This window comes from Bos mutus, chromosome 23, assembly GCF_027580195.1.
Source record: "Bos mutus isolate GX-2022 chromosome 23, NWIPB_WYAK_1.1, whole genome shotgun sequence".
NCBI classification, from domain to species: Eukaryota; Metazoa; Chordata; class Mammalia; order Artiodactyla; family Bovidae; genus Bos; species Bos mutus.
The window spans coordinates 27,708,307-27,769,254 of NC_091639.1; the positions used below are offsets into that span (position 1 = coordinate 27,708,307).

General features: G+C 39.1%; 3 protein-coding genes across 3 annotated transcripts; all 3 read left to right on the forward strand.

Annotated features, from left to right (window-relative positions):
* Nucleotides 1-1,618: 1,618 nt before the first annotated feature.
* LOC102268466 (cysteine-rich secretory protein 3) lies at nt 1,619-28,340 on the forward strand. The gene is made up of 8 exons (XM_005905112.3): nt 1,619-1,738; nt 13,059-13,129; nt 19,836-19,952; nt 21,389-21,476; nt 22,930-23,078; nt 23,636-23,730; nt 24,277-24,365; nt 26,428-28,340. The coding sequence occupies exons 2-8, from the start codon at nt 13,061-13,063 to the stop codon at nt 26,553-26,555; spliced, it is 735 nt and encodes a 244-aa protein (XP_005905174.1). The 5' UTR covers nt 1,619-1,738; nt 13,059-13,060; the 3' UTR covers nt 26,556-28,340.
* LOC106701306 (elongation factor 1-alpha 1) lies at nt 15,148-16,685 on the forward strand. The gene has a single exon (XM_070360779.1). The coding sequence runs from the start codon at nt 15,163-15,165 to the stop codon at nt 16,546-16,548; it is 1,386 nt and encodes a 461-aa protein (XP_070216880.1). The 5' UTR covers nt 15,148-15,162; the 3' UTR covers nt 16,549-16,685.
* A 10,652-nt stretch (nt 28,341-38,992) lies between the features above and the next one.
* On the forward strand, nt 38,993-56,861 carry LOC102268180 (cysteine-rich secretory protein 2). Its single transcript, XM_005905111.3, has 8 exons — nt 38,993-39,023; nt 41,249-41,319; nt 45,895-46,011; nt 46,855-46,942; nt 51,015-51,160; nt 51,557-51,654; nt 54,191-54,279; nt 56,371-56,861. The coding sequence occupies exons 2-8, from the start codon at nt 41,251-41,253 to the stop codon at nt 56,496-56,498; spliced, it is 735 nt and encodes a 244-aa protein (XP_005905173.1). The 5' UTR covers nt 38,993-39,023; nt 41,249-41,250; the 3' UTR covers nt 56,499-56,861.
* The last annotated feature ends 4,087 nt before the right edge of the window (nt 56,862-60,948 follow it).

Here is a 60,948-nt window from a genome sequence, read left to right on the forward strand (position 1 = left end):
CTGCGCGCTCGGTAGAAGGACGACCATCCCCGATAGCGGAGGACCAGTCTTCGGTCAAGGGTTTACGAGTAGCTGCGCTCCCCTGCTAGAACCTCCAAACAAGCTCTCAAGCCATGTCTACAAACACAAAATAAGAAAAATTATATTAAGCGTTAATGAGTCAAAACATAGCTCGGTCTCTTATACCATTTTCTATCCACTACTTGGGCTCACCCGATGGCTCAGTATCTGTCGGTGCTATACATATGCTACTTGCAGTATCTGCCACTGCAGGAGACATGGGTTTGATCTCCCTGGGTCAGGAAGATCCCTTGAAGAAGGAAGTGTCAACCCCACTTCAGTATTCTTGACTAGGAAATCCCATGGACATAGGAGCCTGGGAGGCTGCAGTCAGCGGAGTTGCAAAAGAGTTGGACAGGACTAGCAACTAAACAAAAATCCACTTCTTATGGTAATCTCTCACAGAAATACCTATATCTTAGTCAAACCATCTGCCACAAAAATAAAGTGCAGTCCCATAGGTTAAAGTGTTAGGGGCAATTTTGTCCAGACATATAGGGAAAGAAGCACATAAAATAGGAGGGGACTAACACTTTACAAATTTTTACTACATGGCATGCAATTTACACATGTTTACTCATCTTAGCACTATTAAATAAAATATTATTTTTCCTAATTACTTAATATATTTCCAAGCTGTCATAAAATAATGTGACTGTTGACCAGGCATTAGTCTATTCTAGTGTATTTTTGCATATGACTCAAGAAATCTAGTATAAACATGAAAATGCACCAAAATTATTGAATTATGTACAACTTTGTGCAATCTATAGGCTAGTGTAAGCAGGCAGAAATGTCTGCCGGTGCTATATATATGTTACTTGTGATTTATTGATTTATACTTCTTCATTTATTAAAATTCAATAGTTGAAATCCTTACATTTTAGAGACAGAGAAAACCTGAAATTATTTGTTCAGCTCTTTTCTGAGATGTGGAAACATGCTTAGAATTACTAAGCTTTCATAGACAAATAGAATCAACTGATGATAATTTAATATGTAATGTAGATCAATGTTATGTTGAATTTCATATAGCCAGAAAATAAATATTAATATCAGGAGAACTTAAAACTTAGAAATACCAATAAGTTATGGAATCTCTTTCCATTCTGTTTTGAAAGACACTGTGACCTTGCATTTATAAAGATAAAGACTAAATTATTCTCCAAAATAAGGTTCAAGCAATTACTAATGAATATATTTTAGATCTCTGTAAGAAAGCATTGTATTCTCTAGAGTTCACAAAAAAATGATAAACAGAGATTTATTCTTACAGAAAAAAAAGTAATCTTGAAAACTCTAATGTTGTAATGAGCATAGTTTGGTTAAGCACAGTCAAAATACTGATTTACAAAAATGGGGATAAATTGTAGCAGGATATGCACTTCAAAGAATAAGTGTACAGTAGTTAAATGTGAAATAGCTATTTATTTTTAAAAGTTGCGTGGGGAATCACAAGATAATGTGAAAAGTTCAGTTAGACAACCAGCAATGAAATTTGAGACTACTGGTATTATGACAAATCCGGTTTCCAACCTTGTTGACAGATTTACTTGCACAACCAGAATTGGTCAGAGCAGGAAATAGGTATAATGCATATATACCTAACGTCGTTCTCTCCATTTGTCTTCTTCCCACAGATAAAGCAGTTAACTTCATCCTGCCCCGAAGACCAACAGTAAGTGGCAATTTGTTTATTTTTAAAGTGAACATTTTACTGTGACAAAGTACTTAATGCCTTGCCAGTGAAAAAACGATACCTAGTAAATGACTCTGTGGTTTTCAAGACTGTTGATAACCTATATTGAGAGTAATGATCTTAAGCTATTCTATTCTTTTTAAGCTAAGAAAGTAACATATAGCTCTAATATTAACAAAAAGCACTTTTATCTAATGTAATAAATTAGTTTTTACCTTTTGTTCTAAAATAAGCAATATAATTAATTCCTATGTCTGTGAATTTTGGAAACAATTATACCAGAACTTCCTTTAATGCAAAAATAAAAAACTATGGTTATATGTGTGTTCATACTTCCACGATAATAACTTAAGGAACACATTTGAGACAGTTCTAATGAGGTGGATGAACCCAGAGCCTATGATATAGAGTGAAGTAAGTCAGAAAAAGAAAAGCAGATGTTGTTTATTAATGCATATATATGGAATCTAGAAAGATGAACTTATTTGCAGGACAGCAATGGAGACACAGATACAAAGAACAGACTTGGGAGAAGGAGAGGGCGGGAGGAATTGAAAGAGTAACACTGAAACACATACATTACCATATGTAAAATAGATAGCCAGTGGGAATTTGCTGTATGACTCAGGGAGCTCAAACTCCTTGCTCTGAGACAACCTAGAGGGGTGGGGTGGGGTGGGGTGAGAGGTAGGAGGGAGGTTCAAGAGGATGGGGATAGATGTATACCTATGGCTGATCATGTTGATGTATGACAGAAACTAACACAATATTGTAAAGCAATTATCCTCCAATTAAAAATTTTTAATAAATGAATAAAATAATTTTACTAGTATTAACATATATGGACATTATATAATATAGACATTATTAAAATAAGTATGGGAAGCTATTGCTAATAGTTTTAAATCCACCAAAACAAAGTAATAGCACCAATCTTGAGACAAAAATATTCTAAAGATTATCAACCTAAGATAAAATATCCCCTATGAAATGCAGTCAAAAAAAAAAAATTAGAAACTTTTCCAACAAAAGTCAACCTTTTCAGGCATTTATGTTTATATAAGTGATTTAAATATAATATCAGTTGCATTATTTTATATAAGGAGGGAATTTCTATATAAAATTTTATATTCCTTGGCAAATAAGAAGTGATCCTAGATAAGCAGATATCAAGAAACCACATACCTGCCTCTGATGACCTGTGAGCAGCTATTCACTTCACAGAGGAAAGGTTTTACTTTAAAATCATTTTATATTAATGCTTTTCTCCTCTGTGGCTAACTAGCATCCAGGAAGCTTAGGGAAGACATACTATTGCCAGAGAAGATTTCGTGATCCCACTTCTGCTGTTTAAAACCAAAACCTACAATGTCTACCTATATGATTCACACTCTGGAGAAGAATCAAAGGAAATTAAACTGATTTCAAGTTTCAAGTCTGGGAGCTCCTCTACAATAATAAGGCTTCTGAATTGAGGTCAGATTTGTAAGAGGAAGAGATAAATTGTGAGGAGGAGTGTCAGAACTCTTGAGTAATGTTTAAATCCACATAGTGCTAAGAATTCTAGTAACGTTTTTCAGTAAATTCAAGCAAAGAGGAGAGAATTAATCTTTGGGAACAAAAAATAATTGCTTTCTGGGAACTGTCAATGTAGCTGTTGTTATTTAGATATCTTTGTAGATTTCTAAATAAGATGAAGTCTAAAAGGTTTGCAAACTCTTATAGGCTGCTTTCCATTTCACATGTAAGTGGTGAGATGAAAGAATGTGTTATAGTGAAGATTAAATATTACATTAAACTATATTTGAAAAATAATGCATCCTATAGTTTTCTGATGTCTTCCCTGGTGGCTCGGTTGGTAAAGAGTCTGCCTGCAATGCAGGAGACCCGGATTCAATCCCTGGGTCGGGAAGATTCCCTGGAGAATAAAATGGCAACCCACTCCAGTATTCTTGCCTGGAGAATTCCATGGACAGAGGAGCCTGGTGGGCTACAGTCTATGGCGTCACAAAGAATCAGACATGACTGATTGACTAATACTTTCACTTCACATAGTTTTCTGAGCTGTGGTTAGGTATATAAGTGTGTCTCTAACTATAATGTACACATTATGTACACATGTATTAATACTTTTCATGTCTCTTGCATCTTCTGCATTGACAGGAAGATTCTTTACCACTGTGCCACCTGGGAAGTCGCCATATAATGGCACCATTATACATGGCTCACTCAGGGCAAGGGGCTTCCTGCCTGTTCACAATAGCCTATAGATTGCACAAGGTGGTACATTATTCAATAATTTTGGTTCATTTTCATACTTATACTAGCTTTCTTGGGTCATATGGCAAAAATATACTAGAACAGACTTAATCCCAGAATCCTTTCCATTTGCTGCCACTCCTTAGGTTCATTTTAGGAAGAAACAGCATTGAGAGGAAGTAGTTATACTAATTCATACTCACATAACCCTAGGGGGTGAGATGGAATAGGTGTATGAATGTAATAGCAATGTAGAATAGCCCATACATTTCTTTGCATCTGATGAAGGTTATGTTCCCCTGATGCTATCTTGCTGATACATAGCCCCAGGACAGGTGGCTAGTTCTATTGCTACAGAATTTTGCAATAATGGGGAAGCAATGATTATCTTGAGGCAAGAGCAAAAATTAAAAGGCTTGGCTATCGCTATACACTCAGGCCAGCTACTGCCTCAGGATGCAACCTCTTCCTCCACTTCACACCCATCACACACACATCAACACGTACACACTAGAGGTCACGAGAGACTTACTTCTCCCCAGATTTTCTTCCTATCTTTTTGATATTTCTTGAAAGTCATGATTCTATTTTGCTTCTGTCATTCCTTCCATATCCATGTTGGAGTGAAACAAGAAGCCCGCCTATTTTGACATCCTGACTAGAATAGAAACCTAAAAATTTGCTTTGTAAACGGATCCTTTTATGAACTCTCTTCTTAAGAAAAAGCACATTCTCCTTAGTTTATAATTTGAAAATTCTTATTTCCACAAGATAGACTTATAAGGGAATGTTTGCTTGCATAATTTTTATAAATGTGCTTTTTATCTTCTAATAAGCAGTGATATCATGTCATTAGAGAAAATAATATTTTCTTTTTCAAGTGAGTGTTTCAAACTTAGCAAAGAGCCTGACATCAAGGTGAGAAAGAAATAATATATTACAGTTTAACTGTATTATATGCATTTTCACTTCAAAAAGACTTGTTCTGCTCTTAGTCATAAGATATTAGGGCTTCACAGGTAATGCTGGTGGTAAAGAATCCACCTGCCATTGCAGGAGACGTCAAGAGATGCAGGTTCAACTCCTGAGTCAGGAAGATCCCCCTGGAGGAGGGCATGGCAACCCACTCCAGTATTCTTGCCTGGAGAATTCCCAGGGAAGACAAACCTGGCAGGCGACAGTCCACAGGGTCACAAAGAGTCAGACGTGACTGAAGCAACTTAGCATGCACATGTAAACCATCAACACTTGGAATTAGAAAATTTTCAAATCTTCTATTTGGCTTTTCTCTAGTCACACTTAGGAGAGATGACTAATCACCTGAAAAGGAAAATGATGAAAAGCAGAAGGAAAATCATGTAAGGAAAGCTGCAATGACTTCTACACAGCAAAATAACTTTTTAAGGGAAATGAGTGAAAAGGAAACTAAAGTTTGTTACTAAGTAAATAGCAGCTGAAACATATAACTACATACATTTAGAAATCGTCTACATGCAAGCAGAGAACAGAAACAAGCAGATATTTTTCCTAGTTCTTTCCATTGATTTCGGTGTGACTGTACCAAACATAATTGCAAGTAAATCATATCTGATCTGTACGTTCTATTTAAGGAGGCCGCTGAAAAAGAGAGGTGGAATGGAGCTAAAAGCATTGGTCTTACAGTTGCTGATAGACCTTTATTATATTTACATCATCTGACATACTTATTTCCAGAGCCTTGTGCTATACTGGATTTTTTCCTCTCCTTCTCCAAAAGCACCAGAATGGGTCACAGCAAAAGAAAAAGAAAACCTTTCCCTCCACTTTTGCACACATTTGGAAAGGTTCAACAAGTTCATATTCTAGGTGCTTGAATCATGAGCTACCCTAATGATATGCTGAGGGTCAGAGAGTGAATGAGAATCATATTCTGTTAACTTGAATATGTCCAGTATATTCTAGCCTGCTGTCATGGATAGTGTGCAAAACTTGATGACTGTCTGTTAAAGGAAAGAATAATAACTGAGTGTTACTGGCTTGCAGAAAAAGAAGGACCCATTTTTCTCTTTGGCTTTCAATTCTCCTCGAGGCCCGCTTGAGCCCATTCCCTAAGGAATGTACATGTCCAGGGACACTAACCTAAGAAAGAGTCCTCTGGAGACTTAGCTTCTGAAGCTCCACCACTAAGCACATAAGGCATTTAAAAGAATGAAAATAGTAATCTGTCCTTTCCACACTCACAGTCAAATTATAGAAAAAAAAGTCAAAAGTACATGAAAAAATTGAGAGAAATAAGATCTTGCAGATGGGTCAGGGAAAATGAGTATATAATCAAAACTTTACGTGGTAAGTTTTAAAGGCTCCCATCCGGTGGCAAGATCAGTGTTTTTGGAGTTAACTTGCGAGTTTCTTTGGGAAGAGGCACTTAGAAATGTTTTTGAAGGATGTGGCTAGAACCCAGGGTTGAGGATTAATATAATCTAAGGCGTTAACGGCATATGATCAAAGGATAACTAAAGAAGCCTGGCTAGAGTTAAGGAAAATAAAAAATAAAAAAAGATTATCTAGTGAATGACGTCGCAGGTTGGATCCTCCAGGAACAATATCTGAGAGATGGAAAGTTTATCAGGAAATGTACTTGAGATCAATTCCTTTGGGAGGGAGTCGGGGGGAAGCAAAATTAGGCAAAGGAGTGATGTAGTCTCATTGGAGGCTTCAGCCAGGCGACTACTTCTGAGTAGTTCAGAAGTTGGGATGATGTTTCAGAGTTGTCTCTACTTGGAACGAAGAGGTCAGGCCTTTATATCCCACATCAGACAGCCATATGATGAGGGTGAATTAGGAAGAGAGCATGACCTTGGGCCAGGAGGCTGCCTTCAGCAAAGCCAATCCCTGAAGAGCCTGAGAGCTGAGAGATCTCTGCTGGGAGAGCAAGCATCCTAAATAATAATAAAAATAGTAATGATAATGCTAGGATGTGTGGGTATATGTTGATTTTTTCATGTTTTCAGATTGCTTTGATGTTATTTATCTTCTAAAACATCACAAAATCCCTGTCAGGTGACCCTATGTCACCATATTCTAACTTGATAAGTGAATATTTTCAATTTTATGTAACTAGGTAAAACAGTATCACCAATGATAACAACAAAATCCCAGACTTGTTAACACTTACGGCACTCTCTTTCCTTCATGACAATACCAGGTACCAAAGTTTAGATTTGCTCAGTAAAGGGCCAAGTGTCCCTGAAAAATTCAAGTGGCTCTTTTTAATATTAAATTTATGTATCTGCTTTATACAGAAACAAGTTCATTTTTCTTTCCCTATTTTTCCTTTTCTGTCTTCATATTTTCATTCCTTTCACCCACCTCTTCCTTTTGCCCACCTAAAATCTAAACAAAATCAACCTTTTCCTATTGCTGTGAGTGAAATTTTAATGGTATAGAAGAGCTTAAAATTTCAAAACACTGTAGAAACACTTCTATAATTTGTACCCTTCATAGAACCCTTATAGGAATAAGCTATCAGTTTTGTGATTTCCAATCCAATTACATCCCTTCTCATTCTAGTTATTAAACAGACAAAAATACTTCGTTAAAATGCCAACAAAGTGCTCTATTATTTCAACAAAGTTACATAAATGAGGGTTATTATAATGGCCTATGTTTTGAAGTCAAGAAGGATATCCTAAGAAAATATTATTTGCACTCTCCAAGTCTTAGAAGTTTTATATTTGAAAGACAACAGAAAATAATTGACTTAATTGTTAATATTCTCTAATTTTTTTCTAATTTTCTCAAATGTGTTCAGTCATTTATTGGCTATTTATCAGCTGCAAAAAGATTTATATTAATAGTAATGTAGGACTATTTCTGTCAAGGCAGAATGCTTGACATTCTTACCCAGAACTCCACGCCTCCCAAAAGTATGATACTGTTTAGTGGGAAGTGGTTATTGAGGTTAAAAAAAATCCCAAGTAGCCTCAATCTGGCAATGAGTCTGTCAGAAGGTTACTTAACATCCCTGTGTCTCATTTCTTCACTTACAGAAACATCATAATGCCTAAACCATTAGCTTCACCAGGTGGCAAAAAGAGCAACTAAGACAATAAATCTGAGAAAAGTCAGAGGCACTTTTCCAAGAGTGCCTTCACAATAATTACTTGAATTATAGTAATACAGACTGGTTCAGATGGTAAAGAACCCTCCTGCAATGCAGGAGACCCAGGTTTGATCCCTGGGCCCAGAAGATCCCCTGGAGAAGGGGGTGGCTACCCACTCCAGAATTCTTGCCTGGAGAGTTTCATGGACAGAGGAGCTTGGCAGGCTGCAGTTCGTGGGGTCACAAAAAGAGTCAAACATGACTGAGCAACTAACACTTTCACACTTTTCACTTCACAGACTCGTTATAGGAAATGCAGAGAAGAAAATAACACCTTTTCACACGAGGATGAATTCATTCTTTTGTATTTTTGTTTAATTTTATTTCCTGTTTGCCTAGCTTTTTGTCTGATCATTTTGTAAGAGAATGGTCTGAGGTTCTATTTTTGCTGCTGTCCTCCAGGTGAATCATAATGTCTGCATTCCCAAACTCCTGAGCATCAAGGTCTCCCATATCACTATGCAATACAATTTCTTCTGTTCAGTTCAGTTCAGTTCAGTCGCTCAGTCGTCTCCGACTCTTTGCGACCCCATGAATTGCAGCACGCCAGGCCTCCCTGTCCATCACCAACTCCCAGAGTTCACTCAGACTCAAATCCACAGAGTCAGTGATGCCATCCAGCCATCTCATCCTCTGTCGTCCCCTTCTCCTCCTGCCCCCTATCCCTCCCAGCATCAGAGTCTTTTCCAATGAGTCAACTCTTTGCATGAGGTGGCCAAAGTACTGGAGTTTCAGCTTTAGCATCATTCCTTCCAAAGAAATCCCAGAGCTGATCTCCTTCAGAATGGGCTGGTTGGATCTCCTTGTAGTCCAAGGGACTCTCAAGAGTCTTCTCCAACACTACAGTTCAAAAGCATCAATTCTTCGGCGCTCAGCCTTCTTCACAGTCCAACTCTCACATCCATACATGACCACAGGAAAAACCATAGCCTTGACTAGACGGACCTTTGTTGGCAAAGTAATGTCTCTGCTTTTCAATATGCTATCTAGGTTGGTCATAACTTTCCTTCCAAGGAGTAAGCGCCTTTTAATTTCTTCTGTTACCCTATATTACAAGGAGTAAGCGTCTTTTAATTTCTTCTGTTACCCTATATTCAAACTGGTCCCAGGACGTCCCTGCTGGTCAACGGCTAAGACTTAGTGCTCTCAACACAGGGGGCCCAGGTTCGATCCCTGGTCAGGAAACTAGGTGCCACAGGCCACAACCAAGAGTTTGCATGCTGCAACTAAGACCCAAATCAGGCAAATAAATAAATATTAGGAAAAAAACTGACCCCAAAGAAACCTGTGTCATAGAGCTTTTGTCATCTATCCATGAGAAAAGCCAAGGTATATTGCAATATGGATGATGAGTGGCAGTCAGTAAACACTTAACATAGATATGCAGCTTCAGATTTCCAATGACTACATGTTATGGGCCTTGGAATGCACTTGAAGCTAATCTGATCCTCAATATACATGAGAAAGTATATTAGTCTGCTGCTGCTGTGGTATTACAAAATACCACAGATTGGGTGGCTTGAGCAACAGAAACTTATTTTCTCACAATTCTCACCTGAGACCAAGGTGCCAGTATGGTCAGTTTCTGGTGAGACTTCTCTTCCCGACTTACAGAGAGCCACCTTCATGGCACACTCACATGGGCTTTTCTCTGGGTTCATGGAGACAAGAGAGACAGACAGAGAGAGGGCTTGAATGTCTCTTCTGAACTGAACACTAATTCTGTGAATTAGAACACATTCTTATAACCTCATTTAATCTTAATTACTTATTTAGGGGCCCTGATGTAAATATAGCCACATTGGGGGATTCCATTCAGCTCAGTTCAGTTGCTCAGTCGTGTCCAACTCTTTGCAACCCCATGAATCACAGCACGCCAGGCCTCCCTGTCCATCACCAACTCCCCGGAGTTCACTCAGACTCACGTCCATCGAGTCAGTGATGCCATCCAGCCATCTCATCCTCTGTCGTCCCCTTCTCCTCCTGCCCCCAACCCCTCCCAGTGTCAGTCTTTTCCAATGAGTCAACTCTTTGCATGAGGTGGCCAAAGTACTGGAGTTTCAGCTTTAGCATCATTCCTTCCAAAGAAATCCCAGGGCTGATCTTCAGAATGGACTGGATCTTCTTGCAGTCCAAGGGACTCTCAAGAGTCTTCTCCAACACCACAGTGCAAAAGCATCAATTCTTCGGTGCTAGCTTTCTTCACAGTCCAACTCTCACATCCATACATGACAACTGGAAAAACCATAGCCTTGACTAGACAGACCTTTGTTGGCAAAGTAATGTCTCTGTTTTTCAATATGCTATCTAGGTTGGTCATAACTTTTCTTTGAAGGAGTAAGTGTCTTTTAATTTCATGGCTGCAGTCACCATCTGCAGTGATTTTGGAGCCCAGAAAAATAAAGGCTGACACTGTTTCCCCATCTATTTCCCATGAAGTGATGGGACCAGATGCCATGATCTTAGTTTTCTGAATGTTGAGTTTTAAGCCAACTTTTTCACTCTCCTCTTTCACCTTCATCAAGAGGCTTCTTAGTTCCTCTTCACTTTCTGCCATGAGGGTGGTATCATCTGCCTATCTGAGGTTATTGATATTTCTCCCGACAGTCTTGATTCTAGCTTGTGCTTCTTCCAGCCCAACATTTCTCATGATGTACTCTGCATATATGTTAAATAAGCAGGGTGACAATATACAGCCTTGACGTACTCCTTTTCCTATTTGGAACCAGTCTGTTGTTCCATGTCCAGTTCTAACTGTTGCTTCCTGACCTGCATACAAATTTCTCAAGAGGCAGATCAGGTGGTCTGGTATTCCCATCTCTTTCAGAATTTTCCACAGTTTATTGTGATCCACACAGTCAAAGGCTTTGGCATAGTCAATAAAGCTGAAGTAGATATTTTTCTGGAACTCTCTTGCTTTTCCAATGATCCGCGGATGTTGGCAATTTGGTCTCCGGTTCCTCTGCCTTTTCTAAAAGCAGTTTGAACATCTGGAAGTTCACGGTTCACGTATTGCTGAAGCCTGGCTTGGAGAATTTTGAGCATTACTTTACTAGCATGTGAGATGAGTGCAATTGTGTGGTAGTTTGAGCATTCTTTGGCATTGCCTTTCTTGCATCATCTTTCAGGATTTGAAATATCTCAACTGGAATTACATCACCTCAGAATTAGAGCTTCAATATATAAATTTTGGAAGGGCCCATACTTTTTCACAGAAGGCTAAGCACCTCCCATGTATCATTTGATGTTCCACTTTTTTCAAAAAAACTTAACTTCAAAATATAAACATTTTCCTTGTTACAAAATCATCATAAAATAACTTTTATGTCTAATATGCTTAAGCAAAATAATGTGTTTGAATTTAGACATTTTACCCCTGTGATACTGAATATTTAATTCATTACAATATTTACCTTTATAAATATTAATGTGATGAAAAAATATGCCTAAAGCTTTACCAGTGTATATTATTATTTCCTGGGTATTCCAAGAAGTTGAATTAGTGAGGCAAATGATGTGAATATATTAAGGGTGTTCATAGGATTGGGTTGGTATTAATAATACCTTGAAATGTAAGAACTGTATCTTTTATTTTTAGATCCAGAAAGAGAATGTTGCCTTTTTGGAATTTAAGACATTGTAATAAAGAGAAAGATTTGAATGGGAATGAATGGGGACACTGGGCAGAGTTGAAGAGAGCTGTTGAAATTACCAAAGAAAAGCATTTACTCCTTAGTGTATTTACCTAGGGCTCTAGGAAATGCAAGCAATGAGCCAGAGCTCTGACCGGAAAGAAGTGGCATATGTTCACCGGTAATCCGAGATGTTAATTGGGGTTATAAACGATTAAGCAAGGTGTAAGGAAACCAGCAAGGGCTAGTCGTTCCTTTTTTTTTTTAATGTCCTCTCCCTCCTGAAACTCCTGAACCTCCCACCCACCTCCCTCCCCTCTAGGCTGTTGCAGAGCCCCAGATTGAGTTCCCTGAGTCATGTTGCAAATTCCCATTGGCTATCTATTTACATATGGTAATGTATGTTTCCATGTTACTCTTTGCATACATTCCACCCTCTCCCTCCATCTTCTCCCCACCCCCTACCGTGTCCATAAGTCTGTTCTCTACGTCTGTGTCCCCACTGTGTGCTTTGTGCTGAATTGCTTCAGTCATGTCCGACCCTTTGCGGCCCCATAGGCTGTAGCCCACCAGGCTCCTCTGTCCAGGCAACAATACTGGAGTGGGTTGCCATGCCCTCCTCCAGCTGTGTCTCCACCACTGCCCTGCCATGCAAATAATTTCCCCCGGACCATCTTTCTAGATTCCATATATATGTGTGTGTGTTGTTTTATCAGAGTTGGGAAGTGTGAAGAAGCCATTCCTAGCACCTGGAGAATAGTTATATGGAAAAACTGTGGAACTAGGGCAGAATTGGACTTCCCTTGTGGCTCAGTGATGAAGAATCCGCCTGCCAGTGTAAGCGACATGGGTTGGATCCCTGGGTCAGGAAGATGCTTTAGAGAAAGAAATGACAACCCACTCCAATATTCTTGCCTGAGAAATCCTATGGACAGAGGAGCCTGGCGGGCTACAGCCCCTGGGGTCACAAGAGTCAGGTACAACTTAGCGACAACAACAGGGTAGAAGTGAGTTATTCATCATCAACATTCAATCCAGTGTTTCCATTTGTTCTTTACTGTCCCCATTGGAGGTTCAGGTCTGGGGCCAAAGCCATCATCATTCTATTGACTCCTGGTGACACAGCCTCTTTTGTTCATGTCAGCTGATGAATCTGGTGTAACTGAGATCCTTGCTTTGTGTGTTTTGTTTTTCCCCTGTGTTCCTCAGAAGCTCATGCACTAAAGATCCCAATGCGGGTCTTTGTTCCTTTGTTTTGTTTTCCCAGCGATGGCATTATTCACGGTGGTTTTGTTCCTGGCTGCTGTGTGGCTTCCATTCTTTCCTGCAAAGGGACAGGTATGGTCAAGGGTAAAAATCTTTTCACAAAAACTCATGCAACTTTGAGGGCTCGGTGTTTGAAAGTAAAAAAGACTGGAGTGTCTGGTACATCGCAAAGTACTTCTCAGTTGCTCACTGCGCTAAAGTCTAAGGCTGTGGCAACCAACATGGTAGCTTCTAGCCCCGCGAGGATATGCAACACGGGAAATATGGATAGTGCGAGTTGAGCCCTGCATAAATTCAATACAGTATGATTCAGTGAACAAAATGGAGGTAAAAATCTCATTAATAATTTTAATATGATCACATAATAAACACTGTAATATATTCATCAAGTGATATATATTATACTTAATAATTTAGTATGTTTTTTTAATTAAAATCATACGTGATGCCTTAATTATATTTCTATTGACAGCACTAGTTTGTGGATTTAAAAGCCAATGATACTTCTCCTGTCCCAAGATCTTTTCTGATTTACTTTTATTTAATACATTTCAACGTGACTCCCACAGAAAATTAGCAACATATTTATATGATCTCAAATTAGCAAAACTTCTTCCCACACATCACCACATTTAATTTTCATAATTACCCTGTGAGAATAATTTTAAATTAAAAGGCAAGAAAATTTACTAAAGATATTAAGTATTTTGATTTTGCCCATAATTTCACAATTAGTATATGTTAGGTAAGATGTTCTAATTATTTCTAATATGCTGCTTCACTTTAATAATCTCCCAAACAGGATCAGTCATGTTCTCCAATGATTGGTGTGGAGATGCCCATATAAGGTGTTGACCTCCTGATCAGAGAACCTCTGAATGTGAGGAGCTTTGGCCACTGCTGTCTGTTCCCCCACCCACTCTGGGCACACAAGATTAGCTAGGACTCCTCAGACCACAGGTTTCTGACATTGCATTTAACCTCATTAGGCATTTACAAATATAGCTATTGTGTTACCATAATCAAAATTTCAATCCAAATACAATATATTCATCAGCTAGGGTTTCATTCAAGTCATTTGCTGTGTTCCCAATTTCTTCCCTGAAGATTCCTTCCATGGCCCTTTCCAGTCCCCTGTTACGTGTCCAGTCCATCTCCCAGTCTTTATTGATAAAAGTATTTAAAAGGGAGATATCATTTGGGTCCTTTACACCAGTAAATGTCTCTTGATCAGATACTCTACACACCCTCTGCCCAGAGCATCTTCTCCAGATGCTTAGAAAACACAATTTATCTCTCAGTATCCCAGTCCAGACCATATGTTGTGAAATCTTTTCTAAGCTCAGTCAAGAAGAATTAATCCCTCCTCCCTTTATATCTAGTAGATCCCTCCTATCATTTCAGTTATCAGGTCATAATTATCTATTTATGTCATATTGCCTATCCAATATAAACTCTTTAAGGATGAATAGATACCATCTTTTATCCACTGTACTCTCAACACTTTTCTTATCACCTGTCACTTAATAAAAACTTTATTGATGATCATTTTTAAAACCAACAAACAAAAGACATATCTTCTTCAATAGAATTTATCTACAAAGCAAGATAGGGTAAGCAACAGGAAATAATGACTTTTCAGAAACCAAATTTTGATATGCTTTGAAATGAAACTACATTTTTCAGAGTCAAAGGACATATCCAGGGAGCTATTTTACAATTTGATATATTTAGGTTAGTGCAAAAGTAATTGTGGTTTTGCATTGTTGAACTTTGCTATTTGATATTGGAATAATACACTCTTAAATAAACATGGTTAAGCATACATCATTTTAATATGCATTTATCAAATTTTTTTGCTAATCACATTGCTTGCTGTTTATTTTGTATTTATTTTAGACTAGGGAAATGATGTTAGACAAAAAGCAAATTTGAGCAGTTTTCCTATTTGAGTTCAGAATGGGTTGGAAAGCAATGGAGATAACTCTAATCATCAACAATGCATTTAGCCCAAAAACTGCTAAGAATGTACAGTGCACTTTTTCACAACGGGTTTGCCGCCAGGACACAGGTGTCATGAAAACCACCGTTAAACCTAAGCCAAAATGGGAAAGAAGACCCACATCAACATCGTTGTCATTGGGCACATAGATTCAGGGAAGTCTACCACGACTGGCCATCTGATCTACAAATGTGGCGGGATCGACAAGAGAACAATTGAAAAGTTCGAGAAGGAGGCTGCCAAGATGGGAAAGGGCTCCTTCAAATATGCCTGGGTCTTGGACAAACTTAAAGCTGAACGTGAGCGTGGTATCACCATTGATATCTCCCTGTGGAAATTTGAGACCAGCAAGTACTATGTTACCATCATTGATGCCCCAGGACACAGAGACTTCATCAAAAACATGATTACAGGCACATCGCAGGCTGACTGTGCTGTCCTGATTGTTGCTGCTGGTGTTGGTGAATTTGAAGCCAGTATCTCCAAGAACGGGCAGACCCGTGAGCATGCCCTTCTGGCTTACACCCTGGGTGTGAAACAACTAATTTTTGGCGTTAACAAAATGGATTTCACTGAGCCACTCTACAGCCAGAAGAGATACGAAGAAATTGTTAAGGAAGTCAGCACCTACATTAAGAAAATTGGCTACAACCCCGACACAGTAGCATCTGTGCCAATTTCTGGCTGGAATGGTGACAACATGCTAGAACCAAGTGCTAATATCCAATGGTTCAAGGGATGGAAAGTCACCCGTAAGGACGGCAATGCCAGTGGAACCACCCTGCTTGAAGCTCTGGATTGCATTCTGCCACCAACTCACCCAACTGACAAACCCTTGCGTTTGCCTCTCCAGGATGTCTATAAAATTGGTGGTATTGGTACTGTCCCTGTGGGTCGTGTGGAGACTGGTGTTCTCAAACCTGGCATGGTGGTCACCTTTGCTCCAGTCAATGTAACAACTGAAGTGAAGTCTGTAGAAATGCACCATGAAGCATTGAGTGAAGCCCTTCCTGGGGACAATGTGGGCTTTAATGTCAAGAACGTGTCTGTCAAAGATGTCCGTCGTGGCAATGTGGCTGGTGACAGCAAAAATGATCCACCCATGGATGCTGCTGGCTTCACAGCTCAGGTGATTATTTTGAACCATCCAGGCCAAATCAGTGCTGGATATGCACCTGTGCTGGATTGTCACACAGCTCACACTGCTTGCAAGTTTGCTGAGCTGAAGGAGAAGATTGATCGTTGTTCTGGGAAAAAGCTGGAAGATGGCCCTAAATTCTTGAAATCTGGTGACGCTGCCATCGTTGATATGGTTCCTGGCAAGCCCATGTGTGTCGAGAGCTTCTCTGATTATCCTCCCCTGGGCCGTTTTGCTGTGCGTGACATGAGACAGACAGTCGCTGTGGGTGTCATCAAAGCAGTGGACAAGAAGGCAGCTGGAGCTGGCAAGGTCACCAAGTCTGCCCAGAAAGCTCAGAAGGCTAAATGAATATTATCCCCAATACCTGCCACCCCAGTCTTAATCAGTGGTGGAAGAACAGTCTCAGAACTGTTTGTCTCAATTGGCCATTTAAGTTTAATAGTAAAAGACTGGTTAATGATAACAATGCATCGTAAAACCTTCAGAAGGAAAGGAGAAGGTTTTTGTGGACCATATGTTTTGTGTGTGGCAGTTTAAGTTATTAGTTTTTAAAATCGGTACTTTTTAATGAAAACAACTTGACCAAAAATCTGTCACAGAATTTGAGACCCATTAAAAAAAGTTTAATGAGAAAAAAAAAAAAGAATGTACAGTGCAGCAATGGCTCAAGAAGTTTTGCAAAGGAGACAGGAGCCTTGAAGATGAGGAGCACAGTGGCCAGCCATCAGAATTTGATTGACCAATTGAGAGCATCATCAAAGCAGATCCTCTTAAAACTACATGAGAATTTGCCAAAGAACTCAACACTGACCCTTCTATGGTCATTCAGCATTTGAAGCAAATTGCAAAGATGAAAAAGCTCAGTTAATGGGTGCCTCTTGAGCTGACTGAAAATAAAAAATATCATCGTTTTGAAGTGTCATCCTCTCTTATTCTATGCAACAACAACAAACCATTTCTCAATAGAACTGTGACATGCAACAAAAAGTGGATTTTATACAACAACTGGCAATGACCAGCCCAGTGGTTGGACTGAGAAGAAGTTCCAAAGCAATTCCCAAAACCAAACTTGCACCCCAGAAAGACCATGGTCACTGTCTGGTGGTCTGCTGACTATGTGATACACTGCTGCTGCTGCTGCTAAGTTGCTTCAGTTGTGTCCGATTCTGTGCTACCCTATAGACGGCAGCCCACCAGGCTCCCCCATCCCTGGGATTCTCCAGGCAAGAACACTGGAGTGGGTTGCCGTTTCCTTCTCCAATGCATGAAAGTGAAAGTGAAGCCACTCAATCATGTCCGACTCTTAGCGACCCGGTGGACCGCAGCCAACCAGGCTCCTCCGTCCATGGGACTTTCCAGGCAAGAGTACTGAAGTGGGTTGCCATTGCCTTCTCCTATCCGATACACTACAGCTTTCTGAATCCCAGCAAAACCATTACATCTGAGAAGTATGGTCAGCAAATCGATAAGATGTACTGAAAACTGCAACACCTGTGGCTGACACTGGTCAACAGAAAGGACCCAGTTCTTCCCCACAACAACACATGAGCACATGTTGCACTACCAACACTTCAAAAGTTGAACAAATTGGGCTATGAAGTTTTGCCCCATCTGCCATATTCACCTGACCTATCGTCAACCAACTACAATTTCAAGCATCAAGACAACGTTTTTGCAGGGAAAATTCTTCTGCAACCAGAAACAGGCAGAAAATGCTTTCCAAGGGTTCACTGAATCCCAAAGCAAGTATTTTTATGCTACAGGAATAAACAAACTTATTTTTTGTTGGCAAAAAATGTGTTGATTGCACTGGTTCCTATTCTGATTAGTAAAGATGTATTTGAGCCTAGTTATAAGGATTTAACAGAGAAGGCAATGGCACCCCACTCCAGTACTCTTGCCTGGAAAATCCCATGGATGGAGGAGCCTGGTAGGCTGCAGTCCATGGGGTCGCCAGAGTCGGACACGACTGAGCGATTTCACTTTCACTCTTCACTTTCATGCATTGGAGAAGGAAATGGCAACCCACTCCAGTGTTCTTGCCTGGAGAATCCCAGGGATGGGGGAGCCTGTTGGGCTGCCGTCTACGGGGTCACACAGAGTTGGACACGACTGAAGCAACTTAGCAGCAGCAGCAGCAGCATAATGATTTAAAATTCATGGTCTGAAACCACAATTACTTTTCTACAGAGATTGGTATTTCACATTGGCTGCTGCTGCTGCTGCTAAGTCGCTTCAGTCGCATCCTTGCTAATTTAGGAATCGATAGCTGGGAAAGCGCCCAGTCTGGGAGTACCATGCATTCAATATTGGTCCCTGTCTTTAGGAACATACAAACAGGCAGGGGAAATGGACACATAATGAGATCGTGGCAATAAAGTGTGGTGAGACCCATGTTCACAGTATTTGTAGAACTTTGAGGAGACTTAGCACTGGGGCAGGGGGAGAATAACTTATCCCAGGGTGTCAGGGAAATCAGCAAAAGGCCCTGTCTGGGCTTACAAAATTTTGCTCATGTACATATAGCATCAGACTCTTCTGTAAATTGAAGTCACCAAATTGTTCAGACTTTCTGAGAACTATTCACACACCCTACTCTACCTCCAGACTCAAGCCTTCCCAACATACATGCAAGGATACACCAAAAATATCAGCACCTGACTTAATATCCTGTTAATTATATTTCTGTTACTAAAAGGAACAAAGTCAGCAATAGTTCATTAATTGGAATGGCATTGCTCCCTCCAAATTGCTTTGGAGATTTTTTTGTAATATTGTTAAACTGTCTTTTGAGAGACCCCATAAAGTCTGTCACATAATAGGTAGAATTATTTACTGGAGTATTGAGTGCACTTGGACTCCACCTAAACATGGTTTCCCTAAATACACACAGCATGTCAGTTCAAGGTTCCCCGAACATCTAAAACAAGGGTTCCCAACCTCCAGGATCTAGGGTGGAGCTGATGTCATAACAATAGAAATAAAGTGCACAATAAGGTAATATCCTTGAATCATCCTGAAACCATCTCCGACCCCCCAGGTCCATGGAAACATTGTCTTCCACGAAACTGGTCCCTGGTGCCTGAAAGGTTGGGGACCACTGGTCTAAAAGGAGCCACCTACCTCCACCCTTATCACTCCCTTTCTGCAGCCTGATTGAGTGTGAATGAGAATGTTCAGTGGCTCCAATCTTGTAACTTTGTCATTGTGTTTTCATTCATATGTCTAGAAAGCTCACACTGAGATGTCCCTTCATTCTAGAAAGTGACATTTATAGCCTCAGAGGTGTTTTTATTTTTTGACTGCACCATGCAACTTATGGAATCTTAGTTCCCTGAACAGTGATCAAACCCGTGCCCCCTGAAAAAGAAGCACAAAGTCATTGGACCACCAGGGAATTTCCATCGAGGCATTTTTAATCATCATGGCATGAATTACAGCCTGACTCTTAAGATTCAACACTCTTTCTTTCTTAAAAATTATAGTTTGGGCTCAGGTTCATTGGCAGTGCTTAATAATACTGACTTGAACTGAACATGTCTGAAAATAATCTTTTTTCTCTTAAATTAACTTACACATTCTTCTATGCAATTTCAAAACTTTTAAAAACTAATCCTAAGCTGACTTTCCTTCAGGATCGACGTTTTGCTGATTTGTCAAACACCCTGAAAAATGTCCAAACTGAGATTGTAAACAAACACAATGACCTAAGGAGAGGAGTCTCGCCACCTCCCAGTAACATGCTGAAGATGGTAAGAAGCAGACACATAAAGAAAGTGGCTTGAGCTGGCTGTGGTAAGAGCTGGCACCTAGTAAATTACATCTCTTAAGAACCTTTCAGTTTTGGAAGTTCTGGCTCTGCTTTGTTATTTCATTTGAGCTGTGTAATGGACAGGGAAGAAATTCTTCTTTTAAATTCCACATACTATTTTTTGCTTAAAAATCATACTTCCTCCTTCTATATTCTATTCACTAGAATAGTTTAATCTGTCAGAATCTATAATCTATCATGCGTATTTCAGAGTTTACCGTCTTTGAAAGTGGAATTTCTCCTCCTAAAAAGAAAACAATGCATCTACATACATACATATACAATCAGTATGAAGTTTCAGGGTGCCCATGGAACCCCTGAAGCCTCTCCATGAACCCTGCCGCTGAGGTTAGTATGTGCCTTCTGACCTTAGTAAGCTGACTTTTAGATACTTTCACTAGGCTTTTTCTGTTGTTTTTTATAAAAACAGCTTTCTCGTAACTTCTGTGGCCTGTGTGCTCCCTTCCTTCTATTTCCCCTCTGTACAGTCATAAGTACAACACCATCACCCACACCATCCTCATGATTAATGTCCACGCCACCTGGGCTGTAATTTATGACCTAGCCCTTTTCTAGAAGATACGTTATAAATAGGGGAAATCCAAGTTTTGTTAACTTTAAGGAAGAAAACATAAAAATATCTTACCACTGCAAATGTTACCACTTCCTCCCCCCAAAAATGGCCAAACATCTTCTGAGATGCCCTCTTGCCACTCTGAAAGGGCCTGTGCAAGTGAGGGGCCTTCATTAGCTCACTGTCTCATTAGTCTCCTAAATTTTGCTTTATTATAGTGAAGCAACTTGTCTAGTTTTAAGGGCTATTTAAATTGTGGGGGGCAGAAGTAAAAGCAAATCCTTAGACATCAGTGAGAGATGTCTTTCTGCTCAGTATTTCTTCTAACCCTAGGTTATTAGGGTTATTACCTTTTGATCTAGGGCAAATAACAGCCCACTTTTCTAGGTCCAGTACTGAAGGCCACATGTCTCCCAGATGTTCTTACTAAAAAAAAAAAAAAAAAAAAGGAACTAAGAGTAAAGTATGCCAGCTCAATACTATAGGAAAAATAATCTCAACATCTCCGTGTGTTGATCAATATTTAGAGAGGACTATTACTAAAAACTGAGGTGTGTCTACTGTGCCATCAAAAATAGACCATTAACTCTCCTAGATTTTTCGATTACTTAGGGTAGATGTACGATTTTGTGGAGAAGAAAAAGACATGTGAAAAAGATATCTGTGACTATCATGATAAGCAGAAGATGCACATAGAGAAATTTTGTACTCATATAGACTAGTCCACTATTCAAATCATAAAACTTATGCTCCTTTGTAATTTAAGTCATTGAGTGCATCTGTTTTTTCTCTTCTTGTTTTAGCAATGGAACACCACGGCAGCAGCAAACGCCCAAAATTGGGCAAACAAGTGCCTTTTCAAACACAGTAAGAAAGAGGATAGAAGAATAGGTATGTAATTTAATACTTTTGTTGAGTCCATGAACAAGCAAGACCATAAGGGCTATTTTTGACCTTACATTAAGAAAGCTTTATGAATAAATGTTGCTTCTAATGCTGCCTTTTTCAATTTAAAAACTCTCTGCAGGAGAAAGAACTCCGAGAAGTACCACATTGTGCGTGTTGTGTGTTTTATATTTTACAAAAACTGGCTCACACAATATCGTATTTGTGCCTCTTAACCATCCTCTAAGTAAAGCAGTCATGAGTCATCTCTTCCTCTATTTTATAAAATAGAAAACAGTTAGAGAGAAAACAGCTTTCATTTTTAAACCTATTTATATTTGTATTTATAACATATGTTTGATTAAATCATTTTGATGACAGAATGTCAAGTCTTTTGTATATTCTGGGTGCCTGCCATACAGTCATTACTATATAGATTAAAAACCTGTTAGACATGACTTCTGCATCAGGAAACAGAAACAATGAGATGAAATATCTTATTATTAAATATTAGATAAAATATTTACTGAAGTGATCAAAAATGACATAGATTTAGGCAAGCCCAATTTGAAAGAAGCAAATGACTTACCAGTTTTAAATGTAGAACTGTCATTGTTACTTGTATTTTTTTACTATAATTTAGTGAAATCAGGAAGAAGGATGACTATATTCGGTAGAAAATTGGAACAAATTTTCTTGAAGATCCCAATCTACTGTTAAAATCTTAGCTTCTTTCTTTCCTTCTTAAAGGATTTATCCAAGACTAATTTAGTTTGCACTCCCTTAAAGTAGCATGTAGACATTATATTTAAAGCCATCTAATTCAAAATATTCAACTTGAAAATATATTGAGATATATATTGAAAATATCTTGAAATACTTCTGTTGTGCTACAAGGCACTTCTTTCCGAGTAAGAAAGTATTCTCAAAGAATAATTTGAGAATTTGGCCTGCAATGCTCTTATTTGCTTATTAAGGGGAGACTCATAATCTTTGAAAATATTGTCTCTTCTAGTGCCATTTGCTTCATATTGGGGTTTTTAATTAAAGGCTGAGTGCTAGCTTTTTTTCAAAGTTCATACAGAATAGCAATCATAAACATTTATTTAGGGTCCTATGTATAAAACAATCTTTGATGAATGTGAGCAAGAGTCAGAAATTGAGTTAGTCTCTGCCTTTAGCATGCAAAGCAGAGTATGCATTAATGCATACACTCATGAAAATTTAAAGTGTAAACAAATGAATCTAGGGAGAGCAGATACTAAAGAAAAAAAAAAAACTTGATGTACTCAAAATTGTGCACATTGAGGCCATTCTTAAGGTGTTAAGCACATCTGGCTTCTTTCCAGCTTATAGCTGATGAGAAACTCCCTCATGGATTAACAGCTATGAGCGCTGCAAAGGACAGGGACTTTGAATGTTTTACGGCTCTCCCCATGAATGATCTGTTTCTTCTCAGGTACAAGGAACTGTGGCGAGAATCTCTTTATGTCAAGTTACCCTTCTACATGGTCTAATGCAATCCAAAGCTGGTATGATGAGGTCCATGATTTTGTTTTTGAAGTAGGGCCGAAGAGTCCTCAAGCAGTAATTGGACATTTCACCCAGGTAAGGGAACAGATAAAAACATTCTGACATCAATACTTTAAAAAGGAGGCTTCTCCAAATTTTGACTGATTCCAGTGTTGAACTGAAAGGAAGATCTCAAATGGGTAAAGAGCAGTTTTACTATGTTGTGGGTATTTCAGCCGTGAGCTGTCATTTGTCAAAAGCCTGCACACTTTGAATGCGGAAATATACCCTGTATTTTTCTTACTGCCTAAATGGATTAAATAGTGAATGTACATGGAAATGTAGTATTTTAAAAGATTTTTAGGGAATTTCCTGGCAGTCCAGCAGTTAGCATTCAGCACTTACACAGCAGTGGCCTGGCTTCCATCCCTGGATGGGGAACAAAGATCCTGTAAGCTGCATGGAGTGGCTAAAATAAAATAAAAATAAAAGGTCAGTACTTCTACTTAATAATTTAACTAAATATATTCATAAGGTATGCAGAAATACAATATATCAGTAACATTCTTTTCAGCTTTATATTTCTTATTAGAGTTTTTTAAATATATTTTCTTCTCTAATGTACTCTCTTATCTTCACTTATGTGCTCATAGATTGTTTGGTACTCATCTTTCCTTATTGGATGTGGAGTTGCCTACTGCCCCAAACAAAGTCTAAAGTACCTCTATGTTTGCCAATACTGTCCTGCGTAAGTATATGCTTTCCCGTTTGTTGTCAATACATAATGCCTTCAGCGATCTAAGATTTGAACATTGTTATGTAATGGACAAACCAGACTTTTAAAAAAGAATTTTTCAGTAGAGGGGAGGAGGGAATAAAAGTTTAGAAGAGTTTTTTAAATTTGAGGCACAACCAATTTCTCCCTGTCTCTTGATGGATATGTTTACCTCTTGCCAGCATGTGGGGGTGCACAGGCTTACCAATTCCATCAAGTTTACTATGAGGTAGAAACTGTTACCACACTGAAATGCACTCTGTAAATTTTAGAGCCTTTTATTAGCCCATTTCGGCTCAGGCTGTTAGACTAGGGTCAAGAAAGTAAGTGCACATGTGAATTATTCTTACTTTGCATTGGGATCTGAGTACACTTGGGGAATGTTAGTTTTTCAGTCATTTGACATGATTTAAAACCCTGAAAGATATTTAGGTCCATATGATGATGGATGCTTCCCTTGGAGCATAAATTAAACTTAAAAAATGAAAAATGCTTGACATTTTGTATTTCAAATTTCAGTGGTAATATTGTTGGCAGACAACATGTCCCTTACCAAAAGGGAACACCTTGTGGCAGCTGCCCCAATCATTGTGACAACGGACTATGCAGTAAGTTTGAAACCATTAACTTGCTAATATAAATGACCTGACATGGCTAAGCATTAGAAAGTATTCTGAATGTAACCAACTTCAGCAATGCCTTCCTCCAAAAGGCAAAATTAAAATTATTCAACAGAGTGCCTTTAAGCAAAAAGTTTACACTGTTGAGAATTCTTACTTGCAATGAAGTCGGTTACTGTACATAACCTAAAGAAACATCTACCACCAATGTATATCTGTAGCTGTTGAACCCGTGACATATTGGCATATCTGAAAAACTTTCTGTGGGAATTAATCATTGCAACTGAATATGAACTTTCTTTTCATCAAAGTTAATGCCATTATAGCAAAGATGGAATTTTAAAAAGAGAAATACGTACAAATATAAAGATGTGATACCACCGAATATGACTTAACCTGGAAAGACAAATTGAAAATTATAATTCCTTATATGTGAATGAGTTCATCATCCTAAATTCCTCATTTTTCCCATAGGGTAATTTAATCATCAAATTTAGTTTAATGAACACTTGTATTTTTGTCTGCTAATAACTTTTATATGCTTTTAAAATGTCAATCAAATCTGCTTATAGTGTTATTAGCTCACATAAACTTCAAATATATCTTAGCAAAAGGAGTGAAATTAATGTCATATAATGTCTTATTCCATGTTGTTGTTAACAGAGGTACAGCATTGGTATTTTTGTTTAGTTGGCATATGTTATTATAACTATTGTTAACAATGCAATTAACCCATTAACTGAGATTTCTACCTTTTAAATGCATTCACCTAACTGAATTACAGCACTCTCTCTGGAAGAATTGCTCAGCCATAATTCAGAATAGTGATGATATCAAAGCTTTGTATAAATTAACTACAGAAGAAAATAATTACACCTGGGCTCAATACTATTTATTGAGGAGCTCGGAATTTATCCTAGTAGTAACGAGCAACCAATTGAAAGATTTCAAATGGAAGAATGATGAAATCAGAATTGTGTTTTACAAAGAGCTCCTGGCAATAGCATGCAGGAACAAATGGATGGGAATCCAGCTTGGAGACTGTTCAAAAACATGGGTTTAAAAGCAAATATCTTTATTCCATGAGGGCAAAATGAATGAAGAGAAATGGACAGTGGTAAGAAATAGGAAGAATGTAGAAGAGCCAGTGTTTCTTACCTGTGCTTGTTGCACTCTGATGAAAAATAGGGGGAAAACATAATCAACTATACTTCAGTTTAAAAAGAAAGAGAGAGAAACTAGAAATATAGAAGCGAATGAGTTCGGGTTAATTCCTAGTGCCTGGATTAAATTATGCCACTTCTCTGAGTCTGGGTGAAAGGAGGGGAGAGTTGGGAAGCAATACTATAAAACTGCCAAGTTTGTAGGTAGGAATGTACTTGGCTTGAGATGTGTTGAGTCTGTGGCCACTGAGGGACATCTGAATGGAAATACCCAACAATCATGGTGTAATTTCCTTTTGTTTTTGCAACTTTGCACCCACATCTTCTTACAATGATTTCTTATTCCTGAAAGAAAGACTAGTAGTATTAGAGTCTACAGCAACAGAGTCCAATATAACTTTTTGCATTCATGGAAATGTTAAATAAGTGTACTGTCTCTTAAAGTAGCCCTTGGCCACATTGGTTATTGAGTAGTTAGAATGTAACTAGTATCACTAAGGACCTGAAATTTATATTTTATTTTATTTTAATTCAATTAGGTTTAAATGTAAGCAATCACCTGTCTAGTGCTGATCATTTCGGACAGTGCAGTTCTAGACAGATTCATTTAGATTCACCGTACTCTGTTTTCTGAGGAAGGAAAAGAGGCCAATTCATTTTAGAAACATTTCAAAAGATTAAAATTTTAAAATAAATGATGAGCTAATTGATTAGTTTAACTAAGAGACCTTATGTGTCCTTCAAGCTATGAAGTGCTCATCACAGTGTGATGATGCCAACATGTTTGCTCAATTTTCTCTTTCTCACTCACATTGAATTCACTGTTTGTGTTGCTGCTGTGGAGGAAAATGATAATGAAGTGATTACTTTCTTTGCTTTTATTCCAGCCAATAGTTGTGAGTATGAAGATACCTATTCTAACTGTGCATCTTTAAAGGAAACATGGACCTGTGCCTCTGATTTTGTGAAGACCAATTGCAAGGCTGCCTGCAATTGTCAAGGCAAAATTTATTAAATTCCAAGCACTGACCGAGCAGGGCTACATGATGGAAGGCTGCATCATCTACTCAGATTTGATATTTACTAACAAGGAAATCACAGACATGTTAGCTACAAATTTGATTTCAAGTAGTAAAGAGTCTTTTTCTCCTGGATCTGCTTTTTATTTTACAGAATTTTTTCTCATACAAAAAAAATTAATGTAACCTAATCTATGATAACAACTTTGGATTTTGATATCAATTGGGTGATGTAAATTTAATTGAATTTAATCAAGTTGAAGATTCTGAAAGTTGTAGTCTCTTACAAATATGATCACTACAAATTTGAACTGAAATTGAGAATCATGTATAAAATCAACAAGCTACAAGTATATTTTGCATGGCACAGGGCATGTAGCCAATATTCTATAATAACTATAAATGGAGTATAACCTTTAAAAATTGCAAATCACTATGTTGTACACCTGAAACATATAATAATTGTACATCAATTATACCTCAAAAAAGCCTGAGGAGGAGGTAAAGAGTTATATCAGAAAACTCGGGAGCCCCAAGGCCTGGGAGATGGGACAGAGGAAGCTCTGATTTAAAACTCACTTTTCAGCTCCTACAAGCAATGCCCAGACCAGCTCGCCTGCCAGTCTAGGAGTGTTCTCCCAGGCTCCAAGGCTTCCTGCTTCTCCTCCATCTCTCAAAACCTGGCTTGGGGCCCTTGGCTTGAGAGTAACCCCATGCTGGGGATGTGCTAAGTCAAAAGAAAGAAAGAAAGAAAGAAATTGAGAATCATATTTCTAGAACGAGATGTATGAAAAGCTCAGAATGTGATATCATTGTCTCATGAATCCTGAACTACAGTCCTCATTCCCAGTCCCAATTTATAGCTAAACATGTTCAAAGATACATATGCTATCTTTAATTCTTCCTCTCCCAGCCACCTTCTTCCCACTGATGTCTCCCATTTTTACAATTAAATTCAAATCATTCTTCCTAAGGTAGCCTCCATCTTCATTTTGCCAAAATCAGTGAAGACTTTTGGGTCTTCATCTGCATAAATTGCACAGTAGAATATGACCATGCCTTCCTTTTAAAGTCTCTCTTCTTTTATACAAATCTTCCTTAAAGAAAAATTCAAAATAACATATTTTGAATATACCTCTTCCTTCAGGAGGTAGAACTTTGTCCACCCGCTATTGAGTCTGTGCTGAACTTTGGGACTCGCTTCCAAAGCGGAAGGTATGAACAGTGGAGAAATCTGGCAAATAACATCTTAACTAAGTGATCAAAATTCCACATCATTACTGACTCAGTAATGAGCCATATGGATTCACATATCACCGTATATGATATAATTAGAAGAGATATCACTTCTGTGGTGCTCTTTGCAACCCCAGTCTTATTATGCAATAAAACATCAAGCAAACCTAAATAGAAAGTACCTTGATCAGGACTCCTCAAAGCTGTCAAAATCATGAGCAATAAGGAAATTCTGAGAAAACATTACAGACCAGAGGAGAATAAGGAGACAGAACAACGAAATACAATGTGGTACCTTGTATCAGATCCTGGAACAGAAGAGGGACATTAATGGAAAATTGATGAAATCTGGAAAAGATCCAGGGTATTTTTAACAACAGTGTTGGTTTCTTAGTCTTGATCAATGTACCAGAGAGATGTAAAATGTTAATGTTAGGGGAAACTGTAACTGGGTCGAGAGTGTATGGGAATTCTCTGTACTATATTAGCTAAATTTCTGTAAACCTAAAAATACTCCAAAATAAAAATGTTAGTTACTCAGTCGTGTCAAACTCTTTGTGACCCCATGGACTGTAGCCTGCCAAGCTCCTCTGTCCGTGGGATTCTCCAGGCATTCCCTTCTCCAGGGGATCTTCCTGACCCAGAGACTGAACATGAGTCTCCTATATTACAGGAAGATTCTTTGCTATCTGAGCCCTAATAAAAGGTGCATTACAAAATTCTTTATTCCTTGGTTCCATGACACTTCATACTTTTCCTCCAGATTATCTGGTTTTTCTTTCTTGGACTTCCCCTGCCCTGCCACCCCACTCCCATCGCCCCTTGCTCCTACCACCAGCCATCAGGTTTCAATTCCTCTATTCCATTGCTAAATGATTTTTCTTTTCCATGGGCCTTTCAGATACTGTAGATGATTGGAATGTCAAATCAGACTCACTGGTTTATCCAGTGTCAAGCTTCACTTATTATTTCAAGGATAGGCATGGCCATAAAGCCAAGAGGCAGCAGGGAGACCTCAAGGTCACTAAGGCAGCCCCCTGATGCTGCTTGGCCGCACATTTCTTTATCTCTAAAGTAATAAACTTCCAGATTAATCAACTTTCAAAACCTTTTTACAGACGTCTCAAATACTTAGGAAAATATTCATACTCAAACTGATCTGTAAGAAGCTGAACAATCTTCTTTATACTTGCTTTCTAATGTTAATTCATTCCGCTCTCCACATTATTTCTCATGCTCCAAGTACAATGATCTCATTAAATTCTCTTAAGCATCTCAAGATCTTTCTGACCTTAAGGCACTTTATGCTATTAGCTTTGTCTAGAAATCATCACTTGATTATTTGCCAGAACAGCTCCTTCCTATGAAATGTCATTTCATCCAAGAGATTCCTTGGTGTAAATAATCTGAAGAACACCCCTCATTTTCTCACATAACTCCCTGCATTTTTCATAGTAATCACCAGAATGTGTCATAATTAATTCCTGTGCTCAACAAATATTTGTTGAAACAGTTATGGCTCAGGTATTTAATAAAGTACTTTGAAACAAAGTCTTAAAACAAGACATATTAAGTTGCAAACTTCATGGATTTCACATTCAAATAGGGGAGAGAGACAGAAAACTATTTTACAATTAAATACTTAATATAATGTTGGAAGTGATAAGTGCAATGAACTAAAAGAGAACAGAGTATCATGAAGATTGGCTCTAGGGGGAAATGTTTATTTAAATAGGATAGTCAGGTAAGTCCTCTCTGAGATGATAGCACTGGGTTGAAAAAGTAATAGAAGTAAAAGAACCACCAATAAAATGATTTGATTGAGAAAACTTTCAAGCAAGGAGAATGGGAAGTGCAAAGGTGTTAACCGAGGGGAAAACTTGGCATATTTGAGAAAAGACAAGGAGCCTAGAATAGCTAGAGCAGAATGAGCAAGGTAAAGATAATTTTTAAAAGGGGGTCAGAGGACTTCCCTGGCAAGCCAGTAATTAAGACTCTACAGTTCCACTGCAAGGGGGATGGGTTCGATCCCTGGTCAGGGGACTAAGAGATAGAAAGTTAGTCAAAGGGTGCCTTCTGGGGCAAGTAAATAATTGATATATTATTATAAGATGGCAGGATATGGGAGTATACTGAAGAAGACAGTGAGATGATGAAATGTATGTTGTAAGAGGACCAGAGTAGAAGCAAAAAATGAGTTAAGAGATTATTGACTAAATGAGGTTAAGTTAAATTATACTAGATTATAGATGTATATTATACCTCCATGTGTGTCTACCACATATATTGTGCAATTTCAAGATAGGTTTATTTAAATCATGACAGAAACCCCAAGAGAACTATTCCCAACTCAGGTTATTATTACCCTATGCCAGAGCCAGGCAAAGACATCACAAGAAAAGAAAACTGCAGTCTACTATTCTTCATAAATATAGGTGTAACACATAAGATTATTCACCATGAGAAAATGAGGTTATCCCAGGAATAAAAGGTTGTTTCATCATTTAAAAGTCAATTAATATGACATACCATATTAAGAAAATAAATACATCATACGATCATCACAAAAGATGCCCCAAATACCCTTGACAAAATTCAGCAAACTTTACGAAAACAATTTTCAGAAAACCAACAATAAGAAGGTAACTTCCTCACTTTAAAGAGGAACACCTTACAAAGTCCTCTAACTTTATACTGAGCAATGAATGCTTTCTCCTTATATAATTTTATGGGTGAAAACATCGTTATAGTGCTTTTCGATCTGAGATCTACCGTCAAGAATAGAGCAAGGATATCAGCTTGCCCCACTCTGTCCACGTTTTAAGTTTACAGCTAATGTAATAAAGTAAAGGGAAGAAATGAAAGGCATGTGGATTAGAAAGGTAGAAACTGACTTTCTTTGCGCATTAATCTTTTTTGTAAAGATCCACAGGAATATATTAAAAAGAATTAATAAGGGAGTTTAGCAAGGTCACATGATAATGAGAGGGAGAGCATCTTACATGGAGAGGAACAGAATAAGAATTGCAGTAGATTTCTCATCAGAATCCATGCAAGAACCGAGTCCTCCCAAGCTCTCAGGCACTTTTAACACTATTCCTTTCAATTCTGCTAACTTATGTTTTCACAGGAATATTTAGAAGTGCTTTGTACTGTCTCTCTCAGTAACAGAGATGTGCTTTCTATCTGCTCTCAAACAAGTAGAGACTTAACACTGGAAAGCTCAATTCTATTCTGGATTTGCCCTTATACCAAATTAATCATCAACACTGCTTTATCATCTCCTCACATCCCAACCTTTTGTTCTATTTCTACTTCTCTAAAAAGAGAAATTGTCACCACGCTCCTGTGTTCCCTGTCACCAATTTCTCAGGTCTGTAAATCGCCTGCACAGTGATATCAGGTAGCTTTCCCAAAATGATAGTCATATAATTTCCCCCATCTCTAAACATCAGCTTTCCTGTGTTATGCAAAGAAGCTACTCTACTTAGACTTCTATACAGTTCCCCCAACATAGGCCTTCCCTGATGGCTCAGTTGGTGAAGAATCTGCCTGCAGTGCAAGAGACCCTGGTTTGATTTCTGGGTCAGGAAGATCCACTCGAGGAGAGATAGGTTACCCACTCCTGTATTCTTGGGCTTCCCTTGTGGCTCAGCTTATAAAGAATCCACCTGCCATGTGGGAGACCTGGGTTCGATCCCTGGGTTGGGAAGATCCCCTGGAGAAAGGAAAGGCTACCCACTCCAGTATTCTGGCCTGGAGAATTCCATGGACTGTATAGGCCATGAAGTCACAAAGAGTCTTACACGACTGAGCGACTTTCACTTCCCCCAATATTTTCAACAGCTTATCATTCTGATAAATATGCCTTTTGATGCATATTTAAATTTCTGTTCTTCAAACCAAATGTTACAAACTCTTCTTCTTTCTGATCAAGTGATATATATTTTTCAAAGCAGCTCAGATGTCACTTCCACCATCTATCTTTTACCCAGATAATCTCAAGGCACAGAACTCCCAATTACAATATATATTCTTTGTTCCAATCACTTGACACCAAACTATGCCACCTGGTAATGTTCATATATGTGTATCTTTCCCTCAATACTATAAGTCTCAGAAAAAAGACCATGATGTGTCCTTCTCTCTGCACTCCCTAAGCATCTAGGTCAATATTTATTCACTCTACAAATATTTACACTACCACCTAGGTAACTGATCCTGTGTGTTAAGCTTTGGAAATACAGCAATAACCAAGAGAGACATCGTGCCTCAATACATGCTTACTGACAGTATCTATCACTGCAACACTCAAGCTGCTCTCATTCTGACATCATCTATGGGAACAAATAATAATTACAGGTATGGTGTCTCCAAGAATGAAAAACAGGCTGTTCACAGTAATTATAGATTATCACTAGATAACAATGTGTTGCTTTGCACTAAAAAAAGAACCAGGACTTCCCTGGTGATACAGTGGTTAAGAATATGCCTTCCAATGCAGGGGACATGGGTTCCATCCCTGGTCCAGGAGGATTCCACATGCCTCAGGGCAGCTGGGCCCCTGCGCCACAACTACTGATACTCACGGACCTAGAGTCTGTGCTCCGCAACAAGAGAAGTCCAGCATTAAGAAGTTCATGCACCCCAATGAAGAGTAGTCCCCCTTCCCTGAAATTAGAGAAAGCTATAAGCAGCAAGGAAGACCCAGTGCAGCCAAAAATAAATCAATAAATAAAATATTTTTACAAAGAACCAAAGTTCTAAGCAATTTTATTTATTAAAAGTTGAGCAGCTATTTTGTGGCTACAAGTATTTGAAATGTTAAATTAGTAATTAAAGCAAGATACAAATGAAAACAGCTTCCTGGGTGGTACTAGTGTTAAAGAGCCTACCTGCCAATGCAGGAGGTATAAGGTATTGAGACGTGGGTTCAATCCCTGGGTTGGGAAGATTCCTGGAGGAGGGCATGGCAACCCACTCCAGTATTCTCATCTGGAGAATCCCACAGACAGAGGAGCCTGGCAGGCTGCAGTCCATAGGGATGCACAGAATTGGACACAACTGAAGAGACTTAGCACACATGCACACAAATGAAAACATGACGATAGCGGTGAAAACCAGAGATCCATGGATGAATTTCTGGATAACTGTCAGGAGTTACCTGTGACTGAAGGTAACCATAAGAGTAAAGCAGTCTAGGAAAACTTCTAAATTCCAAGATCCTTTTAGTTAGTGGTACTTGAACTAAAATTGTGGTAAAGGAGAAAGAAAATAGTATCTGTGTATTGGCCACTTGGAATTTTTACACTGCCAAAGGAAAAAGGCTCTCAGCATCGGGACAAGTGGCAGTCATAGTTATAGTTGTTCCCACAGGAGTCTAAGGGTCGGAATGGAAAATGTCCAGCCTCTTTGTATGGGGTACAGAGAGCTACTGTGTGATGGATCTTAACCTTCTAGTCAAAGCTATGGTTTTTCCAGTGGTCATGTATGGATGTGAGAGTTGGACTATAAAGAAAGCTGAGTGCAGAAGAATTGATGCTTTTGCATCAATTTGAACTGTGTCTTTGGACAAGACTCTTGAGAGTCCCTTGGACTGCAAGGAGATCCAACCAGTCAATCCTAAAGGAAATCAGTCCTGACTATTCATTGGAAGAACTGATGCTGAAGCTGAAACTTCAATACTTTGGGTACCTGATGTGAAGAACTGACTCATTTGAAAAGACCCTGATGCTGGGAAAGATTGAAGGTGGGAGAAGAAGGGGACAACAGAGGATGAGATGGTTGGATGGCATCATTGATTCAATGGATATGAGTTTGAGTAAACTCAGGGAGTTGGTGATGGACAGGGAGGCCTGCCGTGCTGTGGTCCATGGGGTTGCAAAGAGTCAGACACGACTGAGCAACTGAACTGAACTGAAGATAAGGAGATAATTCGTTCCTTTAAATCTTGAAAACTAAGCATAGACGTAATTCATCTATTACTCATCTGCCCTCAATGAGGACAGGCATGCCTTCAACCAGTACCTGCTGAACTTGAAGCCTGCAGCCTTGGATCAGGACTTCTGGGCATTTTTCCAAGACTTGAATCTCTAGATCACAAAATTGTTGTGGAAGGGAAAAAAGAGGAGTGAGACCACGACATGTTTGTGAGCAAACCATCAAAATGGCAATTTTATCTGAGTGCATTGTTGGCAGTACACTAGTATTGGGCAGCAAACTCAAGTATCTATGGACGTTTCCAATCAGCCCTTTCACTTCAGTTCAGATCAGTTCAGTCACTCAGTCGTGTCCAACTCTTTGCAACCCCATGAATCGCAGCACGCCAGGCCTCCCTGTCCATCACCAACTCCCGGAGCTCACTCAGACTCACGTCCATCGAGTCAGTGATGCTATCCAGCCATCTCATCCTCTGTTGTCCCCTTCTCCTCTTGCCCCCAATCCCTCCCAGCATCAGAGTCTTTTCCAATGAGTCAACTCTTCACACGAGGTGGCCAAAGTACTGGAGTTTCAGCTTTAGCGTCATTCATTCCAAAGAAATCCCAGGACCGATCTCCTTCAGAATGGACTGGTTGGATCTCCTTGCAGTCCAAGGGACTCTCAAGAGTCTTCTCCAACACCACAGTTCAAAGGCATCAATTCTTCAGTGCTCAGCTTTCTTCACAGTCCAACTCTCACATCCATACATGACTCCTGGAAAAACCATAGCCTTGACTAGACGGACCTTTGCTGGCAAAATAATGTCTCTGCTTTTCAATATGCTATCTAGGTTGGTCATAACTTTTCTTCCAAGGAGTAAGCGACCTAGATTCTGTTAATTCAGGAGATCCTGTTTGGAAAGGAGTGCCTCCTTTCTCAGCCACCTTCTGGGCATTTTGAATCCTCATATCTCCATCCTCCTCCTACTACTACTGCTCTGTTTAGGTGTGTGAGCATAAATTTATTTTTCTTCATCAAGTGATGGTAATGATGGTAAATGTGTAGGGTTTTCACGGTGTGTCCCTGGAAGGAGTCCAGGGAGTTGAGCGAATAATTCAGTTGGCCTGTGACTGCGCTGAGGTCATAAAGCCTGGTGACGTCGCCCCCACGTGGCTGGTGCGGTATTTTACAACCGCAGCAGGAGGGGCGAGCCAGCGGGCGTCTGGCGGCCGCTCTGCAACAGAAGATCTCGGCTCTCCAACCAGGGTAAGAATTAGAGTGGACTGGAAAACTGGAAATGTCCAGGGCTGGGAAGTGGGATGAGTTCGAAGGGGTGAGGGGTCTTCTCATCCTCCACGCCTCTTCTCAGGTTGGTACATGAGCTGTTTCAGTTCAAACAGATGAAAGGGTCAGTTTTGTTGCTCGGCGCCTAGCACAGAGGAACCTGACTGGGCTGTGGTCCATAGAGTCGCAAGGAGCTGGACAAGACTGAAACGACTTACATAGCACACACCCAGGCACCAAAGATTCGACATCCTCTCCAGGGTGTCCTAATGAAATTCTTTCACTATCTGAAAAGTAAATCGTTCAATGTATGTGAAACACTCTGAGACATAGCAAAAGGCTGAAGTCATTTCTAACTCTGGCTTTTCATGAGATCAAACTAAGAGCTTTGGTTTTTTTATTTATGTTTTGAATGAACAGTTATTAGAAACTGTTTATTATAAACAATTAGAATTATGGCTGTGGACTCTTCTGGATTTTATGTAATCTGTTGGCTTCCAGGAAAAGATATGAATAAATATAGGTGGACCCTCCCCCTAGATCCAATCAATACATGCCCAACTATATATAAAAATTACTTTCTAGAGAGTGTATGGGTTGGAAATATAAATAAGGAGTTGGGAGTCTTCAAAATATATTTTACATGTTATATTTATATTTTGAAGTCTTCAAAATATCACAATATACTGTAGTATTCCAATAAAATTATTCAACCAACTGTTAACAACTTTTAGTTGACAACCAACAGTTAACAGCTTTTTTTAAGAAGGCCACGTCTTTGTTAATGTGTGAAGGAAATACCAGGACATCAAAACACAATCTGATCTCAGAAGATTATGGTCTTACTGGGTAAGATCCAATAAATGCAGTAAATTATGAGAGAAAATATCAACTAAATAATTGAGTCAAGTTTTAAGTTTGTGACAGAGATTGTTGATACTATCTCTTCTTCCGGCTTCCCTGGTGGCTCAGATGGTAAACAATCTGCCTGCAATGCAGGAGACTCAGTTTTGATCCCTGGGTCAAGAGGATCCCATGAAGAAGGGACTGGCTGCCCACTCAATATTCTTTCTTGGAGAATTCCATGGACAAAGGAGCCTGTTGGGCTATCGTCCATGGGGTAACAAAGAGTCAGACACAGCTGAGCAAGTAACACTTTCACACACACACACCTCTTCTTTGTGTCTTTATTTTAAATGTTCTCTTTTCCTTTGCTCTAGGATTATGAAACAAAACACCATGCTCTTCCTGCAGACACTGTAGAAGAACCATGTCACCCTGGTCTTAAAACATACGAAAGGGCACAGTGCTTTTCCATTTGTAAGTATCAAAGGAAAATAGTGGGATCCATGAATGTGGGTTTAAAGGAATAAAATAGCAACTTTTCTTTAAATACACTCTCACAAAAAGTATCATCGCTTTCATTGATGCAACAAAAAGGATTATAGGCTGGGTGAGTGAGGGAGTGGGGAGAGGAAGGAGGCAAAGAAGAGTATGTGGCATCTTTTGTCTATTGAATTATGAAATTATGGGTTACCTAATACAAACCTATAACGTGATTAAGCTATACAAAATTATCAGGCTCATGTGTGTCTTTCAGTGAGTGATGAGGATGTTAGATCATTTTCCTACAGTGAGCCAGAAAGTCTCCAGTGGCGCTGGGCCTTGAATGTAGGAATATATGATTAGATTACAATGATTTTTTCCTCTGATACCTGGAAGTAAATGCAGGTTTTATAAACACTTCTAAAACCAGCAATTCTAACAGCGTGATTTACTGAGAAAGAGTACAATCTCAGCAGACTACCACTCATTGCAAAGGATAATAATAAAAATATTAATCATTTCCATTTATTGAGTATTCTATACCAGGCTTTCTATACCAGCTAAAACAGCTATTGAATTGGGTAGGCTTACCTCACAATTGCACTCATCTCACACGCTAGTAAAGTAGTACTCAAAATTCTCCAAGCCAGGCTTCAGCAATATGTGAACCATGAACTTCCAGATGTTCAAGCTGGTTTTAGAAAAGGCAGAGGAACCAGAGATCAATTTGCCAACATCTGCTGTTCATCGAAAAAGCAAGAGAGTTCCAGAAAAACATCTATTTCTGCTTTATTGACTATGCCAAAGCCTTTGAATGTGTAGACCACAATAAACTATGGAAAATTCTGAAAGAGATGGGAATACCAGACCACCTGATCTGCCTCTTGAGAAACCTATATGCAGGTCAGGAAGCAACAGTTCAAACCGGACATGGAACAGACTGGTTCCAAATAGGAAAAGGAGTATGTCAAGGCTGTGCATTTTCACCCTGCTTATTTAGCTTATATGCAGAGTACATCATGAAAAATGCTGGGCTGGAAGAAGCCCAATCTGGAATCAAGATTGCTGGGAGAAATATCAATAACCTCAGATATGCAGATGACACCAACCTTATGGCAGAAAGTGAAGAACTAAAGAGCTTCTTGATGAAAGTGAAAGAGGAGAGTGAAAAAGTTGACTTAAAGCTCAGCATTCAGAAAACAAAGATCGTGGCATCCGGTCCCATCACTTCATGGCAAATAGATGGGGAAACAGTGGAAACAGTGGTTGAATTTATTTTGGGGGGGCTCTAAAATCACTGCAGATGGTGATTGCAGCCATGAAATTAAAAGATGCTTACTCCTTGGAAGTAAAGTTATGACCAACCTAGACAGCATATTAGAAAGCAGACATCACTTTGTCAACAAAGGTCCGTCTAGTCAAGGCTATGGTTTTTCCAGTGGTCATGTATGGATGTGAGAGTTGGACTATAAAGAAAGCTGAGTACCGAAGAATTGATGCTTTTGAACTGTGGTGTTGGAGAAGACTCTTGAGTCCCTTGGACTGCAAGGAGATCCAACCAGTCCATCCTAAAGGAGATCAGTCCTGGGTGTTCATTGAAAGGACTGATGTTGAAGCTGAAACCAATATTTTGGCCACCTGATGCAAAGAGCTGACTCATTTGAAAAGACCCTGAACCTGAGAAAGATTGAAGGCAGAAAGAAAAGGGGACAACAGAGGATGTGATGGTTAGATGGCATCACCGACTCAATGGACATGAGTCTGGGTAAACTCCGGGAGTTGGTGATGGACAGGGAAGCCTGGAGTGTTGTGGTATTTGGGTCACAAAGAGTCAGACACAACTGAGCAACTGAACTGAACTGAACTGAGATTTTAGTGTGCAAAAGGAGAGTGAGAATATGCTTTACTTGTGTGCATGCTCCGTTGCTCAGTCATATCTGATTCTTTGTGACCCTATAGACTGTAGCTTGTCGGGCTGCTCTGTCCAAGGGATTCCCCAGGCAAGAATACTGGAGTGGATTGCCATTTCCTCCTTCACAGGATCTTCTCTACCCAGGGATTGAACCTGTGTCTCCTGCATTTCCTGCATTGGCAAGCAGATTCATTACCACTGAGCCACCTGGGAAGCCCTGTTCTTAACTTATTCATCTTATAAGCTAAATGAAAGCTGCTGCTGCTGCTGCTGCTGCTAAGTCGCTTCAGTCATGTCCGACTCTGTGCGACCCCATAGACGGCAGCCCATCAGGCTTCCCCATCCCTGGGATTCTCCAGGCAAGAACACTGGAGTGGGTTGCCATTTCCTTCTCCAATGCATGAAAGTGAAAAGTGAAAGTGAAGTCGCTCAATCATGTCCAACCCTTAGCGACCCCATGGACTGCAGCCTTCCAGGCTCCTCCTTCCATGGGATTTTCCAGGCAAGAGTACTGGAGCGGGGTGCCATTGCCTTCTCCAAAGTGAAAGCTAAATAATGTCAAAAACAACATCAAAAAAAAACCACATCAGATAACTGTCAATGAAATTGAAAGCCATTGGCGTAAAAAAAAAATTCTACTTTGGAAATGTACTGATTTAGATTTACTTGCAAACCAGAATGTTCTAAAACAGAAATAGATGTAATATATATTGTGCTCTAATATCCTCTGCACCCTTTTTCTTCCTACAGACAAAGCAGACTCTTCATCCTGCTCTGAAAACCAACAGTAAGGCATAACTCATTTATTTAAATGTGAACATTTTGTCAATCATTTTTATTTTGCCAGGGGTAAAATCATATGTTTAATAAATATAACCTTGATTTTCAAGCCTAATGGATAAGTGTTTATTGAGAGAATGATCTTGGGTCAATTCTACTCTTACTATGTCAAGTTGAAACAAGTGAATATTTTACATCTGATTCTAAAATACATAATATAAGGTTCCATTTTTTTGGAAAATTTTTTCCAAAAGTTTCCAACTTTTGAATATACAAGTTCCTATTTTTTACTTTGAAACAATTATACTAAAACTATATTTCCTAGAAAAATGTAAAATATGACAATTTGTATATATTATATACCCTTCCATGTTAGTGATTTTTATTACAAACATATACATTTATATATTAACATAGGGATTGTTAAAATAAAGTATCTCCATTAGACTGCAAAATGATTGATTTTTCCCAGTTGAAACTATGTTTTCCTTTCAGTGTTCATTGACTTGGACATCATAATTAGATGAAGGTTAATTTCTAACATTACTTTAGAACTTTTCATTGGCATAGGTCGATTAACTCTTCTAAGCCTCAGTCCTTTCATTGGTAAAATACCGCCATACCCACCAAGGTATGAGAGTGAAATTAGACATTGCATTTTACCACAAACTATCCATAAATGTTCATTCCCCTCCCTTTGAAGATCATACTATTGAGAAGAAAGGCAACACACAAAATAAGTATCAATTGTCTACTCTTTACAAATTAGTAAGACCTAAGAAGTACTGGCTTCCCTGGTAGCTCAGCTGGTAAACAGTCCACCTGCAATGCAGGAGACCCCAGTTCAATTCCTAGGTCGGGAAGATCCCCTGGAGAAGGAATAGGCTACCCACTCCAGTATTCAGGCCTGGAGAACTCCATGGACCATATAGTTCATGGGGTCGCAAAGAGTAGATCATGACTGAATGACTTTCACAAGTACTGCAGATAAATAATTGAGAATTTTCTTTCCCTCCAAGAATTTAGGAGTTCTAATTTCATAGGAAGAGAGCTAATCAAGGTATCATTCCTTAATTTACAAAGTGAGCAGTTTATATGACTAATAGTGGAGAGGGAATATGAGTTCTTCCTAAACTTAGTTCTTGTTGCTTCATCTAAAGGACCATGGATTTTTTGACACATTGAGGAAGAAATGGACGCATGATGAGATGATGGTGATAAAATGTAGTTTTCTGACCCCTGGGCAACCCAGTACTAAATGTGGTTTTAAAAGTTAATAAAAAATACTGTTTTAATATAAACTTATTTATTTTAATTGGAGGCTAATTACTTTATAATACTGTATTTGTTTTGCCATACATCAACATGAATCTACCTAATCATGGATTCAGTAGATTTGAACAGCCTGGACTTTCAGTACATTTGTTCTATTTGCATTTTTCTTATACTTGGAAATTTGAAAATATAGACAAGTATAAGGAAAAAAAATAAACATCACTTCTAATGCCTCCGTTGGAGAAATAACTGCTAATAAAGTATTTATCCATTTATTTCTGTGTAGTTACAACCCTGAAATCTTGATTAGAGCTGTTTGTAAATAAAAGACAAATATCTAGTTTTCATAGAGAAGAGGAAAACTAAAAGATGGTATACACTGAAAATAAGCTTTCCCCAAAATTGAACTGAATAATCAATTGTTGCTATTGTTCTGTTGCTCAGTTGTATCTGACTCCGTGCAACCGCGTGAACTGTAGCACACCAGGCTTTTCTGTCCTTCACCATCTCCTGAAGCTTGCTCATATCCATTGAATCAGTTATGCCATCCAACCCTATTATCCTCTGTCATCCCCTTCTTCTCTTGCCTTCAGCATTCAATGCAGGATCATAATTATCTGTGAAGTAATCTGTTTTTTTCCCGTATTTTCTTTCTGATGAGTTCAGGAGCAATAGAACTGGGCAGAAAAAAAGATAGTATGTCCCTTGCCTGTACAGGTATAATTCAAAGGCAACTGTCAAGTTCTTTAGTTTATTGTTTCTATCAGAGACAGGGTGGTTCCACTGATTCCTCTGGCACCGTATGGTAGTTCTCTCTTGTTATATTACTTATGCATTTGGGAATCACAGCTCAGTTGAAATAACCAATATCATTACATTCGTTCTTCCGTCTTAGTCAAAGGTCCCTGTGCTACATGTTTTGATGCAGATCTGTGTTCTCTTTGACTTACTTCCTAGCAATGGCTTTACTCCCAGTGGTGCTGTTTCTGACCGCTGTGCTGCTTCCATCTTTCCCCACCGAAGGAAAGGTAAGGTTAAAATCAAAAATCTTTCCAGAACTCTTTGGGATGGCAAAAAGCAAAAAGTGGAGAGTGGAAAAAGTGAGTGTCTGGTACATCACAGAGTACCCACTCATAGCTCAAAGAACTTAATTATCTAGATGAAAGTTTAAGGATGCTATCAGTCACACAAGGCTGTTGTGAAGACTTGAAATGTGACTTTTCTGTAACAAGATAAAATATGGACCAAATGTCAAAAATTTCGTATTTAAAAAAAAAAATTTCAGTATTTTTATATTAGGTACATGATGAAATGATCTCGAAAATTAATGTAGTAGGTCTTTAGGGTTGTTGTAAAGAAATTAACACAATTTTGGTGGCTTTGCAAATAGAAATGTATTCTGTCATAGTTCTGAAGGCCAGAAGTGTGAAACCCAGGTATCAGCAAGGCTGTGCTCCCTCTGAAGGATCAAAGAGGAAGTCTGTTCAGTGTCTCTGTCCTGGTAGCTTCTGGTGGTTCCCACCAGTCCTTGCTGTCCTTGGCTTGTGGCTGCATCCCTGCAACCTCTGCCTCCATCTTCACATCATCTTCTCCTCTCCGTGTCTCTAACAAAGACCCATGTCACTGGATTCATTTTCATTCAGTATTGGTCCCTGTACTTCAGAACATAATAAGCAGACAGGAGAAACGGACACATGAGATGATGGTGATAATATGTAGTCAGACCTATGTTCACAGTATTTGCAGAGCTTTGAGGGGGCTCAGTGAGAAGGCGATGGCACCCCACTCAAGTACTCCTGCCTGGAAAATCCCATGGACGGAGGAGCCTGGTAGGCTGCAGTCCATGGGGTTGCTGAGGGTTGGACACAACTGAGCAACTTCACTTTCACTTTTCCTTTCATGCATTGGAGAAGGAAAGGGCAACCCACTCCTGTGTTCTTGCCTGGAGAATCCCAGGGACGGAGGAGCCTGGTGGGCTGCCGTCTATAGGGTCGCACAGAGTCAGACACGACTGAAGTAACTTAGCAGCAGCAGCAGCAGCAGCAGTGCCAAAGAATGTTCAAACTACTACACAATTGCACTCAGTTCAGTTCAGTTCAGTCACCCAGTCATGTCCAACTCTTTGGGACCCCATGAACTGGGAGGCACACCAGGCCTCCCTGTCCAACACCAACTCCCAGAGCCTACCTAAATTCATGTCCATTGAGTCAGTGATGCATTAAAAAGCATGAGTCTCTGTTTCTGAATATGCTGTCTAGGTTGGTCGTAACTTTCATCTCACATGCTAGCAAAGTAATGCTCAAAATTCTCCAAGCGAGGCTTCAACAGTACATGAACTAAGAACTTCCAGATGTTCAATCTGGATTTAGAAAAGGCAGAGGAACCATACGTCAAATTGCCAACATCCATTGGATCATCAAAAAAAGCAAGCAAGTTTCAGAAAAACATCTACTTCTGCTTTGTTGACTACATCAAAGCCTTAGACTGTGTGGATCACAACAAACTGTGGAAAATTCTTCAAGATATAGGAATACCAGACCACCTTACCTGCCTCCTGAGAAATCTGTATACAGGTCAACAAGCAACAGTTAGAATTAGACATGGAACAACAGACTGGTTCCAAATTGGGGAAGGAGTATGTCAAGACTGTGTATTGTCACCCTGCTTATTTAGCTTATATGCAGAGTACATCATGCAAAATGCTGGGCTGGATGAAGCACAAGCTGGAATCAAGATTACCAGGAGAAATATCAATAACCTCAGATACGCAGATGGCACCACCCTTACGGCAAAAAGTAAAGAAGTACTAAAGAGCCTCTTGATGAAAGTGAAAGAGGAGAGTGAAAAGTTGGCTTAAAACTCAACATTCAAAAAACTAAGATTATGGCATCTGGTCCCATCACTTCATGGCAGATAGGTGGGAAACAATGGAAATAGTGACAGACTTTTTTTTTTTTTTTTGTAGGAGCGGGGAGTGGTTCCAAAATCACTGCAGATGGTGACTGCAGCCATGAAATTAAAAGACGCTTGCTCCTTGGAAGAAAAGCTATGACAAACCTAGACAGCATACTAAAAAGCAGAGACATTACTTTGCCAACAAAGGTCCGCCTAGTCAAAGCTATGGTTTTTCCAGTAGTCATGCATGGATGTGAGAGTTGGACTATAAAGAAAGCTGAGCACCAAAGAATTGATGCTTTTGAACTGTGGTGTTGGAGAAGACTCTTGAGGGTCCCTTGGACAGCAAAGAGATCCAACCAGTTCATCCTAAAGGAGATCAGTCCTGGGTGTTCATTGGAAGGACTGATGCTGAAACTGAAGCTCCAATACTTTGGCCACCTGATTCAAAGAACTGACTCATTGGGAAAGGCCCTGGTTCTGGGAAAGACTGAAGGCAGGAGAAGGGGACAACAGAGGATGAGATGGTTGAATGGCATCAACGATTCAATGAACATGAGTTTGAGTAAACTCCGGGAGTTGGTGATGAACAGGGAGGCCTGGTGTGCTACAGTCCATGGGGTCTCAAAGAGTCGGACATAATTGAGTGCCTGAACTGAACTGATGGGACTCAATACTAGAGGAGCAAAGAACTTATCCCAAGGTGTCAAGGGAAAATCAACAAAGTACCCCATCTGTTCAGACTTACACTTCAAAATTTTACCCATGCTCATGTAATACCAGCCTTCTTTTGTAAATTTGGGCTATCCAATTGTTAGACCTTGTGGGAACAATTCACACACCCTATTCCATCTCCAGGTTTAGGATTCAACCCTCCCCCAGCACACACACACAATGATAGACCAAGAATATCTGCACCAGGTTTAATACCTTATCAATTATATTTCTGTTACTAAAAGGAACAAAGCCAGGGATGGTACACCGATTGGATGGCTTTGCTTCCTTCTAATGGCCTTGGAGATTTTTTTTAATGGGGTCTTTTGAGTGATTCCATAAAATCTACCTATAATAGAATCATTTTACTAGAATATTGAATGCACTTTGGCTGACCCTAAACATTCTTAATCTAAAGACGTTTCTTGACTTTACTGACTATGCCAAAGCCTTTGACTGTGTAGATCACAATAAACTGTGGAAAATTCTGAAAGAGACGGAAATACCAGACCACCTGACCTGCCTCTTGAGAAACCTATATGCAGGTCAGGAAGCAACAGTTAGAGCTGGACATTGAACAACAGACTGGTTCCAAATAGGAAAAGGAGTACGTCAAGGCTGTATATTGTCACCCTCCTTATTTAACTTATATGCAGAGTACATCATGAGAAACACTGGGCTGGAAGAAGCACAAGCTGGAATCAAGATTTCTGGGAGAAATCTCAATAATCTCAGCTATGCAGATGACACCACCGTTATGGAAGAAAGTGAAGAGGAGCAAAGAGCCTCTTGATGAAAGTGAAAGAGGAGAGTGAAAAAGTTGACTTAAAGCTCAACATTCAGAAAACGAAGATCACGGCATCTGGTCCCATCACTTCATGGCAAATAGATGGGGAAACAGTGGAAACAGTGGTTGAATTTATTTGGGGGGGGCTCCAAAATCACTGCAGATGGTGATTGCAGCCATGAAATTAAAAGATGATTACTACTTGGAAGGAAAGTTATGACCAAACTAGATAGCATACTGAAAAGCAAATATATTACTCAGCCAACAAAGGTCTGTCTAGTCAAGGCTATTGTTTTTCTAGTAGTCATGTATGGATGTGAGAGCTGGACAGTGAAGAAAGCTGAGTGCCAAAGAATTGATCCTTTTGAACTGTGGTGTTGGAGAGGACTCTTGAGAGTCCCTTGGACTGCAAGGAGACCCAACCAGTCCATTCTAAAGGAGATCAGTCCTGGGTGTTCTTTGGAAGGACTGATGTTGAAGCTGAAACTCCAATACTTTGGCCACCTCATGCGAAGAGTTGACTCATTGGAAAAGACTCATGCTGGGAGGGATTGGGGTCAGGAGGAGAAGGGGACGACAGAGGATGAGATGGCTGGATGGCATCACCGACTCGATGGACATGGGTTTGAGTGAACTTTGGAAGTTGGTGATGGACAGGGAGGCCTGGCATGCTGCAATTCATGGCGTCACAAAGAGTCGGACATGACTGAGCGACTGAACTGAACTGAAAGACATTCCTTCTCTAAGAACCAATACCATGTCAGATCAAACTTAACCTTAAAGTCCAGGGTGATTCTTGAATCTCGCTCTTATCCCCCTGCTGCAGCATGTGGATAAATCTGTCTTAATGTTCCTGTTGTATGCCTTTGTAGGCAAATTATAAAATATTATAAAGCATTATCACTCATATATTGAGAAAAATCACATTGAGAGTTCCCCTGAAACTCAAAATTGGCATTTGTGGCCTCAGAAGAGTTTTTAATTTGTCATGCCGTGAATTAACATCCCCATTCTCAAAGCTTCAAACTATCTCTTTCCTCTTTGTCGTTACTTTGGCTCAGCTCATTGACAATGCTTACCAATTCATGGTGTCCTGAATGGAACATTTTGTAAAGTAATTCCTGGTTCCTTAAATTAACTTATTGCCCCTTAAATGTAATTTTTTAAAAATGTTTTAAAAAATAACCTTACTTTTATTTTCCTTTAGGATCCATCCTTTACTGCTTTGATAACCACTCAGACTCAAGTCCAAAGAGAAATTGTAAATAAACACAATGAACTAAGGAAATCAGTCTCTCCACCTGCCAGTAACATGCTAAAGATGGTAAGAAGCAGGAATACGAAGAAAGTAGTGTGAGCCAGAGTTGGTACGAGTAAGCAGCTGGTAACTGGCCTATCTTAAAAATTTTGTGGCTCACAAATTTCTGTCTCTATTTTTTAATTTCATTTAGCAGTGTCTTGAGCAGGGCAGAAATGAGTTTCCCTTTATAATGGTTGAATAGCTTGTCAAAGTTATAAGGCAATAAAATCGGGAAGGCAGACCGAGAAGCCAAATCTTCAGACATCAAATGTGAAGTCATTACATTTTTTTTTGTTCACTATCTTCCTCAGTCGAAAATGAATAAATCTATCTTTCAGGATCAATGCCTTTTAGGGTGAAAATCATAACAGCCCATTTTCCAGGAAATAGTCCATAAAAACTATCATCTCCCATATGGAAACAGTGGGGTACAAATGGAATTGGCAATACCCTGTGTCCGCTTATTACTGTTGAAATGTAGTTACACTCCCTCACATGTTAATTAGTATTAAGAGTAGCACCATTACTAAAAGATCTTGGGTGTGGCTGCTATGCTATCATAGTCAGATAATATTGTGTTATCTTAGGTGTCTCTTTCATTAAATATATCACCTGGGCACTTGTCTTTGTTTGTCTTTTATCTGCACTGGGGCAGATAAAGACACACATATGCAAATAAAAAGATATTTTAATCCCAATGACAATTAGGTAATATTATAACTTAGATGATAATATAACTTTTTGGCCAACCTAGCATATCTACAGACGTTTTAAAGTAGTGCAAAATCAGCCTACCAATCAGATTTTAAAGCGTGTACTTCATTGGAGCTGAATCTTTGTGTGTTTTGTTTTTCTTGGGATGTTTAGGAATGGAGCAGAGAAGTGACAGCAAATGCCCAGAAGTGGGCAAACAAGTGCACTTTAGAACACAGCAGTCCAAATGAACGAAAGACCAGTACGTAAATCAATGAATGTTTTCTGAATAAATGAGCAAATAAAATACTGGACAAATAAGATAGACCACTCTGGGGCATTGTACTAAGAAGACTTTGCGAATAAATATATGGCTGTATTTTTAAAATAAACTGTCTGTATAGAGAGAGATACATACTAGTACTAGATACGTACTGCTGCTGCTGCTGCTAAGTCACTTCAGTCGTATCTGACTCTGTGTGACCCCATAGACAGCAGCCCACCAGGCTCCCCTGTCCCTGGGATTCTCCAGGCAAGAACACTGGAGTGGGTTGCCTTTGCCTTCTCCAATGCGTGAAAGTGAAAAGTGAAAATGAAGTCGCTACTAGTACACAGAAAAGTACTATATTGTGTTTGTTGATTGTTTCCATTATGCAGACTTATTTCTTAAGCAGCATCTCATTTGTTCCTCTTGACCAGCTCATGGTAAAGAGATCATGCATAATCATTTTTCCAATTTTCAAGACTAAAAACTAAGGATGTGAAGGAATGTATTATGCAAAAACATAACAGGACAGAGTGTCATACATTGGAAAATTAACCAGGCTTCCTAATTTCTCACCCTTTGCCTTTTTTGTGTAGCTGTTTGGTGTTTTGAAATCCATTTATTTTGCATTCCCAGAATGTATTAAAATATGTTGAATTGTTGCTAAATTTTACACTAAAAATATATAAGATTTTTAAAATCAGGATCAATATTTTGGGTGTGTTGATTCATTTTATAAATTTCTGATAACAAACTCAAATATTTCATATAGACTATGTGCCTATAATGTGTAGAATAATAGACACAAAAAAATTATAAGACATATCAAGGATCATAAAAACCATGGAAGAAAAAAAACTTGTATGCATAAATGTTACATAAAATATTTTACATTATCAAGCATGATATGTACATAGACAAGCCCAGTTTAAAAGCAGTGAATGGTTTACCTGTTATTTCAGCAGAATTATTATTGTTTATATTGTTGGATGCAAGAATTATGAAATTACAAGAAGTGACTGCATTCAGTAGAGTATTGGAACAAATGGCCTTAAAAATCCAAGTCTACTGTTAGATTCTTAGTTTCTGTCTTTCCCTATTAAAGGAGACATTCACAAACATTTTATACTCTCTTTAAGCAGCACACAGACATTGTATTTCAAGTCACCAAAATGTAAATATTAAATGAGGGCTAAAAAAAGCTAGGGAAAATTTTCTGGACTACAAGGCACTTATTTCTTTTTCAAATTATTTTTTGTGGTAAGAACACATTTTTTTCAATTTTTAAAAAAGATATTACGATAGTAAAGACTCAACATGCGATCTACCCTCTTAAGAAATGTTTAAATATGTAATACAGTATTCTTAACTACAGATGCCTTGTTGTCCATCAGATATCTAGAACTTATTCATCTAGCTTCCCTGAAAGTTTATGCCCATTATTTAGTAACTCCCCCTTCTCCCTTCCCCCAAGCCCAGCAACCACCACGCCACTTTTAGATTCTATGAATGTAACCACCATGCCACTTTTAGATTCTATGAGCTACTTCACAAGGATGGAATCAGGCACTAGTTGTCTTTCCGTGAATAGGTGGTTTCACTTAGCATAATGTTCTCAGGGCTCATCCATGCTGTTGCATGTTGCAGAATTTCCTTCTTTTCTAAGGATGAATGATATTCCGTTGTATGTATAGACCACGTTTTGTTTATCCATTCATCTGGTGGTGGACCCCTGGGTTGTTCCCACATCTTGGCTGTCATCAATAGTGCGGCAATGATCATAATAGTGCAAATATCTCCTCGAGATCCTGATTTCAGTTCTTGTGGATAAATACTCAAACTCAGGACTGCTGGATCATTTGGTAGTTCTACTTTTAATTTTTTGAGGAAGCTTCATACTGTTTCTCACAGCAGCTGTTCCATTTTGCATTCTCACCAACAGAATATACAAGGATTCCAATTTCTCCACATCCTTTGCTATCACATGCTGTCTTTTGTTTTTTTTTTATAACATCTTGACAGGGGTAAGGTCATATATTTCACTGTGGTTTTGATCTGCATTTTCCTGATGATTACTGACTTTTGAGTCCCTTTGCATATACCTGTTGGCCATTTGTACATTATCTTTGGAAAAATGCCTCTTCAAGTCCATTGTGGTCAGAAAAGATTCTCAGTCATTTCCTCAGGAAGCTCCCAGAAAAAAAAAGAAAATGGATTTCTGGACATTCCATCCAATTCTCTCTCTCCCCAGGGAAAGGCTAACCACTAGGGTATTTTGTTTGTTCACTCTGTGCTGAACCAGGAAGGGAAGTTATGGCAACCGCCAGCCCAAATCTCTCTCTCTGTTCTTACTAGCCCCAGACCGTGAATTTATGCTAGGTCTTGTCAGCATTCCAAATCAGGCAAGTCCAGAGGCAGTTGCTCAGGCAGCCTCTGGAAAATGTGTGGCATCTGGTAACCAAACCAACTTCTTCCCTCCCTGGGGAGAAGCAGGCAGTTGAGGTCTTTTTCTGCTTACCCTGTGCTGAGCTGTAGAAAAGGGTTATGATATATCTCTCAATCCAAATTGCCAACTCTGTTCTCCCCCAGGGAGCAAGACAGTGCTCTAGGACTGGCGAGGAAGGTGCCAGTTCTTTCGGTAACCCCAGAGAAATTGGAGCACTGTACACATTGATCAACTCTACCTCCCGGAGTAGAGCTCAGAGCTAAGATTTTTCATCTGTTCACTCTGGCGCTGACCCAGGAGGAGTTATGGGATCTATCAGCCCCATCACCATCTCCTTTTTTACCCAATTGTTAGAGCTCCAACTCTAGCAAGACAAGGCAGCCCTGTGGGGAGTCCCCTTGGAAAATTTGGGTTGCGGTACACATGAACCAACCCCTTCCCTCCTCTGGGAGAATCTGGAAGGTAGGGAGTCTCTTCTGACCATATGGCACTGTGCTGAGGGTAGGGACTCTTGCAAAAGGGTTTTCCAATTTCCCTACAGACTTCAGGGAGTCTGGTTGTATATCCTTCAGAGGATGAAGCTTTAAAATTTGTTTCTTGATTTCTCACGTGGGCAATCAGTTCATGAATTGTTGCTGAGTCAGTGTGTCTGTTGAGGGTAGGAGAGGCCAAAGCTTCCTGTCCCAACATTCTGCCAATGTCACCTTCTGCAAAGTCCTTCCTGCCTAACTCCCTGAGGAGGGTCTGGCTTTGAGACATTATGATTTATTGATTAAGGAAAGATCAACAAGTTTTGAAAGTTGTCTTCCTCCTGATGTCAGTTGCCTCTTGATTAGAGGTCTTAAAGGCTATTGTTGGGGACTTCCCTGGTGGTTAACACTCAGAGCTTCCAGTGTAGGGGGCTTGGGTTCAATCCCTGTTTGGAGAACTAAATTCCCACATGCCCTGTGGCACAAAAATAAAAAAGACTGCCTATAAATTTTTTTTTCCCCAAAGTTTACACAAATCATAATCATAAATCTTTATTCTAGCTCTTGTATGTGAAAAATCACTACTGAGGGGGAGTAAGAGAAAAGAAATAATAGAAGTTGTTTGCTGCCTTACTCAAGCTTATAATACAAAGCCGAAAGTACACACATTATACATATAAAGGATTTAGTGTGAAAAAGAAGGCATCTTTGACAGTCCAGAAGGAGGAGGATTTGTTTCATTTTAATTTTTATTGAAATAAAGTTGGTTTACAATGTTGTGTTAGTTTCAGATGTACAGTAAGGTGATTCAAATATACATATATATAAATATATGTATTCTTTTTTCTACATTCTCTTCTAAGTTATTACAAGATATTGAGTATCGTTCCCTGTGCTATACAGTCGGTCCTTGTCAGAATAAAGTCTTCTTGACCTATTCAAAGGTTGCACGCTGTGACCAGGCTCAGTGGGCTAGGTAGATCTGTCTTCTCTTTACCTTTGTAACTGATTAGGAATGGAAGCCCTTTTTTAATGTATTACAGTTAGAACATATAGGCAGAGTCTGAAGGGTAACATTCTTGTGTTCATGTAGTTGACTTCTCTTGCCTTGGCATGCTTGTTGTTGTCTTCATGATGATCTGTTCCTCCTTAGGTACAAAATGTGGTGAGAATCTGTACATGTCAAGTGACCCTACGGCCTGGTCAGATGCAATCCAAAGCTGGTTTAACGAGCACCACGATTTTATCTATGGTTCAGGACCAAAGAGCGCCGGTGCAATTGTTGGACATTATACTCAGGTAAGCAGAACAAATGAAAAACTTCAGCCACAGATGCTCTAAGAGAAAGCTTCTCCAGATGATGACCAACTCCAGTGTTCAGTTTAGAAGAGCTTGAGTATAATAGAATCCTGTCATCTGGCTGGTATTTCATTTCAAACCATTTTTACCATGCTCTGCAAAATTCTTAGCAGGGAAGTACATTCTGTACTTTTCCAGCATTAGAAATGGATAAGGTAGTGAATGTACATGGAATGTAATATTTGTAAAGTTTGTGACTTTGTTTCGGGAGTTTAAATATTTCCATAAGGCATATAGCTAAGAACGAGTCGCTGTTTTATATTTGCTGTTATTTGCATTTTAATATTTATCCCTCTTCTTTAATGTACTCTCATGTATTCCCTTATGCATCTGTAGCTTGTCTGGTACTCATCTTTCCGTGTTGGATGTGGAATTGCCTACTGCCCCAATCAAGAGAGTCTAAAATACTATTACGTTTGCCAATACTGTCCCGCGTAAGTATACACCTTAAACTTTATACCAATAATTCATTGGCAATTTAATATTTTAAAATAGTCTTATATTTAACCAATCAAAATAAAAAGCCTATTTCAATAAAGGAAAGGGATACATTTTTGGAAATGCTTTTTAAAATGAGATACATTCAGCTTACCAGAGAAGAGATCAAGTTCTCAGTTCCTGAAACACTTTCCTCAGTTATGAGTTGATGTCTTTTCTCTCAATCCCCTTTCCCTAGAGCTCAAGGTTATTGCCTGAGCACGTGTTGTATACATTTCTCTAGATTTGGTGTCATTAATTCTTGCTAATTTCACATCTTAAGAAGGTGGAAGCTTGTTGGCTAAGCAAGAGGTAGTAGTAGAGTAGAAAATAAAGGATAATAAATTGTGATTTCAGCCCTTTCTGCTAAAATGTTCCAACTCCTACCTATCTTAAAAACCATGCACATTATTATCATTAGAAATGATTCATTCTTTGGGGTGTCAAAGGTTTTTCAAGAGATCTTTAATACATTTCAGAGTCCCAAAAAAGGTAACAGCTTAAGCTTTTGTTTCTCAGAAGTTTTCACAAAAAACTCCATAATGAACAATCCTTAATGTCTTTATTTATAGCAAGAAACATGCTTTCAGTAAGTAAAATGTTTGAAGTTATCCAGAACAAAGCCTACAAATACATTGAAGACCTAACCTTAAGATATCTGTTAGTCTTGATTTCTTTTAAAACTTGGAATTCTTTACTACTACAGGCAGGGGGGTCCCCAAAGCCAAGCCTCCTACAGGGTTTACTTGATACTATAGGTGGCTCAGTTGGTAAAGAATCTGCCTGCAATGCAGGAGACCACCTGCAATGTAGGATACCTGGGTTCAATCCCTGGGTCGAGAAGATACCCTGGAGAAGGAAATGGCAACCCACTCCAGTATTATTGCCTGGAAAATCCCATGGACAGAGGAGTCTGCGAGGCTACAGTCCATGGGGGGGGGGTCACAAGAGTCAGACACGACTTAGTGACTAAGCCACCATAGGTGACCAGGCACATAAACTTCCTGTTTGAGGAGTGTGGCCTCCAAAGTCATTTTCCTGTAAACACCTATTGGAGTTTAGTATTAATAGAAAGAATTGGTAGGTCATTTGGAGGACAATTGAGGCCTAAGAAGATGCTGAACTGATCTCCTCCCCTGGAGACAATGAATCTGCACCTACATACAGAGCAGGTCCCCCTGAAGAAGACGTGCGGGCTGATTGAACAGCTACCGTACATAGAAGGACCACACAGAAATGGGGGGAAAGATGGAGAATGTATCCAAACTCACTGCCTGGCTGTGAGAGACGAGGCATTTGGAGCCAGGCATTTGAAGTGAGAGTTGGCATGCATAATGAGGAAAAGCAGGTGTGAGAGAACCTCTGGAACACTTTTGTATCCGTGTCATCATTTCTCCAAGGGCGGCCACCACGCATACTGCTGTGTTCTGTGCAGGGAGACTGAGCTGCAGATACGTTGCCTTGGGCCCTTGACCCCCTTGACACTGCTTAGATTTGGATTCCCATATATTTTCCAATGAATTACATAAACAGTCAATAGGATAATGATCATCAGTGAATTACAAGTTAGTCACTGTAATTGATTATACCCCGGATATTGGTGCTTATCAAAACTTTTAAAACTAATGTTCTTTTTTTAGTAAATATAAAAATCTCTCACATACAACCTCTGGAAACTCACAAGCCTCCCCTAGCTTTTCAGACCCACAGACATACACATCATAAATCACTTAAGGATCAGAATATCATCTAGAAATTAAATATACGCATATTTAATGTGATATACATATGGGAGCTTTGTTGTCCCTAGTTCATAGTAGAGAAATTATGGTATTTATCCTCTTTTAAATATAAAATTATATTGTAACTTTGAGTTTTCTTTTTTATACTGCAACCCCTCTACCACCAGGACCTTCCTCTGTCTCTGTAAGGGATATATTTACTCCTAGTCAGCTCATTGAGGTGAGCAGCCTTACCAGTTTGACTGAGACTTCTCTGGTAGCTCAGATGGTAAAGAATCTGCCTGCAATGCAGGAGACCTGGGTTCAGTCCCTGGGTTGGGACGATTCCCTAGAGAAGGGAAAGGCTACCCACTCTAGTATTTTTGCCTGGGAAATCCCATGGGCAGAGGAGCCTAGCAAGCTACCATCCATGGGGTCACAAAGGATCAGACACAACTTAGCTACTAAACAACAAGTGGAGATGAAAAGCGTGTTGCCACAAAAATGTACTCTGAAAGCTTTAAACTAATGACGCCAACTTAGTTGCTCAGCCTGAAGAGTTAGAGTCAAGGAGATGGGTCAACGTGTGTGAAGTGTCTCCTTAATTTGGATGTTATCTAAATTATCTACGTGTTGGGAGTTGTAATTTTTCAGTTTTGTCAACATAACTAAAAACATTTAATAACCTATCATACCTGGAGTGGTTGATGTTGCTCTTGGCAACCAAACAGCAAAGTGAAAAACATTTAACATTGTGTGTTTTAAATCGCAGTGGTAACAACGTGAGTAAAAAGAATACCCCTTACCAACAAGGAGCACCTTGCGGCAGCTGCCCTGGTAACTGTGACAATGGATTATGCAGTAAGTTTGAAATGATTGACTTGTATTATAGTCAGGAATTTATATTTCGGGACTCCTGTGGTGGTCTAGTGGTTAAGACTCCGTGCTTCCAATGCAGGAGACATGGGTTTGTTCCTTGGTTAAGGAACTGAGATCACACATGCCACAGAAAGTGGTCCAAAAATTTTTTTTAATTAAAAAAAAGAATTGGTATTTAATTTTCTTTTTATGGATTAGGAAATCTCCTAACAAACTTAAATAATGTCTTTATGCAAAAGACAAAATGATTACTCAACAGAGTGTAGGTAAATATTTTACACACTTCAATAACCTTCGTATTTTTTGCAATGAAAAGAATAGAGACATACCTCACCACAAGAAAGAGGTAACTCTACAGGAAGTCACACACATTTGGGGGTTTGTCAGTGCACATAAAAACTATTTTACACTATCCTGTAGTCTATTAAGTGTGAAATAGTATTATGTCTAAAACCAATGTACTTAAGTTAACATAAATAGTTAACTTTCAGAAAAATGACGCTAATAGATTAGCTTGATGCAGGGTCACCACAAGCCTTCAATTTTTAAAAAACAAAACACAATATCTGCAAAGCACAATAAAGTGAAATGAAATAAAATGAGGTATGCCTATATTACCACATGTAAGATGAAATGAAACATCTAGAATTCATTTGTTTTTGTGACCATGGAGAGCTCATTAATAGCTATTCATCCATGCTTCTGATAAATAGTTTATTTTATCAACATTAATACCATTACACCAAAGATTGTATTTTGAAAGAGCAAAATGTATAAATTTAAGGATGTGAGACCACATTATGGCTCAGTCTACACGAACAAAATATTTCTTTTTGTGCAAATGAGTCCCTCATGATGATTTAGCATTTTTTTTCTATAGTATAATTGGAAGCATGGTGATTAACATAATCAATGATCACCATCCTATAATTTAATCATGATTGTATACACATTTTTAATGATAAAATCCAACCTGTACTTGATATTGGTTCATAGAGTCCACGAACATATTGTTGAAAGGGAAGGAATAAAATAAATGTCATAAATGTCATGTCTAAAGTTGTCATGATCTGAAACAAAAATAGCTGTTGGCTTTTTATAGTTGGGATACTTTTATTAAAATTATTACCAACAGTAGAGTTGAATTCATCTATAGTCCACATTCCTTCTTACTGAATTATAGAACTAGAATTCGGAATATTGATGATGTCAGAACTATAAATCAACTAGAGGAAAAATATCAACTTAAAAAAATGTGGAATACCTCTACCTCTACTGAATGCTATATTTGTTAAGGAGCTTGGAATGTATCCTATTAGCAATAAGCACACAATTCAAAGGTTTTCAACAAAAGAGTAACAAGGTCAGAATAATGTTTTATAAACAGCTTTCTAGCAATGGTGTGTAGAAATTATTGGATGGAATTTAGTTAGAAAACTGTTGAAAAACATGAATTGAAAAGAAATTGAGGGACTTGCCTGGTAGCCCAGTGGCTAAGACTCCAACCTTCCAATGCAGGGGGCCTGGGTTCGATCCCTGGTCAGGGAATTAGATCCTACATGCCACAACTAAGACTCAGTGAAGCCAAATAAAGAAATTGAATGTCTTGACTGCATTACTGGCAAAGTGAATGAGGAACAATGGACAGGGCTAAGAGACAAGACATAGAATAGCCAGTGTTTGTTACCAGACTAGCTTACTAGTTGCTGCTGGTCTCAAGTGGTCTTTGAACACCGTGGCTAGTAAGATTAAGGAACCAAATTTTTAATTTTGCCTAATTTAGAATAATTTAAGTTTAAATAGCTCTGTGTGGCTGCTATGTCCCATATTAGAGTCTGCAGGTATTTTCATTTCACACTCTTTGCTAAGGGAGCAAAGAAAAAGTGGTGGTTGATCAGCGCACTCAGCTAAGGCACCTCGTATGTCTCTGAAGAAGTGAAAGGCCCTTCGTGGTGATGTGACCCTGACTCCCTTATCCAGTCTTGCTGCCTCTGTGCGCACTTTGAATGTGTGGATTGCTTTGTTGCTACTGAGGAAAACGATAATGATGTTAACTCGTCTGTTTTGTTACAGCCAATACTTGCGAGTATGAAGATCTCCTCAGTAACTGTGATTCCTTGAAGAAAACAGCTGGCTGTGAACACGAATTGCTCAAGGAAAAGTGCAAGGCGACTTGCCTGTGTGAAGGCAAAATTTACTGAAATGCCCGGTTTGCATTGTGTGGAACTAAATGGAGAAAAGCTGCATCATTTAGTTGACACATACCAAGAGGGAGACTGTAGACGTGTTAGATATACATCTGATTCCCAACAATAATGAACCTTTTTTTCCTGGATATTTACAGAGATCTCTTTCATACAGCAATTTACAAAAGCAGCATAGTCTACAATGACAACTTTGGACTGATACAAACGTGTCACGTTACCTTTAATTAAATGAATCAAGTTGAAGATTTTGAAAGCTGTACAACCACAGGATTTAGTCTGGATTAAAATAGTTACGTTTCCTGAAACAACATGCCAAAACAACATTGTCACTCCTTAGAATGAATTCAAAACTTGACATCTACCTTTGTTTTCCAACCTCTTGTTTAAACAAAAGCAAACAACTTTAAGAATAAAGAACTTATCTAAGCAAACATATGGATGTGATTTAAATAAATAAAATATAAAATCATATTTTATAATATTTATACATAACCTTAGTTAGACTCAGGCCAGATAAACGATAAGACAAAGCAAAATTTCTGAAAACAGCTGCCTATAAAATTAGATTTTAACAATAATAGCAAAATGAATCAGTTATATTCTCATTTGTTTTTTGACTTTTTTATCTCCTCCTAACTGGCTTGGTAGGACTTCCCTGGTGGCTCAGATGGTAAAGCATCCACTTACAATGTGGGAGATGTGGGTTCGATCCCTGGGTCAGGAAGATCCTGTGAAGAAGGCAATGGCAGCCTACTCCAGTACTCTTGCCTGAAAAATCCCATGGACGGAGGAGCGTGGTAGGCTACAGTCCATGGGCTTGCAAAGAATAGGACACAACTGAGCAACTTCACTTTCATTTTCACTTAGCTGATTTGGTATCCTATTTTTTATGTAAAAAAAAAAAAATACACATGTATTCATTGGGCAAAATATTTGTTCGGGTTTTTCTGTACTACGTAATGAAGTGTTTGGCCAACCCAATACCCTCACATTTACGGAAAAATGTACATGCCACATATGAAAAGTGTACAGAAACGAAAGAGATTGGTTACATAGAGTAAGTGGGCACAGAAGGGGGGATGGGGAGTGTCAAAATGATAGGAATCAATGCGTGGGGGGAGTGACTTCTTCATTTGCATAGCTTTATTTTGTGATTTTTGTTAATATTTCACACACTCTTTAACATAAAATATAATCAACAGGATGGAGAGAAAATCCAAAATGTAATAGAAATAAGAATAAACTATATTGATTATAAAATAATCACCATAAAGTGTGAAAAAAATCAATTCAACTAATGTTTGAATGCTATATTTGGACTATATGTCTTCTATATATTTATACAAACAAATATTCTAGTTAATAAAATTTTGCTTTTAACATAGACCCGTGGATTAGTAGTTCTGAAAGTACTGTGTACCCTGTGCTGTGCTTAGTCACTCAGTCATGTCCGACTCTTTGTGACCCTATGTATGGACTATAGCCTGCCAGGCTCCTCTGTCCATGGGGATTCTCCAGACAAGAATACTGGAATGGGTTGCCGTGCTCTCCTCCAGGAGATCCTCCCAACCCAGGGATCAAACCCAGGTCTCCCGCATTGCAGGCAGATTCCTTACCATCTGAGCCCCCAGAGAAGCCCAAGAATATTGGAGTGGGTAGCCTATGCCTTTTCCAAGGGAACTTCCCAATCCAGGAATCAAACCAGGGTCTCCTGCATTGCAAGCAGATTCTTTACCAGCTGAGCTACCAGGGAAGCCCACTATGTACCTTACAAACACAAATAATTACAAAGAATGGAAGCCAGGTTTCTCACTGCTGGAGAAAGGATTTACACATATAGAAATAAAATAATGGATCAAATCCTGTGTTGTACTGGAATTGAGGTATTGGTGTGAATTTGTAGTTTTTCACATATAGAGACAGAAACGCAAGAGAAATGTCAATGATAGAAGCAGAAGGAATTCCTCCCCTTCTGAAATCTGAATGGTTGATTTCTGAAACTGGAAAAGAACATAATGGTCCCCAGAGCCACTAGGGATACAAACCATATTTTGGTATGCTAATTTTGGATGATCAGTTCAGTTCAGTCACTCAATCTTGTCCAACTCTCTGCGACCCCATGGACTGCAGCATGCCAGGCCTCCCTGTACATCACCAACTCCCAGAATTCACTCAAATGCATGTCCATTGAGTCGGTGATGCCATCCAGCCATCTCATCCTCTGTCATCCCCTTCTCCTCCTGCCTTCAAGCTTTCCCAGCATCAGGATCTTTTCCAATGAGTAAGCTCTTCACATCAGGTGGCCAAAGTATTGGAGTTTCAGCTTCAGCATCAGTCTTTCCAATGAACATTCGGGAATGATTTCCTTTAGGATGGACTGGTTGGATCTCCTTGTAGGCCAAGGGACTCTCAAGAGTCTTCTCCAACACCACAGTTCAAAACCATCAATTCTTCGGCGCTCGGCTTTCTTCACAGTCCAACTCTCACATCCATACATGACCACTGGAAAAACCATAGCTTTGACTAGACGGACCTTTGTTGGCAAAGTAATGTCTCTGCTTTTGAATATGCTATCTAGGTTGGTCATAACTTTTCTTCCAAGGAGTAAGCATCTTTTTAATTCATGGCTGCAGTCACCATCTGCAGTGATTTTGGAGTCCAAAAAAATAAATTCTGCCTGTTTCCACTGTTTCCCCATCTATTTGCCATGAAGTGATGGGACTGAATGCCATGAGCTTTGTTTTCTGAATGTTGAGCTTTAAGCCAATTTTTTCACTCTCCTCTTTCATCGAGAGGCTGTTTAGTTCTTCTTCACTTTCTGCCATAATGATGGTGTCATCTGCATATCTGAGGTCATTGATAATTCTCCCAGCAATCTTGATTCCAGCTTGTGCTTCTTCCAGCCCAGCATTTCTCATGATGTACTCTGCATATAAGTTAAATAAGCAAAGTGACAATATACAGCCTTGACGTACTCCTTTTCCTGTTTGGAACCCGTCTGTTGTTCCATGTCCAGTTCTAACTGTTGCTTCCTGACCTGCATACAGATTTCTCAAGAGGCAGGTCAGGTGGTCTGGTATTCCATCTCTTTCAGAATTTTCCACAGTCCACACAGTCAAAGGCTTTGGCATAGTCAATAAAGCAGAAATAGACGATTTCTGGAACTCTCTTGCTTTTATTATGATCCAGCGGATGTTGGCAATTTGGTCTCTGGTTCTTCTGCCTTTTCAAATACCAGCTTGAACATCTGGAAGTTCACAGTTCACATATTGTCAAAGCCTGGCTTGGAGAATTTTGAGCATTACTTTACTAGCATGTGAGATGAGTGCAGTTGTGTGGTAGTTTGAGCATTCTCTGGCATTGCCTTTGGGATTGGAATGGAAACTGACCTTTTCCAGTCCTGTGGCCACTGCTGAATTTTCCAAATTTGCTGGCATATTGAGTGTAGCACTTTCACAGCATCATCTTTCAGGATTTGGAATAGCTCAACTGGAATTCCATCACCTCTAGCTTTGTTCGTAGTGATGCTTCTTAAGGCCCACTTGACTTCACATTCCAGGATGTCTGGCTCTAGGTCAGTGATCACACCATCGTGATTATCTGGTCATGAAGATCTTTTCTGTACAGTTCTTCTGCGTATTCTTGCCACCTCTTCTTAATATCTTCTGCTTCTGTTAGGTCCATACCATTTCTGTCCTTTATTGGATGATAACTATTCATAAAATGTAACAGCAAAGGGAGAAATGCAGGCTTAATCACTTTTCAGTGAAACACATAGTGCCTTTGAATTTAAAAAGTTCCAGAAAAAAATGGTTTCAGACTGGCCACATGAAGTATTCATCCTTCTCTCTGGAATACAAAGCTGGTGGTAACTTATAAGCGGCCATCGGAGGGCTCAGTGCAGTCCAGAAAACAAACTCATCTTTGAGATCTGAAGCTACTGTAAACATGCTTAGGGAGAGTCCCCAAACATCGGAATCCTTTGAGTCACAGATCTGTGAAGGAAGCTGGTGCAGAAGCATAGAGAGAGAGCAGGCGCTATGGAGGAGGTGCTAGCGTCTGTTAGCACAGGCAAGAAAACCCCTGGGGTGCCCCGGATCCTCGGGTTAAAGGAAGGATTTCTGGCTCTTTCAGTGGCAGGAAGAAGGGAACACTCCCTCTCCCCATCACAGACACATATGCACATACACACATGAAAACAATTAATGGAAGTTGTTTTAAAAGCAAAACCACTAGAACTGGGAAATACAATTACAAAATGTACTTCCCTCTGTATATAGAATATTTAATGTCACCAGATACTGATTTCTCTTTTCAAATTGAGATGATTTTTTTTTCTTTTTTTAGTGAAATAATGCATGAAAGATACTTAGCAGTAAGAGAGACTAATCGTGCTCAAGAAATTCTAATTCACTTCTCTGTGACTCCTTCATGCTACTGAAGT

Bases quoted from the DNA above. Each gene is read 5' to 3' on its own strand.
- LOC102268466 (XM_005905112.3), top strand. From the start codon at position 13,061: ATGGCATTATTCACGGTGGTTTTGTTCCTGGCTGCTGTGTGGCTTCCA. The intron at 19,953-21,388 runs GTAAGAAGCAGA...TTCTTGTTTTAG, and splicing joins CCAGTAACATGCTGAAGATG to CAATGGAACACCACGGCAGC. The intron at 24,366-26,427 runs GTAAGTTTGAAA...CTTTTATTCCAG, and splicing joins TTGTGACAACGGACTATGCA to CCAATAGTTGTGAGTATGAA.
- LOC106701306 (XM_070360779.1), top strand. From the start codon at position 15,163: ATGGGAAAGAAGACCCACATCAACATCGTTGTCATTGGGCACATAGAT.
- LOC102268180 (XM_005905111.3), top strand. From the start codon at position 41,251: ATGGCTTTACTCCCAGTGGTGCTGTTTCTGACCGCTGTGCTGCTTCCA. The intron at 51,161-51,556 runs GTAAGCAGAACA...ATGCATCTGTAG, and splicing joins TTGTTGGACATTATACTCAG to CTTGTCTGGTACTCATCTTT. The intron at 54,280-56,370 runs GTAAGTTTGAAA...GTTTTGTTACAG, and splicing joins CTGTGACAATGGATTATGCA to CCAATACTTGCGAGTATGAA.